Source organism: Triticum aestivum, chromosome 4D (assembly GCF_018294505.1).
Source record: "Triticum aestivum cultivar Chinese Spring chromosome 4D, IWGSC CS RefSeq v2.1, whole genome shotgun sequence".
NCBI classification, from domain to species: Eukaryota; Viridiplantae; Streptophyta; class Magnoliopsida; order Poales; family Poaceae; genus Triticum; species Triticum aestivum.
This window is the reverse complement of record NC_057805.1, coordinates 135,196,141-135,268,229: the sequence shown is the minus strand read 5'-3', so window position 1 is coordinate 135,268,229 and position 72,089 is coordinate 135,196,141.

Sequence of the window (72,089 nt, the reverse complement as noted above, 5' to 3'; positions counted from 1 at the left end):
AAAGCATACGCGTCAACCTGTAGTAGGCGCACAAGTCAGCCTCAAATCTATGGAAAACAACATACAGCCCATCTGCCATTATTTCTAATAATTTATAGCCCATCTGCCATTATTTCTGATAATTTGCAGCCCATTTGCTAATTCTTAAGAATTTTTTTGGAGCCATCTTCTTTTTGTTAGCATTACACCCCATATTGTGCCCACGGTTAAAAAATATACGAAATTTTGCATATTTTGGTGCAGTCAACTGTTTTTAATCCCGAAATATCGAGTCACATTCAAACTATTTTGGAAAATAATTTATATAAATATAAAATCCAAATAATTGTCCACACATAAAAATCAATGGAGTTTAAAATCATGTAATAAAAAAATCAAACTAATTCACGGTTTGATGTGTTTTAAAAATGTACAGCCCATTTCTGGGCAAACCGAATGAAACTCTCCTCGTCTTGAAAGATTTGCAGCCCAGCAAGGCTGATAAACCAAGTAGGCCTCATTTGGGTATTTATTTTTTAAAAAATAGAACTGAGCTAGCCATTTTCAGCAAGAAAAAAACACAACTGGGCTCATGATGTGGTAAACATAAATAAAACCCTGGCTAGACGGGCCACAGCCCCGCACAGCCCCGTTGTTACCCTGATCCGTCGCTAAAACTAGTCTAAATAACAACTGCTTGTTCCTAAAAAAGTAAATAACAACAGCGCGACCTGTTGGGTCCCTGGTGCCAGCCGCTCGTTGTGTAATTCACTCGTTTATTGACTACGTTGACAATGGCGTGAGCCCCAGATGTCCAACCATTAGGAGGAACCATTTTTTCGGGCATGTAATAACGAGGCACTTGCTTGCGTACCTACTGCCATCCTCTCCACGTACAGTCATCTCCTTGTTCCTCTCGGTTGTTGACGATGTTGACAACACAAGAGGGCGGCGCACCACGCACGGTGAGCGAACCAAGGCAGAGGACGACGACGAGGCCTCGGACAGAACGAACAGCATCCATGGAAGATGCGTCGGTCCAGTCGCGGGCAGAGGGGAGTATGAGGGTTGACTGGTTCGGGTGCAGGTGCGTGTTGGGGCTAACGTTGCCGGAGAATAACATGACGTGTGGGGGGATAGAGGGAGGGACTGTCCAACGTTGGAGGGTACGGTAGGGCGATGGAGGCGCAGCCAGCCATGGGAGGCGAGAGCAGGCGGAGCCGATGGGGTGGTTTGGTTTGGGCGGCTGGAGGAAGAAGACAAGAGATAGAAGATACACGACAGATGTTGTATGTCAATCCAACGGCTGGTAGGCAGAATCGTTTGTTGACTAGCTAGTAAGTCAACACCACCTTGGATAGGCTATTTCCTCGTGGGTCCCAAATGTAAGAATCCAAATCTGTCACGGTCATGTAGCCTTTCCTATGAAAATTTACAGCCCATTTGGTGTGCTAGTTCAAAATAAGTTTGTGGGTGCTGGTGGGGGCTAATCACTTGGCTTCTGTAATGCACAGTGAGCTAAAGCAGCCGGCGAGAGTGATGTTATATCCCTTGGTTGGGATTTGTTACAATATTTCACTCTAAATTAAACGAATGGCAAGCCATTTGCCTTGTTTCAAGGAAAATATGACAGTCACAACCAAGTTGAATAGGGCAAGAACATCTAACTCCAGCTTACAAATTGTACAAAAGCACGAGGGTTAATTGTTCATCAGGTTTAGGCAAAACCCAGGTTGAAAAGGGCAACAACATCTAACTCCAGCACTGTTTTCGGCAGTCACAGTCAAATGGATCGGTCAGGTCCATAGAATGAACATCCTGGGTCGTAAAATTTACTCGATTATGACCATAATATGTTGTAATAGAAGCCCGGCACATTCAGAAGCTCTTTTGTCCACCTGAAACTCCTTTTTTTGCTCTTCGACATACCCATCCGTCAAAATCATGCTGCTGATAAACTTAAGCCTGATGGACAATAGTAACCTCGCATTCAGCAGGAAGAATGTGACAAATCTAGTGTTTGCATGGTTGGCTACATATCGTTCTAGCGTTATTGTCTTCAATCGAATGTCATGAGAAGTGAGAAAATCCCGGTGCTTATGAATCCACTGATTGGTTATAACTTTCTTACCCCGTCCTGTTGCCTAAATAGACATGAAGATTGAAAACAGTTAAGGTCTAAAAAAAGAGTGTCGGAAGAGCAACAGCTGAACGGTTAATTCTAGTACACTATATGCGGGCTTCCAATGTGCGTGAAATTATCACATTTATATACAACTTCTCCAGACATGGAAAGCATTGCAGCAAGCCAATAATGTTGTTCAGATCAAAACTATTCATTTGGATATATAAGATCTTGACAGAATCCAGCACCATTGATAGGCTATCCATGGAGAAACTCTTCATTGAGCATAGAACATAATATTAGTACAAAATGTGTACTCCAAGATGATATATAACTTATGCGCAGAAATTTAAAATGCAGCCTATGATTACAAGTGTAGATGATAATATAAAGTACCTGAAGAACTGTGCAGCCAAACACCATCTTGAAATGAGCACAAACATCATGTATTACACCCAAGGTCTCAAGTTTAGGCGCAGAGAGGATGGTTATTTGCAACGGTGAATAACTAGAATCAAGGATCAACCTTTTAAGTCAAGGGGCATCTTGGATGTTGAGCTGCCTTCCGTCAAAAGAAATTCCAATTCTTACAATGTTAGGCAACTTTATTTGGAGACAACCGATTCTAACTGTGAAAACAAGCACCAAGCACTCTAGGGCAGGGCAACTGGAGTGGATGATGTTGTACAATGAGGCCTCCGATATACGAACCCGCACAAGTGAAAGTTTCTTGAGAAATGGGAGTCGAAGGTTTCGTACTAGATGTTCTGGTAGGTAGCACATCGCAAAGGTGCGCTGTGGAGAGAGGAGGAAAACCGCGAGATGGACATCGGTGCTGAGGGCACAAGTACATGGCGTTCGGTATCTGGTAGGTTATTTCCATGGGAATAGTAGAACTCAAGCAACTATAGTTCTGTGAATTCAGGGGATTTCAGCCAGGAGTCCACCGTGCAGGGCATGGTATGCTTGCTCAGGTAGCATGACGGGATGCAGAGGCTTTGAATGGATCCCTGGTGAGAGGAGATGATGGCTCTGGGGATTTCAAAATCATTGAAGAGAGATAGCTGACGACAGTTGAGATTAAGGGGCACGGCGTGCCATAGAGGGTGCCACCGAATTGAGAGGACTTTGGTGCAGCAGCAATCCTTAGTGGGGAGAAGCGGGATGATCTCCGCAAGGACGGCGTCCGGGAGATCGCTGATGCTGTCGACCCGAGATTCTACGGGTTCCTGGGATCCGGTGGGGGCGGGGTCGCCGCTTCTCCCCACGCTGCCGGGTGTAGGATCTACAACAAGCGTCGCCGCTGGCGGGAGCCTCATCTTCTTGGCGCTGGGGTCAGCCGACTCAATTTTCCTCGAGGGCATCGTGTCACGCTCACGGATTTGAGCAGATTAACGAATGACGAGCCTAGTTGTAGTGCGAGTGAAGAAGAAGGGGAGCTGGGGGTTTTCTGTAGTAGTGAGGAAGAAGGGGAGCTGGGGTTTTCTGTAGGATTGAGGTGAGGAATTTGGGGGTACGAGTGGATGAGCTGACGCGAGGTGGGTGGGAGTGAGGAGGAAGAAGAGCACCCAGGTTTGGGGGGGTAGTGTGTTGGGTGTGGGTAGAGCCTCTCATTAAGTAAATATATGGTCTTTTGAATTGATTTTATTATTTACTAGGGTGGATGGGCCCAGAGAAACAATTAGTACTAGTATAGTGGAGACACTCTATAGCTACCCAGAAAAACAATTACTACTAGTACAGTGGATACACTACGGTTCTGGCTCCTCCTAGGTCATCGAAACGTCTCCCTCTACTGAATGTCGTTTTACTTTTGTTCACCGACATGCGGGCCATGTAGCGCGGGGGCCCAAATGCCATCCACCAAATTAGAAGGCAGTATGCAGGCGGAGAGTCACCCCAGTAGTAGTGCAACAGTAACGAGCCGTCGTATCACAAAACCCCACCTCCCCGCAGTCTAAGTTTGACGGACGAAGCAACCATCATTTCACTCTTCGCTGAATCCCCTTCTCCCTCACCGTCTTCAAGAAAGCCAACACTCTTGCATCTGCCACTGTTCTTCTCTCCCAACAAAGGGAAGGTAAGCGGATCCGTGATGTTGGTTTGTTTTCGTTCAGAGAAAAAAAAAAGAACTTTTGCAAAGCAGTAACCGAACCTCACTCTCTTTTTTGTTTCATTGTCATTGCGATTGTGTTTTACTTTCAGTGGTCTCCTAGTATTCGTTAGTTTCATGATGGACCAAGGAGAACCAGGCAAAGATCTCCCAATATTGGAGGAGACGCGGGAGGCTGATCCCCACGAGACAGAGAGCTCCAAGAAGATGGAGGCAGCCACCGAGCCGACCCCAGACACGCTCACGACCACTACTGAGATGGTCAATGCCCTGTTTGAGGTTACAGCCCCCGTGGCCCTGCAGGAGCAGTTTCCCCCTTCGAGGATGTGCCCCCCCCCCCCCCGCTGAGCTGCCCAAGGTGATTTTCTTCTTTGCTGCTCTCGATTGTGTTTTTTCATCTAAGTATGTGGTGATGAATAATGCAAAATTCTATTAGCTTCGATTCCATGCTATACATAGTGGTTTAAATAACTTGTGTTTCTTATACTGGAAAGTAATTCAAAATTTGTTTCTGTTTCAATTAGAGCCCTGATGCAGACAAGGATTGTGTGGTTGTACATGTCACTCGCTATGAGGCGGATGACCTGAATATATGCACTGGGAAAATAGAGTTCTTAGGCTGTTGGATCCTGTAAGCCAATTGCGCTTATACCGATGTCAAGTTGTATTCCAGCCTCACTGTTGTCAGGCGTGTTGTCCAGGGTGTACTGAAGCACAAGAAGTTCAAACCTACTCCTTCGTTTCTGAGTCATACTGTTCTTGTCAAGCTTACGCAGGAAGATGATGTGGCATGCCTCCACAAACAAGTTTATGAGTGGCAAGGCCACAAGGTTATCTTCATGAAGGTTCATAGGATTGAGCTGCTGCCGGACATCCTCGATGATGTTCATGTCAAGGTCCGTCTTGTGTCCAACCCAAATTAGATTGAGGCATGAAATAGTTGCCCCAGCTAGTGTGTAGTTTGGATTGTGTCTAATTATCCGAACCTTGCCTATTATCGAGCCCTCTGGGCTAGTACTCTATTTGAATCCGTCTATGGGAACTGCTGCTACTTTTGTGTGCCGTGAATCATGTGAGAACCATCATAATTGTTGTCGAAACAGATGCGTCCTCACTAGTTTTTTCATGAATATGGCATGCTAAGACATAAGTTGTCACGGTTTATCATACGAGCAGTGTGTGTTTGATGAAATAGAGTACTCGTTCGAGAACTGTGCACCGACGTAGGCATAAGTACTTGTAAACATTGTTGGTGCTACCCCACTTGAAAGCAGTTGTGCAAAACATGGCACATTGGCTCAGCTCGCTTCAACACTAGGCTATCGACCAACTAACAATCAATAATCTGCTATCTGACATATAAGCAACTATGTATCTTTTTACAGTGGTTTATGCAGTTAACTGAGGCAACAATGTAAATTCCAAACGTTCACATGCTAGTCCAGCATTCATGTGGAACACTCACATTAAACTCGGCTTCATAAAAAACTTGAAAAGCATAAGTTAAGCAATTGTATACATCTCAATGATTCATAGAACATAAAAAATACATACTAGTTCACAGCGAAAGACAAAGTTGTGAGAAGGTTTACAAATCAGGAAAAATCAAGCAAGGCTTCTCTGAGCAAAGGGCCTCCTGACAGGCTTAAATTTCCTGGAGTTCACTCTAGTTTTTTCTTGTTGCCACCATCTAGGGTTAGGTTCTCTCATTCCAAAATAACCAATTATAATTGTGTTCTCAGCTGGAATGCTGAAATGAACCATGTAGTGTACTAACCAGCTCAAATTCTTGTGCATTCCACTAAATTTAAGCACCGCTATTTGCAGAAATAAGCAGACCACAATGCCCCTTGTCCGCGCACCTGTCCCAAAAACCTCCGTGCAGCCATGCCAGCTAGTCCTCGGTCCATGGATGAACTGGTAGAAAGTGCATTCCGGACTAGGATGCAGTTGTTTTCGCTAGTCCCTGCACTGCAATCAGGAAGTAAAACGTATGAATCAGCTTCTTCTAGATTGCGTTGGTCATTCTACCTAGTTAGTACCAATGTAGGAATACCTGGAACACTGGTGGTTAGAGGACGGCAGCTAGGAATAGCCATCTCATTTTGTGTAGTTGTACTAAAACTGAGGTGTGTACTTTTCATTGCGCTGATAGAAACGATATGGAGACAGATATCCCTGTTTGCGCAAATATGAAATACGGTTATTTAAACAGTGAAAGAATTTGCAGTGGCGTATGATTAGCATCGGCATATATTGTGTTATAATTGGCACTACATTGACAGTATGAAAGTGCCCTTAAGTAAGTAGCATCACATCACATAAACAAGCCACTAGATTAACATGCAGAACAATAGCATTAGTATTACTGTCATGAGAGTAGCACATGGTCAGTAAATGTGCAATCAAATTTGTGCAGTTCCACTGGGATGAAGCAATGTTAGCGGTGTGAGATTTAAGTGTAACTCCAAAAACACAATTCATGGGAAATAAAGGAAGACGGAGGCACTTCATAAAATGGTGGTCGCATTGCTTCAATTTATAGATGGCACTAGACCATTACTTATAGTGACAATAGGTGGCATTGCTTAATGCTTCATCTGATTTTACATTAACGGTAGCGATATGGGCGTAGGGACAGCAGGGGCATAAAGTGGTGAGGCAGATGTGGTTGCCGAGAGCGGCAAACACCAGTATGTCTGCATTTGTCCCATTTTTTATCTCCTCGGCGACATTTTCCTATGTGAGCACGGGAAATCTAGACCTACCCATTCTCATTTGCGTTGTCCCCCAACACCCCTCACTTTCTTTCCTTTTTCAACCAAGAGATGGGTCTACTTCCCCCCAACCCTCGCCATCGACCATGCTTTCTTCGCCTTTTCAACCAAGAGACCGGTTGGGTAGCCAGTATCTACTACTTTCCCCCATTTCCTCTTAGAACAAAGTCCTAGATTCCTGCTACAGCTTTCCCACTTTCTTCCCTATTTGAACCAACTCTTAGATTCGACTGTATGAACTAGCTTTACCTCTAATAATAGTAAAAGTCTAGGTGGCTTTGGAACAGCCGACGGAAATAGAAAAAGATCCACACGCAGCCACGTGGGGAGCTGGGGCAGTAGGGCAAGGCAAGTTTCGAAGGAATATATACCTAAGGGTCATCGGCATGTGGCAAAGACGGCGTCGGGAGGCCGCATCTTGGCCACAATACCGCAGGGAGGAAGAAGGGGTCGGAGGCCCTCCCAAGCCGGCACTCTCTCGGAGAGAACGGCACGGCCGCTGATCGGGACGCACAGGCAGCCGTTGGTCTCCTCCCTCGTCGCCGACGACAGTGTGAACGATGCACCTACACCCTTGCCCCGGTCGAGGTGCTCCGGCCGGATTTGTGACCAGTCGTAAGCAGAGAGAGAGAGTGTGGCCACCTATCTTCCACGTGAGTGTTAGCAACTGTCGTATGCTCCTCCCTCCGTTCCAAAATGCAGTGCATATAGCTTTATTGAAAATTTGAACCTCGCAGACTTCTACCGAGTTCTCGTGTACCAAAATGCACATATAGAATACCCAGTATATATCATTTCATTCACCTTTGAGAGGTAACTATAAATATGGGGGAGGAGTCTCAAAGAAAGACCGTCATATCACCTGCAACAATTTCAACCATCCTTTGGTGTGGAGGGATATCATAGGAAACTCTATACGATATGATTTTTATAGGATTTTTTCCTTTAGATCCAATGTTCATAGGAATAGATTCATATACTCCACATTTCAAAGGAAATAAACATGATATCATTTTTATAGCTTTAGAGCCACTTGGTTCATATGAATGGATTCCTATACTCCCATAATTTCAAAGGAAAATAAACATTAGCGTATATTCAATAGAAAAGTTCCTATGATGTCAACCAAATGGCATCTCTTTTCTAATCCCTCCTCGTAGGAATTGAGATACATGTCATCTCTAGATTCAATAGAAAAGTTCCTATGGTGTGAACCAAATGACATCTCTTTTCCAATCCCTACTCATAGGAATTGAGATACATGTCATCTCTTTCCCTACAACTTCCATGTATACATCTTCTATTCCTAAATAGCTAGTACAACCCACTAGTAGATTTTCTCCTAGACATGCAACTATGGCACAAGAACACGTCATGCATGCAAGTCATAAATCACATTGTTTTTGTACTCTATGCACGCAAGCACCACATAATCAATTAGTACATGTTACTCATAAGTTATTTCTTGCATTAAATTTTGTATTGAAAATGTATGTGCTGGTCACGTGCACACATATGTAGTTCACATTCACATTTTTGTTAGAAATGTCATTCTTATAACTGCATTTCATTTTTTCTCTTTGTACTCCCTCCGTCTAGGTGTGTAAGTCATCTTTCGAAAACCAAATAATCCCAAAACACTTAGGCACGGTACATTAACTCCCTCCTCATTTGTTGTTTTGTGACATATCAACCAATAAGAGATGTGGGCCATGCATGCTTTCAATGGCTCGAGACTTTCAAACATAACATGTAGTGGTTAATTAATTGCATGGAATTCTATTAACTAGCAGAAAAACCTAAGATGACTTATACACCTAGACGGAGGGAGTATTACATTTTCATTTCATACATTCACTTCCCATTAGGTATAGATGTTTTTGGAGGAACTTTGATGCATTATCTATACCCCTATATACTGTGCAAATAACTTTGAAAGATGGTCGTTTGATGAAGCTAATCCGACAGTGTAGAGATGGCAAATCTGAGCACTACTGGCCGTTGGATATCATCAACATTCCACCTGATTCTGCCACATGTACAATCTAGAAGACTCCATGGTTGAACTTAAGCATAATGCACAAACCTCAAAACACAAGCACTTCTCCTTTGTTCTAGATTCTTCCGTATCATAATTGCCCAAACTTTTTTCTAAATGAATTGCCATTATTTGTTTTTTTACTTTATGCTTTACAATGCACAATCCCATGAATCTTAATCTTTTTATAAAACTAATTGATTTTGAATGAGATGAACTATAAGAACTAAACGAACATCTACATCATGCATACATGACTCAAAGCTTACAAGCTATAGTGTGTATTTATTCATAATTTGGTTTCCAAATCTCATGCGTTCAATGCATGTGTACCTTACTAGTTTTGAGTAGAGTAGCAAATTTCACGCGTCCGCGGGTATATCAAAATGCAGGGCACATGCATCATTGTCTTTTGGTCGAACCTACGTCCACAATTTTTTGTACGTATATCTCCACTGGTCCCCGAACCCAAAATTCTGCCTCGTTCCTGTAAAACCAAGCGGCCCACACATATTAAGGCGTCGACTCGAACTCAATCCCTCTCCCGCTTACTATGATGTAGCCCCGCGCGCCGTAGTACTCCTACAAACCCTACCGCCGCACGCATCATGGGCTTTCTTCAAGAGGACGAGGGAGAAGCAGATTTGTAGTGGAGGCGCTTCAAAAAAAGGATTTGTAGTGGAGGCCCTTACCCTAGGATGCCCTAGGTAGCTGCTGCACGCATCATTGGTTTTCTCTTTTCTTTATGCTCTTGCACCCTAGACTGAAATGATGGTTGCTTCGTCCGTCCAGCTTAATGCGGGAAAGGTGGGGCTTTGTGATTTGACCCCTCATCGCTCATTTACTACTACTACTGCGCTACGACTGGGGTGCCTCCAAGTCCAACCATTGCTCCGAACTGTAATTTGGTGCATCGCACGTGGAACAAGATGATGTCTACTACGCATCCTTCTCCTTGTAGACGTTGTTGAGCCTCCAAGTGCAGAGGTTTGTAGGACAGTAGCAAATTTCCCTCAAGTGGATGACCTAAGGTTTATCAATCCATGGGAGGTGTAGGATGAAGATGGTCTCTCTCAAACAACCCTGCAACCAAATAACAAAGAGTCTCTTGTGTCCCCAACACACCCAATACAATGTTAAATTGTATAGGCGCACTAGTTCGGCGAAGAGATGGTGATACAAGTGCAATATGGATGGTAGATATGAGTATTTATAATCTGAAAATATAAAAACAACAAGGTAGCAAGCGATAAAAGTGAGCACAAACGATATTGCAATGAGTTGAAACAAGGCCTAGGGTTCATACTTTCACTAGTGCAAGTTCTCTCAACAATAATAACATAATTGGATCATATAAATATCCCTCAACATGCAACAAAGAGTCACTCCAAAGTCACTAATAGCGGAGAACAAACGAAGAGATTATGGTAGGGTACGAAACCACCTCAAAGTTATCCTTTCTGATCGATCTATTCAAGAGTCCGTAGTAAAATAACACGAAGCTATTCTTTCCGTTCGATCTATCATAGAGTTTGTACTAGAATAATACCTTAAGACACAAATCAACCAAAACCCTAATGTCACCTAGATACTCCAATGTCACCTCAAGTATCCGTGGGTATGATTATACGATATGCATCACACAATCTCAGATTCAACTATTCAACCAACACAAAGTACTTCAAAGAGTGCCCCAAAGTTTCTACCGGAGAGTCAAGACGAAAACGTGTGCCAACCCCTATGCATAGATTCCCAAGGTCATGGAACCCGCAAGTTGATCACCAAAACATACATCAAGTAGATCACGTGATATCCCATTGTCACCACAGATAAGCACATGCAAGACATACATCAAGTGTTCTCAAATCCTTAAAGACTCAATCTGATAAGATAACTTCAAAGGGAAAACTCAATCCATTACAAGAGAATAAAGGGTGAGAAACATCATAAGATCCAACTATAATAGCAAAGATCGCGATACATCAAGATCATGCCAAATCAAGAACACGATAGAGAGATCAAACACATAGCTACTGGTACATACCCTCAGCCCCGAGGGTGAACTACTCCCTCCTCGTCATGGAGAGCGCCGGGATGATGAAGATGGCCACCGATGAGGGATCCCCCCCCCCCCGGCAGGGTGCCGGAACAGGGTCCCGATTGGTTTTTGTGGCTACAGAGGCTTGCAGCGGCGGAACTCCTAATGTATTCTGTTCTACGATGTTTTCAGGGTATATGGGTATATATAGGCGAAAGAAGTCGGTCAGGGGAGCCACGAGGGGCCCACGAGGGTGGGGCGCGCCCAGGGGGACAGGCGCGCCTCCCTGCCTCGTGGCCACCTCGAAGCTTCCTTGACTTCAACTCCAAGTCTCCTGGATCACGTTCCTTCCAAAAATCACACTCCCGAAGGTTTCATTCCGTTTGGACTCCGTTTGATATTCCTTTCCTGCGAAACACTGAAACAAGGGAAAAAACAGAAACTGGCACTAGGCTCTGGGTTAATAGGTTAGTCCCAAAAATAATATAAAAGTGTTTAATAAAGCCCATTAAACATCCAAGATGGATACTATAATAGCATGAATACTTCATAAATTATAGATACGTTGGAGACGTATCACAAGACAGTGGATGAGCCACATGTCGGCCAAAGGGGTCCTGTTAAGTGTTTCTCCATTTCGTGTGTGGACTGACCCTGCTTGAGTTGCTACGCCAACACGACAGGAGCAACCTACCACTTGGTTTTGCTCCTTGGTGAATCCCGACTATATTGATCTAAAAAGATATTGTACTACCCTCTCTGTCTCGGTTTATAGGGCGTGCACGTAGTTCTAGGTCATCCATTTGACTAACTAAATATGAGTTACTATGTCATAAAATGTATATCATCGGATTCTTAAGCGGATGTAGTTTCTAAACATATAATGTTCATCACATATATAGCCAGTTAAATTCTCAACCTAGAACGACATGCATGCCCTGTAAACCGATACGGAGGAAGTAGTAAAAATGAGGTGATTTTACCGAGCGATGGGCGGGGGAGCATGGCCTGGCATGTCATGCGGTCCCATGTGTCATGATGTACCAAAGCGATGCGCGTGTCCCTCTTGAGGCAAAACAATGGCATAAGCAATACTATGTGGTTTTCTTGAAGGAGATGATGGCGAATCGAAGTGTGAAATAATGGTTGCTTCGTCCGTCTGGGAAGGTGCAGCATTGTGATTTGATGTATCATTGCTCATTACTACTACTGGGGCGGTACGACTAGGGTGCGTCCCCCCTGCTGTTCTGCACTATTATTTGGTGCATGATACGTCGACCCGGTTGCTATATGTCCCACATGTCGGCAAGAGGAAGTACAGAATTCATGAAAGCGAGCGTCGACGGAGGAGTACAAGACACGGCTTGGTTTTTGCTGCTTCGCGCGATCCATCGATACAAACCCGGACTAAAAAAGGCGAGGGCGGGTCTTTTCCCGCGTGGAAGGCAGGGGAGTTTGGCATAGTCTGTTCGAGGTAACGAGGCAGGAAGGGAAACAAGCAAATAAAGGTTGAGCGACTTAGTTTTGGGAAAATCTGATTTTACGGAGTACTACTTACTACTCCCTCCTTTCTGGTTTATAGGGCTCATCAAAAAAATTCATTTTTCTATTTTATAAGTCTCAATTCTACTACTAGCAGTAGTACCATCACATGTTTGGATTTCGAGGTGCGTTAACTCACCCGATGCAAGCACTGTCAAGAGAAAACTCACCAATGCATGTAGAAGTTCATGGAAATTTAGTGGTCATGCATGCATTCATATTAATTAATGCCTCGGTAAACATAATTTCTTGAGAAAAACAAGCGTACTAATTACTTGTGCAAACACGAAATTAATTCCACCACTCACCGTCTACCTTGGTTGGAGAGATTTTGAAATTGAGCCATAAACCATAAAGGAGGGAGTAGTAACATAGCCTAGGGTAGCTTGCTGCACCACAGACTCCAAGGAAATTGTTATAGTAGTACTACTCCTATATACCACTGTACTACTCCTACTACTAAAAGACATATATTTCAAACAATATGATAATCTCTCTAACCAAGGTAGGGACGAGGAGTAATCGAAGGGAGTACTAGTAAGCAAGCTTCACCTCGTCCTGCGAGCCACCGCGCCCGTGGGCGGGGGAGACGGCGTACTAAGCAAGCTTCTCCTCATTCTGCGAGTTGACGGGACACATCAAAAGTACTCTCGTGTATAGAGCCTTGCCTCTAAGGTAGGCCCCACATGGTTTGCCTCTTTTTTAACATAACGCGTCAAGTTGCAATTTGTTTCTTCACCCGTGGTAGACGATCCTCCGTCAAGTGGACAACCAGTACACGTGTCAAATTACCACGTGGGCTGCCTTTTCGTATAGAAATGAGCTCCACCGTGTACCCGCGCGGGTGTGGTTGGGAAAGAGACGGGAGTACGTGCGCCGTGCGTGCACCTCTTCTCTTCGAGCACGTCCCCCACCTACGTGGGTGTGTGTGAGAGAGATACAAACCTAGACATAATGTGCCGTCCATCCCCATGCCTCTACCCAGTCCGATCACCAGTCACCACCAAGCCCCACTCCTCCTCACCTTATCTCTCATCTTTCTCGAGATACCATTTTTTCGATGAAATTCTCAAGATACCATTTTTCCGATAAAATTCTCGAGACATCATTAGTTTTTACACATGGGATTACTCCTGCATGGGTCAATCACAATAGTTGTTTGGTAAAAAAATGCATCTTGATGTTCTGTGCAATGCACGGGCATCTTGATAGTCCATGAAAATAATGCATGGCAAAATTTCACGACGAACGAGGGATTTGAATGTGCTGGGAGGGTCTGTTTGGATCTTGCCCGGGGTAGCCAAAATATTGGTGACCTTTTGTCCACCGGTGCCTTTGCCACCGATGAACGAGGAATGGCTCGGGTGCTCATGCATCCTCCAGCGCGCACGTTGGAGATGAGCTCACAGGAGCTGTGCTTTTATTGTCCCACCACACCACCTGAGCCGGCCGCAAACCGATCGGCGACCCGCAAATTACGCCATCCAACCGTAGCCGCACACATTCTGACAGCAACTCAACCAACCGGATGAAATTCATGCAAACACGGTGATATTTCATATAAACAATAACGGAATTCATATAAAATACAGAATTTTCATACAAACATGACGGATTTCATTACATTCAAATCAACTAAGTGGTGCTAGTTATGGATAGCATAGGTATATAATTACTGGCCTAAATGGTCACCCGCCGATCCATTTGTGTTCATCATGTCCGGCAGCACGATCACCGGACAGCCGGGAGCCCCGGAGGTATATGCTTCAGCGCAAAGGACGGCTCGCTTCCCCACTGCCCAACTAATATCGTTGGCCGATGCCCAAGATGATGGTGGAAGGGGGCTTCTCCGCTTCCGTGGAGTCCATGCGGGGTCGACGAAGGTCCTCGCAACAAAAGGATCCGGCAAGACACCTGCTGTGTACGCCGGCGTCGCCTCCGCGGTGGCCTTCATGGGACCCAAGCGGTGGCGGCCTCCCATGTTCTACTTCTCCTCGATGATGGCGGCGGACGCGGAGGCGGTGGCCACCGACTCAACGCTCTCCGCGCACCTGACTTCTTTCTCTGCTTGCATGGCACGGCCGCCGGCATGGGAGTCTCAGCCACAAAAACGGGAGACGCAATCGCAGACACGGGAGGCACGGTACAAGGCGGCGGCGTCGACGGCAGTGATGACGCCCGTGCGCCGCTCCTCATTGAGCTGGCCAGGAGCGGCAAGTTGCTGAACCACGCACTGGCTTGGGGCGGCAACTGCCTTTGTCGGGCGAGGGGAGGGAGGTGGATCAGCGAGCTGCATAGCTCATATCCGGCGGGCTCGGTGGGCCACCCAGCCGGCTTGGATGCGGGATAACTACTCTTCGTAAGCCATTGTAAGAGTGCACAAAATGGTGAAGGAGGAGATAGGGGAGCGGCGGAGGTATGCGATTCTTGGCCGGCGTCTGGCCTCATTTAAATAGGATATTAAATAGACGGCGGATGGGAGGAGCTCAGCCGGTGTTGCGTTTACTGCCGGCCCGGTCATGAACGGACGTGTGTCCAGAGTGGGTTTCTCGGCTTCCACACGGGTTTCATGGAGGCGTTTGAATGCGGCAAGGAGGCGTGTTCAGCCAGGTGTGCAGCGAGTGGCGCCCTCGACTCTGACGTACGACACCGCGCCGTTCTTCCACTGACATGTGGGCTCTTTGGGTACATGGCCTGCATGTCAGTGACCCAACGCAGGCAGCGCACAGCAGAGGAACTTTTGGTGGGCCAGGGCGGTCAGAAGCGGGCATTTCATAAACCGATGATTGCTCATTGAGTGTGACGTCATCTATTTCATGTAGACAAGCCTACTATATAACGTAAGAGAATTTTAAAATTTTCATGTATACATTGATAGCCTATTCGATACATTGTGATTCATAAAGACCATTGCAAACATCAATGTTTTGCTTATCACAGATAAGATTGATTAATACTCATAACAATCCATGTCCTTAACAAAGCGTGCATGCACGTATAGGTTGAGCGCGTGTCATGCGTCGTGTGTTGTGTGCATGCAGGCGTGCGAGTGTTGTGTGCATGCATGTGTACATTTCAGTGTTGCCTGCATGTGTGCCTATGTGTGTGTGTTCGTGAGTGCATGTGTACGTGTCAGTGTTGCACGCCTGCATGCGTGCGTGTGTTTGTTACGTGTACGTTTCGGTGTTGCACGCCCGCATGCATGTGTGTTCGTGCGAGTGTTGCGTGCGTGCATGTGTACGTGCGGGGTGAGGCTACACGTCAGTCGACTGACTTCTTCATCTCTGGTCAGTAGATTTTCAAGCCGTTGGATACGAAATCATGGGCCTGCAGTTTATCTTCAACCTCCACCCCCCCGAGCCACCAGCCACCACCGGCCGAACAGTCGGTCCCCGCCGCCCGCGGCCGGCCCGCGCCGCCACGCTGCCCCGAAACCACTCCCCACCGCCGGTCCGCCCCCGCCCCGGCCATTCCTCCAGCCCCCCCCCCCACGCCGAGCTTTTTCTCCGGCGATCCCCATGCCACTGCCCAATCACCGCGCCCCCACCGTCGGCGACTTCCAACTAGAGGTTTCACGACTTCGAATCCCCACCGACCACTAATTTGTTACCATTTCTGTCCTTCATATACACGCTGACGGGTGGGCCCTATGGTAATGTGCACTACTGAATGTGGACCGTTTGACTGGTCAATTGATCGTGTCATCAACAAATTACGGAGCTGTATGGTGAGCCAGTGACCATATGATCACCCTAAAATGTATTTTATTAACACAGTACAGACTCAAACTACCATTTCTTTCTTTCATATACACGCTGACAGGTGGGCCCCATGGTTACGCGCCCCGATGGTGCAACACTAGTTGCGCCACATGGAACATTTGACTCGTCAATTGATTGTGTCATCAACAAAATACGGAGTTGTACGGGTGATCCAGTGACCGTATAATCACGACATGTATTTTTTTAACACGGTACAGACGCAAGCGCTCATATATACGCGCAAGCACTCACCGCTATAAGCGCGCACACGCAGACCCTACCCCTATGAGCACCTTCGAGAGAGTGAGCTAGCATATGATCTTGAGATTTTATGAAGTCACCATAGGTGCCTCGTAGTCGAGTGGAACATCTCCTCCCACTGAACGCACATCGCCAGAAAATACTGAAATTAATCCAGGATAAATGCGAGCAGCAGGACTTTAACCCTGGTGGGCTCGGGAAACCACTGTCCCCCTAAACATCCAACCACAGGTTGGTTAGAACCACTAAATGTATGTGGTGACCGTGATGAGCTTATTCTGAAGTCCAATGACCATATCGTGCTTTCGCTTCAAATACAATGACCGTAAGTGTCGTCAACAAAATACAAAGCACGCATGTCCGTCAGTGTCATCAACAAAATACGGAGATGTATCGTGAGCTAGATACCGTATGACACCACGAGAATGTATGTGGTGACGGTAATGAGCATATTCTGAAGTCCACTGACCGTATAGTGCTTTCGCTTGAAATACAGTGATCATCACGCATGAATGTGTCAGGGGCTTGCATACTTTTAGAGGGTCGAGAGATAGTTTGTGTGCGTACGTGAAAGTGGCGTAGAAAGACGGGGTGTCTGGTGGAGACAAGGAGAGATATGCCCTTCGTTTCTCTTTCCCGTGACTTATATTTTAGGAGAAAATATAAACATTCACAATGCAGAACAAATATTTATGGATGCACCATGCAATTAACTTTCATGTATAACATTGTACTATTGTATATGGTTATTTTCTTAGTGGCTGATTGCGTGCGTGGTGTGGTGGGCACATCATTTCTAGTTGCGGTGGGCACATCATTTCTAGTTGTGGTGGGTCAACATGAGGACTCATGGGTCGGTTCCATCCTGCGCCATATAGGTTGGACCGAGACGCATTACACGAAGACCCCTGTGGAGGACTTGGCGTACAACACGAAGCTACCAGAGTCGTGGAGGACTCTATCCCCACTGGTGATAAGCCGACTATATATGATTTGTAACCCTAGGTCCCGATTATGTTATAAACGCCTGGGATCTAGTTCGTCGATAGTATACACGCACGCACAATGCCCGGTATTCACGTGTACTTCGTACACACCCTATCACTAATATACAGTACCAGGAGTAGGCTTTTTCCTCAACTGCAAGGGTCCGGACTTGGGTAAAACTTTGCCTCGTATTACCATACAGCCTAACAGTCAGGGATATCCTACAGAATGATCTGATGGAATCATATCTGCCAACTACAAAGAGAGAGGTGTGTCTGTGGGGGGGGGGGCAATGTGTGCGAGAGAGGCCTAAAGATAATGTGCGTGCGGGAGACACGTAGGCACATATATGTGCGTATAGTGGGCTAGTAGAGACCGTGCGTGTGTATATATGCATGTGAGAGAAATACTGTTTTCCAACTGAGATTAGTGAAAAGAGTGGTACTTAGTAGTCAGAGAGAGAGAGAGAGAAAGGGAGAGATAGAGAGAGTGTGTGCGTGAGACACCCCGACACCCCGGGCGAGATTGTGAGCATGTGTGAAAGAGAAATGCTGATGTATATAAAGTGTGTACACTTATGTGTTAGATAGAGAGATATATAGCGCGTTTGTGAGAATGGGCCGAGGCATAGTGCATCTACGTGTAAAAGGCGGTTCTACGCATTAAATTAAAATATAAATGGCATTTTTTTATGAGATCATGAATTTTGCAATTTGCATATGAACGAAAATCGTTCTATCAGACACCCATACTCTATTGAATTCTAGCATGTGCATGTGTTTATTTCATAGTATCGATCCATAGAGTGAGAGTGGTTTGAAATACAGGCAATGCATTGCTTTTGCAATTCATATATAAACATTAATTAGTGCACTCCATGTTGTTAGTGTGAAGCACTTTATACATTTGTCACTTACATGGATACATTCCAAATTGCTAGCTACGAAATAGAATACATGTTGAATTCAACATAAAGGGGGTTTCGAAGATTCGAATTCATAGGAAGTGCATTCATCTATTTGAATCCAAGATAATGGCATTTGTACATCAGATCTAAAAGGGGGCATCAATCTTTGTTGTGCGTTTGAACATGCTATATATTCATACGCATGTCTAACTATTTTTTTTGCAACCAAGGAGATTATATCTGGAACCATGCATGAACTGAGGTAAGTTGCATATTTTTTAATATATACTCGTGTACAATGTATATTCAAATGTACCCCCTCCATTCCAAAATAATCGTAGTTTTAGGATTTTCAAGAGTAAAGATTGGTGAAGTTTGACAAATCCTGAAAGTTCAATTCAAGACAACCGAAAACGTTAATGCTTCTGCTCCCAAATATTGAACGAAGCGCCAAATAAGCCTCTGGTCACCCGAAACTGCGCGAGAGTAAAGTTTGGTGGTAGGAAATTACTGTCCTGACTCTGGCCCGTGTAGCCTATCGGCCAGATGTCCAAAGGTCTAAATCGGGGTAGGTTTGTAATTTCACAAAGACGCCAGTCTCAACCGCCTCCGAGAAGCATTCATATGCCATGGGCGCCTAAACACCCACGCGCTCGGACGAAATCTATCCCGCCCACCATTTGGGACACCTGAGATTACTGTCCTACCCCCAACCCGCAATATGTCCGAAATTTTAGATGGGGGCAAAGTTTGTAACTTTCCCCAAATTTCAAACAAGCGCGTCCTAAACTGAAACATTGTTCCCCCTTAGTTCCCCCTCCCTCCGTTTCCCCATTCACACTCCGTGGGTGCCAAAATGCCCTCTACACCGGCCGAGAAACCCCAGCCTCCTCCGTCCTCCACCCCATCGCGCCCAATCCACTGCCGCCCTCCTCCATCACGCCGGAGTCGGTACCCCGACGTCGTCGTCCAACGCAACCGCAACGCCCTCAAGGACTTAGCAGCTGAAGCCGAGGCAGAGCTGCCTCCACGACGCCGACGCCGATGTGCGATGTACCAGAACCACTTCGACCACGCCATCCTGCGCCTCACCGCTGACGCTCCACTGTCGCAACCTTCCACCACAGCGGAGCTGTTCGCTACGCCGTCGTTCGCCGCCTTGGATCTGGTTCCTCACCGCCGACAGACGGCCACCGCACCACACTCAACAACTTGGCCATGGGTTCGTCCAAGGCTCCACCATCCTCCACAACTTCTCATTCAAGCGAACCACAAGAAGGAGGACACAAAACAACTAGCAGAAATAGGTACTCCTCTTCCCTTATTCGTGCAAATCTTACCTCTGTGCTCACACCGTATTCATCCCACGAAAGAAACTAGTTGAGCGCTTCTTACTGCATCTTCTTCATGATACTAAATGCACAAAGTTTCCTCCAATTTACTATTTCACCTTTGCTAGAGGTCGGTAGCCCGCCTGGAGTTCAATTTAGGGTCAGTTGCATCACAACTAAAAGAAGCAGCACCCGCTTAGGCGTGCGGAGCACCTAGTCCGCGTGTTCACTGGGGAAGCGGCGCATCGGTGTCTATCATAGGGGTGTGGGGCGCAGGAGCTGCTTGCGCCCGATCTGGAGGTCGGCGGGGCTTGAAGGGATGGCCGGGGGCGGTGCCAAGCACGGCGGTGTGGTGAGGTCGAGGGGAGGACGGAGGCAGGGGACTGGGCCAGTGGTCGCTGGCATTTCGACGAAGATCGTAACACTGACTGGCTGGATTTAGATGAAGGCGATCTGCCCGTTCTTTGTACATGGACGGTGCAGAAAAAATGGACTGACCTATTTGTTTTCAGTCGACTGTTATTTTCATAGGACCACACCTTGTGGTGTGCTGGAGGAGCTTCTGCATTTCCCAGCCATCCCTGTGCTCATATTTCAAAATCCTAGAATCTAGTAATTTCGTGTGCCATGCATGTTGTACAGCTATCATATGTCTCCCGTCATTTATTTCTCACCGACCTGCTATCTGCTACTTTTACACTGTACTACTTGTGCACACACTTCACCCATACTCACACTATTGTTTTTTATGCATGGGTATTTCAGACTCTGACGCAGTGTTGATGAATACAAAAAAGAAAAGACAGAAGTCGCTCCAGTGTAATTCGAAGATAAGCACTAAGCGTTTCAGCGCTCTAAAGGGTGCAGTGTCAGCAGATGGAGACAGTAAACGTAGCTCTGCAGTTGATGATCTCAATTGCCACACACAACCATCCCAGGTGCTTGCTTTAACTTCGCGCTGTCAAATGTGGTTGCATGTTGCATATGGTGTCTAGCTTGTATTGCTTCCAATTTGGTTAAATTGCATCTGCTTACTTTACACATTATACCTTTGATAATGACATGCCTTCCTGTTTTTGATACATACTACATATGTCTATTAACCATGTTCGTACATCAAACTAATGCTCTTTTGTATCCCTCATCAATCACTTATGATGAGACAGTCACCCCAGTGGGTTACTGTGAGACGCGCTACTCGTTTAAAGAGTGCAGTGTCATCCTCCCCACATGATTCTCAAGAAACAGCAAGGCTAAATGAAGATAGTCAACGTAGCTCTCTAGTTGATGACCGCAATTCCCCCACACCACCATCGCAGGTGCTTGCTCTTACTTGGCAGTGTGATATGTGGTTGCATGTTGCATATGGTGTCTACCTTGTAATGCTTCTAATTAGGGTAAATTGCATCTGCTTAGTTAACACATTATACCTGTGAATATGACATGCCTTCCTGTTTTTGGTACATACTACGTCTTTCTATTAACCATGTTCTTACATCAAACTACTTTTCTTGTGTATCCCTCATCAATCACTTCTGACGAGACACCTTCAAGTTGACAGTGTAATATTGGTTGCATCTTGCATATCATTTCAAACATGTATTGCCTCTAATTTGTTGAAGTGCCACTTATAATGAGACACATCTAACTTGGTAGAGTGATTTTGGTTGGATCTTTCATATGGTGTCTAGATTGCATTGCTTCCAATTTGTTGAAATGCCTTCTGCTTAGCGTTTTTCGTACATATTCCATCGTGCTACATTGTGGTTGCCATATATAAAAGTTGTGTTCGTCAGTATCATGCATCAACAAATTTGGAAGTACGAATTTCATTCCTTTTTCTTGTGTGTCTACTTGACAAGGCAAAATCTAAAAGGACGAAGGCACGAAATGATGGTGGTCCTCTGGAGCAACCAAAACAGATGATCTCTGCAGATTCTCCTGCTACTCCTACTGCAGTGCAAGTTCCAAATCTCATCTCCCCTACTCCACAACCCGAGGTGCTTGCTCTAACATGGCAGTGTGATATCTGGTTGCATGTTGCATATGGTGCCTAGCTTGTATTGCTCCTAATTTGTTAAATTGCATCTCCTTAGCTTACACATTATACATGTGAATATGACATGCCTTCCTGTTTTTGGTACATACTACATCTGCCTATCACACCATGTTCTTACATCAAACTACTGTTCTTGTGTATCCTCCATCTATCGCTTATGATGAGACAGTCACGCCCGTGGGTTAGTATGAGACGCGCTACTCTTATAAAGAGTGCAGTTTCATCCTCTCCACATGATTCTCAAGAAACAGCAAGCCTAAATGAAGATATTGAACGTAGCTCTGTACTTGAAGACCGCACTTCCCCTACACCACCATCGCAGGTGCTTGCTCTAACTTCGCAGTGTGATATGTGGTTGCATGTTGCATACGGTGTCTAGCTTGTAATGCTTCTAATTAGGGTAAATTGCATCTGCTTAGTTTACACATTATACCTGTGAATATGACATGCCTTCCTATTTTTGGTACACACTACATCTATGTGTTAACCATGTTCTTACATGAAACTACCTCTCTTCTGTATCCTGCATCAATCACTTACGATGAGACACCTTTATTCGTTGCATATTGCATATTATTTCTAGCCTGTTGCTATGTATTGCTTCTAATTTGGTCAAATACATTTGTTAGGCCACCCTTTTAATTTGGCAGAGTGATATTGGTTTCATCTTTCATATGGTTTCTAGCTTGCATTGCTTCTAACTAGTTCAAACACCTTGTGCTTAGTTTACACTTTATACATCATACATGTCAATATGTCATGTCGTCCTGTTTTTCATACATATTCCATCCTCCTATCATGCGGCTGTCTTACATGAAAGTAGTGTTCGTCAGTATCATGCATCAATGAGTTCTGAAGAGCAAATTTTATTCCTTTTTCTTGTGGGTTTGACTTGACAAGGCAAAATCAAAAAAGAGGAAGGAAAAGAGTAAGGAAGGCGATGATGGTGGTCCTCTGCAGCAACGTAAACGGAGCATCTGTACGGATTCTCCTTGTACTGCTAGTGCATTACAAGTTCCAAGTCTCCGCTCCCCTACTCCACCATCCAAGGTGCTTGCTCTAACTTGGCAGTGTGATATCTGGTTGCATGTTGCATATGGTGTCTAGCTTGTATTGCTCCTAATTAGTGTAAACTGCATCTGCTTAGCTTACACATGATACGTGTGAATATGACACGCTTTCCTGTTTTTGGTACATACTATATCTGTCTATCACACCATGTTCTTACATGAAACTACTCTTCTTGTGTATCCTGCATCAGTCACATATGATGGGACACCTTTAAGTTGGCAGTGTGATATTGGTTTGCGTCTTGAATATGATTTCTAGCATGTAGTGCTTCTAGTTTGATGAACGCCACCTATGACGAGACAGTTTTAACTTGGCAGAGTGATATTGATTGCACCTTCCATATGGTGTCTAGCTTGCAGTGCTTCTAATTTGTTGAAGTGCCTTCTGCTTAGTTACCACATCATAGGTGTGAATATGTCAAGCCGTCCAGTTTTTCGTACATATTCCATCCTCGTATCATGACTTTGCCTTTCATCAGAGTAGTGTTCGTCAGTATCATGCATGAATGAGTTCTGAAGAGCGAATTTTATTCCTTTTTCTTGTCGGTTTGACCTCACAATGCAAAATCAATAAAGCGGAAGGAAATTGGTAAGGCATTGGATGATGGTGGTCCTTCCGAGCAACTGAAACGGAGGGTCTCTACAGATTCTACTCCGCCATCCTCCCAACAAGATTCGCAAGACAACGCAAGGCTAGACAGTCAACGTAGCTGTGTAGATGATGAGCACATCTCCCCTACTCCACCATCACAGGTGCTTGCTCTAACTTGGCACTATTATATGTGGTTGCATGTTGCGTATGATGTCTAGCTTGTATTGCTTCTAACTTTGTTGAATTGCATCTGCTTACTTTACACATAATGCCTGTGAATATGACACATGTTCCTGTTTCTAGAACATACGTGTAGATGATGAGCACATCTCCCCTACTCCACCATCACAGGTGCTTGCTCTAACTTGGAACTGTTATATGTGGTTGCGTGTTCCGTATGATGTCTAGTTTGTATTGCTTCTGATTTTGTTGAATTGCATCTGCATAGCTTACAACTTATACCTGCAACGATCACTTACCCATAAGACACATTTAACTTGGGAGTGTGATGTAGGTTGCATCTTGCATTGTCTTCTAGCTTGTACTGCTTCTAATTTCTTGAAATGGCACTTACGACGAGACACTTTTTACCTGATAGAGTGATATTGGTTGCATGTTCATATGGTGCCTAGCTTTCATTTCTTCTAATTTTGTTGAAATGCCTTCTGCTTACTGTTTTTCATACATATTCCATCCTCCTATCGTACGTCTGAATATGCAATGTTGTCTTTTTTTGTATATATTCCATCCTCCTATCCTGCGCTTGCCTTACATCAAAGTAGTGTTCGTCTGTATCATGCATCAACCAGTTATGCAGAGCTAATTTTATTCATCTTCTTTTGGTTTTGACTTCATAAGGCAATATCAGAAAATAGGAAGGAAAAGAGTAAGTTAGGGGATGTTGGTGGTCCTCCGGACCGACGCAAACAGAGACTCTCTAGATTTGCCACTGCTACTGCTAATGAAGTTGAAGTCCCAAGTCTACATGATGAGTTCATCTCCCGTACTCCACCATCGCAGGTGCTTGCTCTAAGTTGACAGTGTGATAATTGGTTTCATGTTGCATATGTTGTCTAGCCTGTATTTCTTCTATTTTGATTAAATTGCACCTGCTGAGTTTATACGTTATACATGTGCATATGACATGCCTTTCTGTGTCTAGAATACACTGCATCTATCAATCATACCATGTTCTTACATCAAAGTACTGCTGTTGTGTATCCCGCATCAGTCACTCATGATTGGACGCTTTTAACATGGCAGTTTGATAGTGGTTGCATCTTGCATTGATTTCTACGTTGTACTGCTTCTAATTTTTCGAAATGCCACTTATGACAAGACACTTTTAACTAGGCAGAGTGATATTGGTTGCATCTTTCATATGGTGTCTAGCTTGCATTACTTCTATTTTCTTGAAAATCCTTCTGCTTAGTTTACACATCGTAGCTGTGAATATGTCACGCCGTCCTGTTTTTCTTACATATTCCATCCTCATACGGTTGTCTTACATCAAAGTATTGCTTGTCTGTATCATGCATCAATGAGTTCTGAAGAGCGATTTTATTCTTTTGTGTTGTGGGTATGCCTTGACATGGCAAAGTCAAAAAAGAGCAAGGAAAAGAATATAGTAGGGAATGGTGTTACTCGTCGGGTGAAACGGAAAAGGATCTGCCCTCGAGATTCTGCTGGTACTTATAGTGCAGTAGAAGGTCCAAGTCCACCGGCTAAATCTACAAACACAGTATCACCTGCTCCACCAGCTGCAGCATCCGCTTCAACTGTACCAGCATCTCAACGAGTTACTCGTTCGTTTGCTCCGGAACTGGCCAGTTCCCAAGCTGCATTCACACCTAACACTACTTCCGAAGCACTGCTGACACAACAGGACTTGGCAAGATCAGATGAACCTCATGAGCATCAACACCAAGACGGTACCTGACCGAGTCAAGTTGCAGTTGCATGCTCCTTTATATGTACTCTCACAGTTTGATGTGCACTAACACTTTCCATATTCGTTGTTGAACTAGCACCACGGCGCAAGCGGAAACAGACATCAGGGATAATGCTTGACAGATTAACAAAATCTAAAGGAGGAAGAATGGAGATCCATTTTGAGGCAGGTTTAAAAAGGCCACGTGATGCTACAGAGTCAGCCAAGTTAGTATCAGAGGCAGCCATTGCCGTTAGGTGTCATGCACGTATCCTCCCAACGTGGATCCAGTACAGGAATGAGAAAGACAATACCCAGTTTAACACCTTCCTTGACCATTTATCCGTAAGTAATGTTATTCATCGCAATTTGTAATATTGTCTTGCTCTGTGCCATACTTTCTAGCTTCCTCCTAATAAGACTCACATTCTTTTTTCAACAGATGAGGTTCAAGTTGGATCCGAAAGATGATGCAACTAAACAAGCATGCACTCATGTTTTTCAGTCTGCTCTGCGACAGTATCGGTACCACCTTAGAAAATCTCACTTTGAAGGCAAGGCTAACAATGAAATCGCCCAAACATCTCCAGTGGAATATATTACAGATGAAGACTGGACAGCCCTTGTTAAACACTGGTCTGATCCAAAGTATCAGGTAGGGTATATGTATTTGATCAGACCACATATTGAACTTGTATTTATGTATGTGCCTTACAAGTGTATCTTCTTCTAGGCTAACTGTTTGAAGAACAAGACCAACCGTTCTAAAGTGAAATTCCAACAGACAACAGGATCTCGTAGCTATATTGCACACTGCGAGGCTCTTGTAAATAGCTGCTACTTCCTTCTTTTTTCTGTGCCATATTATCGTATCTATATTGACTTGTTCCAAATACAGAGGAAAACCCGTGCGGACCAAAAAGAACCTGAACCGAATGCAGTGCAAATCTTCAAGGATTGCCACACCAGCAAGATGAAGGGCATGAGCACACCAGTTCAGGCCGCTGTTGTAAGTCCTTACTCCTCCTGCCTTTGAACTGATTGGTACTGTGATGTGTTCATTTAACTGCTTGGTTTGCAGCCAATGTCAGTTACTCTGTTCACTTTTATACACAGTTGTCTTAACGTATCATTTCACCTTACATGGTTTAAAAGAGATGAAGGATATTCTTTTGGTCTTGATCTGTAATCTAGTTGTGATGTTCACGTGCGCACACAATGATAGAATAGCCTGTTTGTTTTATATCTGTTTGCCCATGATATGAATGATGTCATACTATGTTCATCCTACTTTAAACCATGTCTCTTTATCCTTAGATGTCAACGAATGTGAGGAAATAGACAATACAGTAGGCATGCTACATGGACATATGTTCCAAAAGTGATTTTATTATGTAGTTGGCACTACAATACATGCTAATGTATTACAGTAGTTCACCAAAATAAGTTATGATAAACGTGAAACCTACTTTGTTTGTTTTTGTCTCATTAGGAACTTATCTGGTGCACTAATCTACAAGTTCAAACTTTCAGCAAGCTATGGAACAAATGATTGAACAGCCACAACCACCTGAAGGTGACGAGGCTACCACAGGCACAATGTCACCTCTTGCTGCAGTGCGTCAGTATCTCTCCTCTAACTGTGCAAAAAGCACCTTCCTGCTTAATTCTGGGTTGGTTGTCAAGGTAACCTCGTCCAAATCGCCTACTGAACAAAATCTTCCGGCTAGACAGAGTGATATATCTGTGCTCCAGACACAAGTCCAATCCCTAATGGACGTTGTTTCGGAAACAAGAATAGTGGTTCACAAATGTCGTGAAGATATGAATGGTTTTGAAACCAGACTATCAGACATTTGCTTCGTTGTTCAAGAGCAATGGCGGAAAAAAGGGGAAGATCGTGCTGCTCCATCAGATTCTACAGCCTGAAACATTAGCACTCAGGTCAAATGATCTGTGCTTCTATACATCTGATGGTGCTTTTATCTGCAAGGACTGTAAACTTTATGCCAACAGACCTTTTGTTGTATGGTTGGAATTTATTTTGTTGTGATACAGCATTTATGATGCTGCCAAAGGCTGCAGTAATTACGACGCTATTTTTGTATAGTGTAGGTTTATCTTAGTAATGTATTCGGCCGAAAGCTTCGTAGGAGCCCAACATGCCAACATTCGTCGGGCCCATTCCAATTGGGCTAAAAACGATTCTGGGCCGAAATTTGCATGTAGCCCACTAAAAATATCTGGGCCTAAATCAGCATAAGCTTTCATATTTTTCTGGTAGGCCTGTGCCCATAGTGGGCCTTTAACAGGCCTAAACATAATTTGGGCCCTCAGTAATAATAGGCCGTTTACAGGTGTAAATATCTCGAGCCCATAAAAAACATGGGCCTTTAATAGGCCGAAAGTGAGATTGGGCCCTGATTGTGCCAAATAACCCACTGGTCTTAGCAGGCCGAAATGGTGGCCCATTTACAATGCGGATCGTCCACAGGCCGAAATTCAGACGGGCCGTAAATGCGCCGACCTACTACACGGGCCTTTAACAGGCCGGAAGTTCGGTCGGGCTTGATTAGTGTCATTTTTATATGGGCCGTTAGTAGGCCCGATGTGGCGTTGGGCCACATATGGCCCATGGATTTCGTCCGACGTTAACAGGCCGAAAGTCACAACAGGCTGAAAATGGCCCAAATCTATATTGGGCCTCTAACAGGACGAATGTCAGACATGGCCGAATATGACCCAAATCTTGCACAGTCGTTTATGGGCCGAAAGTTCCAGTGTCCTATAAATGGGCCCAAATAAAGCAGGACCTTTAACAGGCCGGAATCACACCGGGCCGTAATTCGGCCCAAATACTTAGCGGACTGTTAACAGGCCAGAAGTGACCATGGGCCACGATGATGACAAGTTTAGGACGGGCCGTTGATGGGCCTATTTGACACTAGCCGTACGGGCCTTAACTGAGAATGTTGGGCCTTTAGCTGGGCCGGTCCATTATGGTCTGCGAAATCTTGTGGGCTATAGCTGGGCCGGCCCATTATGGTCTGCTAAATCTTGTGGGCCTTTAGTTGGGCCAGCCCATTTAATCTTTATGGGCCACTTTTTGGCCGGTCCACGTGTCAACATATCATAGGCGCATCTCGCCCATTGGATGAGTCACACCTATGCCAACGCAGAGCTGACACGTGGTTCCATCAGCCAATGAGAATTTTACACATGGGAAATCGGCATTGGTCGTGGCTGTTAGTGGGTTGTAGGATCCAAAACCGGACCCGATAGCTTAACGGTGACCCGTTACGGTGGATGTCACGTGTCGGTCATCCTTGACGAAAGCACTTCCATGACGTGGCATTTCTCGTCATGGAAGTGGACACTTCCGTGATGATAATTTTGGTAATGTCATGGAACACTTCTACAACAGCACATGTATGACTATCTTGATTCTGTCATAAAATCTTCATGGATGTACATCCATGACAGAAAACGTGACCTACTGTGACAAACACGTATCATCACGGAAGTTTATTTTTTTGTAGTGTTTGCTGAACGCTCGTCGGGCTCCCCGGGATACGTGGTCGGGCTTAGGCTGGGACTCTCTGGAGCAGGGGATGTGGATCTAGTAGGGAGGGACACCAAAGGCCTCATCTAAAAACTTAGGGGGGTGGAGCGATGATATGGGAATCACTGGGTAACCTGAACTTTATTATCTAAGCTAGGAGGAATGGGCAGACGGGCAGGGGTTGGCGGCGGTGGCGCCGGCAGTGCCGGTGAGCTACGGTTCAAGGGGGAGGGGGAGGGGGACTGTGGAGGGGGGGGCGGGGTGGTGTTTGAGGATATGCCGCGGCTACTGAAATTTTTTGTAATGGTGGGTGGAGATGGTGGTGGACGAGGGAGGGCGATGGTTCAAATGCCTCGGCTACTGCAATTTTACTGTAAGGTCGGTGCTAGAGGATTGGGGGCGACGGTTGAAGTACCGCGGCTACTAAAATTTGGGTAAAGAAATTGATGTGGGGCAGGAGCACCCAAGATCGCACACAGTCCAATAAGAATATGCGCGTACGATAATAAGGAAAAGCGGCGGAACCGCCGATTTTTGCAACACTCAAGGCGGGTAGTTTGTTTTTAAATTTCTATCTAGCTGGTCTATCATACATGGTTCGTCCTAATTTTTAGACGCAGATGTGGAATTCAATCTAAATAAACTACCCGCCTTTATCTTGCGCGGGTGGTGATTTTACAGCGCACTAGCATCGCACACGGTTCAGCCAGTACCCTCACCCTTGCTCGCGCTTGCATAGTCGTGGTGATTTCACAACGCACTTGCATCGCACACTGTTAAGCCCCTACCTCCACCTTTGCTCGCGCTTGCGCAGTCGTGGTGATTCACAGCGCACTTGCATCGCACACGGTTAAGCCAATACCTCCACCCTTGCTCGCGCTTGCGCAGTCGTAATGATTTCACAACCCACTAGCATCACACAAAGTTAATTAATCCACTACCTACACCCGTGATCGCGCTTGTCCAGTCGTGGTGATTTCACAGTGCACTTGCATAGCACATGGTTAAGCCAGTACACCCGTGTCCGTTGAGCGTCATCCGAGTCTTCACAACAACAACAAACGTCAGAGAGGGTCAGAAGACAGCGAGACCAGCATGTGTCCCAAATATATATGAATGAAAAGGGTGGTCTGTGATGTTCAAAATTCCAATGCACAACTTTGACCGCATGGGCCCACGGTTGGCCGCGTCATCGAAGATTGATGAGAGGGGCCAGAAGATTGATGAGAGGGGCCAGAAGTGGCCAAATATATGTAGGAATATAGGGTGTGATGATGTTTAAAACATTAAATACACAATGAACAACTTTGGTGGCACCTGCCTCGGAAACCCGAAAGCACCCTTGGAAATATCTATAATGACATAATGTCGTAGCTACCTAGCTAGGGTGCTCGACCCACCTCCCACTTCGTGTCGGCGGGCGGATGCACGTAAAATTGTTCGGTCATACATGCATGTCGCCATGACCTGCCATAAGACGGACCAGTGAATCTATCGCTTGGTCAAATGACAACTATTGTTGTCGATCAAAAATGGATAGAATATATATATACATATATATATATACCACTTGGTCCAAGAGATTGAACCATCATAAAAAAATCGCACGAGAGGGGCCACAAAACTAGCACCGCCTGCATGCGGCCCAAAATGATGTACGTTGGAAGGGGTGATGTGTGTTTTCAATATTGAATAATGTACAATTTAGATGTGGCGCCTGCCTCTCGACACACACAACCACCATGAAAGCCAGGTAATTAAGGACGAGATACGCAGGGTACGGTGTCGGTCCAACCCACCAATCCGAGCATGTGGGACGGAATCCTGACAACGCATGAGCTCAAAGTTCTCTTGAACGACATGTGACGGTGACCGGACCTAACATGAACTAGGAGGAATCCATTCATGGCCAACACATACCCCTCATTATCGGTCAAAGGGATGATATATATACACCCGGGGAGCCCACAGATATGCGTGTCGTCACAAAAAACCGCACAAGGGAGACGTGGTCGATCAAAAGACCCCCTATACACTACATGCGGCCCGAAAATATGTATGGGTGGTGTGTGATGTGTTCAAATCCCCAATGCACAACTTCGATGGGGCACCAACTACATTACAAAACAAACACCGTACCCGGCCCCAAGCCAGGTTCAATACGTACGATATCGGTTCCCAACTTCGAGGCGGGGGGTGCCGTCCAACGCATGCGCTCAAACTTTATTTGGTCTGACATGGCACACATAGCAATAGGAAACCATCATGGTCAAACCCTTCTCGTATGTTGGGTTAAAGGGATAGATTTGTGTGGGCCCCCTTGTTATTGGTCAAGGATGATACATATATAGACCTTGGGGAGCCCATAGATATGTGCGGCGTCTATAAACCGCATAAGGAAGACGTGCTTGATCAGAACACCCCCTATACCTTGCATGCGACAACTAAAAAATTTATGGGTCTGGTGTGTGGTTTATTCAAATCCCAAATTCACAAATTCTATGGGGCACCAACTACACTAGTACATTACAAACTGAACATCATACGCCCCAGCCAGGTTAAAGACGTACGATGTTGGTTCCGCAACTTCGAGGCGGGTGGGGGGGTAGGGGGTGTCGTCCAACGCATGTGCTGAAACTTGATTTGCTCTAACATAGCACACAGAGCAAAGCGGAAACCCTTCTCGTGCGTTGGGTCAAATTGATAGTTTGTGTGGGCCTACAGATGTCGATCATCCTTCGATTTCCGAGAACAAAAAATAAGCAATGAAAAACATATTCTTCAAATTGCCAAAACAACGATCCCAAGGTTTATATAATCGTCATGACAGGTCACTACAGATATATTTAGATGATAAATGTCTATAATGATCGTATCATGGAACTTCAATGAAGCTTGAGATATGCAACTTCCCACCGGGTAACCATCCTTAGGCTACTCCAGCCCTAGCACGCTTAACTTATGCGTTCTATTCGACTAGGTTAGCGGATGGGAAGCCGCCCCTTGCTGATAAGAATTGCCACCATGCCTTTAAGGTATTTCACGCTGGTCACCCTATGGGACCTACTCCCTACTATCACACATGTTTGTGCTTTTGGAAACTGTGTGCAATATTTACATGGCCGGTGTGTCGCCACCTAGCCTTCTATGAGCACTAACACTGGCAGCGGGAAACCGATGGGAGAAGAGGCGGGAAACCGATGGGAGAAGACACGGGAAACCTATGGGAGGAGTGGCGGGAAACAGTAGTGTGTTTGGATATATAACAACATTAAGATGGAAAACTTAGTAAAGAAGGAAGCGTGAGCTAGCACGACGCATGCGCACAATGCTTACCCACGGGTGATAGACGGTTGACCAGAACTACTTTAAATATTTAGGATTCATTTGGCCTTTATATACATTATAATTAAGTTTTATAAGCATTAATTTAATTTGCATAATTCAAATTAGTGCACCAAAATGGCTACAAAAATCATACATGTGTCCTTGGATGCATGTTTAGGTACCATGCAAAGAATGGGAATGAATTACAACTTTCTCGGCGTCTGGCTCGGCCTCGGACATTGACAATCTCGGTTTTTAAATCCCCGTAAATCCAAAACTCACCTGAAAATCGAGAAACTTGGCATGGTGTCATGACATGGCTCATATATGTCGTGGAAAAAAATTTGTCCATTTTGGGGCAACTTTTATTACAAGCCTCTTACAAACCGGAGCTTCTCTCAAGAAGCCTCGTGGTTCTGATAGGGAAACGTGTCCCCCTTGTGGGCGAAACGATAATCACTGCCTCTTTTCTCCTTGTATTTTTCTATAGGCAACATGGAACGACAGGATATCCGTGCTGAAATTTAAAATTATTCAGGGTTTGTTTGGCCTTTTATACATTAATTGTGTTTCCTAGGCATTTAATGTCCGTAATTCAAATCTGAACTACAAATACATGATCCAATACACCAAAATGGCTAGAAAAATCATACATGTGTCCTTGGGTGCATGTTTAGGTCCCATGCAAGGAATGTGAATGAATTACAACCGTATCGGAGTCCTGGCTCGTCCTCAAACATTTGGAATCTCGGTTTTTAAATCCCCGTAAATCCAAAACTCACTAGAAAATCATGAAAGTTGGCATGGTGTCACGTCATGGCACATAAATGTCGTGGTAAAAAACTATCTAATTTGGGCCAAGCTTTATTACAAACCTCTTACAAACTGGAGCCTCTCGCAAGAACCCTCGTGGTTTCGATAGGGAAACGTGTCCCCTTGTGGGCGAAACAAAAATCGCTCCCTCTTCTCGCCTTGTATTTTCTTCTACACGCAACATGGAACAACGGGAGATTCAAGCTGAACTTTGGAATTATTCAGGGTTCATTTTACCTTTTTATACATTAATTGAGTATTCTAAGCGTTTAATGTCCATAATTCAAATCCAAACTACAAATACATGCTCTAGTGCACCAAAATGGCTAGAAAAATAGTACATGTGTCCTTGGGGTGCATGTTTAGGTCCCATGGAAGGAATGCAAAGGAATTCAGCCATCTCGGAGTCCTGGCTCGGCCTCAAACATTGCGAATCTCAGTTTTTAAATCTACGTAAATTCCAAACTCACCAGAAAATCATGAAACTTGGCATGGTGTCATGACATGGCACAGATATGTCATGGTAAAAAAAATTGTCCAATTTGGGCCAAGCTATATTACAAGCCTCTTACAAACTGAAGCTTCTCACAATCCTCGTGGTTCCGGTAGGGAAACATGCCCCTCTTGTGGGCGAACGATAATCGCCGCCTGTTCTCGCCTTGTATTTTGTTTTCTACATGCAACATAGAATAACAGGAGTGTCATGCTGAAATTTGAAATTGTTCAGGGTTCATTTGGCCATTTTATATATTAATTGAGTTTTCTAGGCATTTAATGTAGTCCGTATTTCAAATTTGAACTACAAGCACATGCTCTAGTGAAGCAAAATGGGTGGGAAATCCTACATGTGTCATTGGGTGCATGTTTAGGTCTCATTAAAGGAATGGGAATGAATTTCAAACGTCTCATCTTGAAACATTGAGAATCTTTGTTTTTAAATCCCAGTAAATCAAAAACTCACCCAAAAGACATGAAACTTCGCAAGGTTTCATGACATGGCACATATATGCCATGGTAAAAAAACTGTCTAGTTTGAGACAAGGCGCACACATTAATAGCCAACGAAGTCCTTTTGAAATAAATAGCTGACATGTTAATATCGCAAACGGTTGTATTATATGAACTGTGTGCGTGTGTTCCTGTAACCATTTAAGTGCGGCCACGCGTCCCTCTTTTCTTATGGGATAGTACTACCTCGGTCCTCATTCATTGGTCATCTTTGTATTTTGTGCCAAAATTTAACCATACTCGATGGCGTGCATGCAGCTGTTTGACGTCACTTGAAGCTACTTCGGTATTTCCCCAAAGAGGAAGGGATGATGCAGCACAGCTACGGTAGGTATTTCCCTTAGTTATGAAACCCAGGTATCAACCTAGTAGGAGAACCAAGAAACATTATGTAAACAGTACCTGCACACAAAGAACAAATACTTGCAACGCATAAGAGGGGTTATCAATACCTCCACGGTAAAAAGATAGATAAACTTGTGGTAGATTGGATAAATAGCTCTCGATAAAATTTGAAATAAAATAAGTAATAAAAAAGTGCAGAAAAGTATTTTTGGGTTTTTGGAATAATATATCTGATAATAAAAGCGAATAAAAATAGATCTCAAAGAAAATATGATAAAGAATAGACCCGGGGGCCATAGATTTCACTAGTGGCTTCTCTCGAGAACTAGCGCACGGTGGGTAAACAAATTACTGTTGGGCAATTGATAGAAGATTGAATAATTATGACTATATCCATGGCAATGATCAATATATAGGCATCACGTCCAAGATTAGTAGACCGACTCCTGCCTGCATCTACTACTATTACTCCACACATCATCCACTATCCAGCATGCATGTAGTGTATTAAGTTCATGGAGAAATGGACTAATGCAATAAGAATGATGACATGATGTAGACAAGATCTATTCATGTAGTATAACCCCCATCTTGTTATCCTTAATAGCAACAATACATGCGTTTCTTCCTGCCCCTTCTGTCACTGGGAAAGAACATTGCAAGATCGAACCCATCACAAAGCACCTCTTCCCATGGCAAGATAAATCGATCTAGTTGGCCTAACTAAACCAAAGATTCAAAGAAGAAATACGAGGCTATAAATATTCATGCATATAAGAGATCAAAAGAAGACTCAAATAATATTCATGGAAATAGATCTGATCATAAACTATAAGTTCATCGGATCCCAACAAACACACCGCAGAAAGAGTTACATCAAATAGATCTCCAAGAGACCATTGTATTGAGAATCAAAAGAGAGAGAGAGGAATCCATCTAGCTATTGCCTACGGACCCTTAGGTCTATGGTGAACTACTCATGCATCATCGGAGAGGCACCAATGAGGATGATGAACCCCTCTGTGATGGTGTCTAGATTGGATCTTGTGGTTCCTGGAACTTGCGGCGGCTGGAATTGTGTTTTGTCGACTCCCCTAGGGTTTCTGGAATATTTGGGAATTTATAGGGCGAAGAGGCGGTGCGGGAGGTCACCGAGGTGGGCACAACCCACCTGGGCGCGCCTAGGCCTCCAGGCGTGCCCTGGTGTCTTAAGCTCACCTTGGGCCTCCCCTCTGGTACTACTTGGGTCCACTGGGTGTCTTTTGGTCCAGAAAAAATCTCCAAAAAGTTTCACTGCGTTTGGACTCCGTTTGGTACTGATGTTCTGCGAAGAAAAGAACAAGCAAAAAAACAGCAACTGGCACTGGGCATTATGTCAATAGGTTAATCCCAATAAATGAAGTTCTATAAAATGAATGTAAAAAATCCAAGAATGATAATATAATAGCATGGAACAAGTACAAATTATAGATATGTTGAAGACGTATGAGCATCCCCAAGCTTAATTCCTACTCATCCTCGAGTAGGTAAATGATAAAAACAGAAATTTTGATGTGGAATGCTGCCTAACATGTTCATCACATATTCTTTTCTTTTGTAGCATGGACATTTGGACTTTTATCTGGTTCAAAGTAATAGTCTAGTTTTAGCATGAAGATTTCAGTACTCAAGCATATCAACAAGCAACCATGTATTTCAAAATATCAACACTAAAGAAAGTTATCACTAGCCCATCATGCTCAATCATTGATCCATTCATGAAACACACTCGCATATTAGCTACATCCAATGCTCAAGTACAATCATAGTGCCCCTTAGTTGGTGATTTATAAGAGAAGATGGAGACTCAAATAAAAATAAAAATTGCATAAAGTAAATAGATATGCCCTTCGCAGAGGGAAGTAGGGATTTGTAGAGGTGCCAGAGCTCAAAGCTTAAATTGAGAGATAAAAGATTTTGAGAGGCATACTTTTCCTGTCAACAAAAACGACTGAGTAATTCCCAACACTTTTGTCGGGGGAAATGATACCTATGGGATCCTGGGGAATCCCTTCTACGGTTGGCGGGGCGTGGAGCTGCGCACAGAGCAGGTCTAAATGATCAACGCGCGGGGATTTTTACCCAGGTTCGGGCCACAAACGGTGCGTAATACCCTAGTCCTGCTTGTCTGAGTGTATTTAGTGTTCTTGAGCTCTTGAACTAGCTGCGGTGCATGCCCAGTCCAAAAAGTCTGAATCCTTCCTCAGTACGCCTTGGGCCGCCTTTTATATGTCAAAGGGGTCGCCACAGTGGCACATAGGAGGTGGAAAGCATCTACAGTGCTACAAGTTTATCACCTGGCACCGTAGGACAAACGCATTTAATGCGCCGCTTACGTGCCCTCTTAATTTATCGGGGACGGCAACGAAGCTCGTCCCGTTCGTCGCCGCCTCACCTTGCTTCGATGCGCGTCCACGCTGACGAGGCATGCGGCACCATGCTGGCTGGCTGGTTGCTGAGCTGGTGCAGTGGTTGGGTCTTCACGAAGATCGACATGCCACCACGCAGGTGTTTGACTAGTTGGCTTCGAAGTTGCATGCTGCCACGCATGCGCTCGCATAGTTGGCCTAGAAGCTGCATGCTGCCATGCAGGCGCTCGCTTTGTTGGCGCACTGGTTGCCGTGTCAGAACGGGCTCAGGGCAGCGGAACTTTGGTAGGTGCGGCCCTGGCCTCGGCCCCGGAGACGCCCCGGCAAGGGTCTTGCGGGGGTTTCGCGGGCGTCCCCGGCAAGGGTCTTGCCAGGAGTTCACTGGCATCCCCAGCAAGGATCTTGCCGGGGGTCTTCGGCCGTCGCCGGCAAGGCTCTTGCCGGGGGTCTTCGTCTTCTGGTTCACATCTAGGCTTGCAGGCCTTTGGTCCTCACAAAGATCTGCATGGCACTATGCAGGCGCCCCCGAGTCTTGGTTTTGACATTGTCGATGGTGTCAGAACTCTCAGGCTCAAGGGTGGCGGCCTTGCTGGTGTTGGGCAAGTTGCCCCGGTAAGGCTGCCTCGGCAAGGGCATTGCCACGGGAAGTCCATCTTACTCCTTTGCTCTTCGCGCCTCTGGCTTGAGCACTGCCTTGGCTGCCTTGTGCCTTTCCTTTCTCTGCCCCGCCAAGCATGGCCGCAGGTGTGGTTACGACTGCCCGTGCACAAGTAAAGGGGTATAGAAAGGCCTCTACTTTTGTACACCGACAGGAGCCCCCGGGTCTAGGCGACACATAAGCGTAAAGCGTTGTTGGGCTAGGCCCAGAATGGTGTGCGAGCATGCATGGCAGAGTTTTAACCGCGGTAACTCCTTCGCCAATTGCGCTTCCCCACCACCCGCATTGAGTGCGTGCCGTGGGGGTCGTGCGTGGGGATGGTTGCAGCACGCTTGCGTCAACCTGTGGTGAATAGTAAAGAGGCGGCCCGCATCTTTCCCATAAAAAGAGGAAATCGCAGGTGCGCTGCTCATGTACCCTCTGCGCCCTTTCCAATCTTGGAACCGTCGTTCCCCTCTTCTTCTTCAAGCACAAATCGAAGCTTTCGCCTTTGCTCGCCGTTGCCGCGCCCCCATTGCCATCGATCCCTCACCCCCTATCAGCCTCCATGGTGCCCAAGACAAGCAAGGGCAAGGGTGCGGCCAAGGACGACGGAGGGAAGGAGCGGGCAAGGGAGCGGCTAAGGACGCCGATGGGAAGGAGGCGCCGGAGAGCGAGTTGGAGGAGCTGCAAACGCAGTTCGCCCTCTTCATTTCGACGGTCGACGCACTCACCCTCAATAAGAAGTTCAGGCCTCTGTGGGGAAGGGAGACGTTGGGGCATCCCGCCACGCGCATCGTCCCTACCTCCTTCACCGAGGCCGGTCCAAATCGGTACCCTTTCTTTGTCGACTACTTCTCCTGCGGGCTCTGCCCCCTTTCTCAAATTTCTTCAACGACATCATGCACACCTACGGCTTCCACCTTCTGGATTGCACACCGAACGCCGTGGCGTGCATGGCCTTCTTCACCCACCTATTTGAGGGCTTCGCCGGAGTGCACCCCAGCATGGCGCTCTTCCGCCATTACTTCACCCCTCGCATCCAGCCAGGGGGCGCCATCTCTGGCTACATCACTTGGATTCCGAGGACCCAGAGCAGGGGCACGTACCCGGAGGGTGCCCAGAATGAGAGGTGGGACGAGTGGCAGAGGCTTTTCCAGCATGCCCATCTTTGCCAGAGGCTTTTCCAGCTCAAGGTCGACGAGGCCGGCAAGGTCGAGAGGACCGGCAAGGCCAAGAAGACCGGCAAGGCTGCCAAGGCCAGCAAGTCTCTATTCGGGTTGCCAGCGGGGGTGGTCCCGTTGAGAACAAACTCTTGCCAGACTGCCATCATCACCATGATGCCGGTTTTCAACGCGCACGGCCTTGATCCAACCTGGGCCGAGCCAAAAGTGGAGCTGGTGCAGGCTTTCTTCAACAACTTGTCGGAGAGGTACATTCATGATGAGCCACTTCTCATACGCAACACCACCGCGGAAGAGCTGGCATACATTGCCGCCAGGGCGGAGGAGGCGGCACTTGCTGAGGAGGCCGGCAGCCTCGGCACTGTGGAGGACGAGGCCAATGCGGCCGCAGAAGAGAAGGAGTTCGTCGAGTGGACGGGGTCTGCCGGGGAAGCCAGCAGCGCCAGTGCTGGGGCCCCCCTTGTTAAAGAAGTGGTCGAGGAGTCTGCCGAAGAGGAGACCGAGGCAGATGACTCCTCGGCCCTGGGAGGAAACGCGTCTTGCGGCGGGCTAGCTCCGGCGAGCCGGTCCGGCCCGGCAGGACCACTCAGCGGCAACAGGCGCAGGTGCAAGCGCAGCCCGCGCGCCAGACGAGGGCTGCGGCAGTGAAGAAAGCCTTGGTCAACGCCTCTTCCTCATCCAAGCGGCGCAAGACCCCATCCCCTTCTCCCCCTCTTGCGGATGCCGCCCCGGAGGCCGATTTCGACCTTGGGTCCTTCAGCCCGAAGTGGAAGTGGAGGCCAGCGGAGGAGGACGAGTAAGCAGTTTGCCTTTCATCATTTCTGACCTTCTGCTCGTGCCATCTTTCTTCACTTGATCTTATCTTCACAGCGACATGGAGACGCTAGCCCAGAGGGTGGCGAAGAGGGCCAAGCCTTCGACGGGTGACGGGCCTCCGGCGAGTGCTCCGCGCACGCTGGCGTTGGTGATGACCAGCCCGGACAGCAGCCCTCAGCGCAGCCCCCGCTCCAGCCCCCAGCGTGAGTTCATTACTTACTCCTCATCGACGAGCTTGGGGCATGAATCCTTGGTGCTAACCTTGCCGGGTTTGCAGGAGGAGAGCGGTAGTAGGAGGAGCCGCTGAGGGCCGCCGTTGACACGCCGCCCCCGTCAACCATGCCACCAAGAGGGGCGTCCCTGGAAAGGGCACCTACCGCCGAGCCCATGCGCACGGAGGAAGGGTAGGCGGGCTTGGATGCAGGTGGCCCCGTCCCGGCAACGAACGTTGGTGGGGGGTGAACCACTTCTTCTCAGCTCGGCACGGGTAAGTTGCTTGCCTCCTATCCCTGTTCTTTTTTCTTTGTTCTGAGCATTGGTTTTGGCCTTGCTTCATCCCCCTTTCTGGTTTCCAGACCCTCCCCCGACGGACCAGGAAGATATCGACACCATCAGCGAGGAGGTCGCCAAGGATGCTGAAGCCGAGGCCACCAAAATCGCGACCGGGGAAGCCGCCAAGTCCGACGCCGAGGTGGCCGCCAAGGAGCCTGCCGGGGAGGCCGACAAGGCCGCTACCGAGGAGGCCGCCAAGGCTCCTGCCGGGGAGGCCGGCAAGGTTGCCACCATGGAGGCCGCCAAGGAGCTTGCCGAGGAGGAGTGGCCAATGACCAACCTTCCTCCCCTGCAGCCCCCGCCTCGGGCAAGTACTTGAGGGTGGGCGACGATCTGTTCATCCCCCTCCCAGGGATGGCAAGCACCAGAGCGCCAGCCGAAGGGGAGGTTTTTGACGATGAGGCGCTCGCCACCTCCGGGCTCCAGGTTGTTGACGAACCGAGCGCCAGTGGTGGCGGATCCCAAGAGGAGCAGCTCCTCTGGGCCATGAGCGCCAATTTCTAGAAGCTCCAGGTGCTCCACCGTGCCCACCAAGACAAGGTGAACTCTAGGATGGCAGCTGTGGACAAGGCAGGAGTGGATTTTCAGGAGTGCGTCGCTCAGACACAAGTATGTTTCGGAGAGGTCCGGGAGGAACTGAGGACCGCCCAGGGTGAGATGAATGAGCGTAAGCGAGAGCTCATCCTGAAGCAGGCCGATATCGAGAAGGCCCAAGAGGCGGCGAAGGAACATGCCGCCAAGGACGAAGCCACCCGGCTGCAGCAGCAAGCTCTGCTGGACACCCAGGAGGAAGACCTTGTTGCCCGCGAGCAGGCGCTTGCCGCCACGCTCCGCGGCAAGGATGAGGAAATCAGGAAGATCATTGTGCAACGGACCCAGGAGCTGCAGCAGAAGCACAAGGACGCACTCGATGCTCTGGCCCTGGACCACGCGGCAAGGTGGAGAAGCTGGAGCTAGAGCGGGAGGAGCTGAAGAAGGAGGTCTCAGCACTGATGGAGGAGAGGGACATAGCGAACCGCACTCTATCGGATTTGCAGGTCACCATTTTCGACAAGACCAAGCTGCTCTCCGAGGCCAACGACTCCATCAACGATCTAAAGCTGAAACTAGACGGCTTGGAGGGGACGCTTTCGGAGGCCAGGGCCCGTGAGGAGACCCTGAATAAGGCTCTTGAGGACGAGAGGCAGTTGCGGAAGGATGATGCCGTCGCCCACAATGACTATGTGGGCAGCGTGAATCTCTGGATCAGCCGCCTCATCGACATGGCAGAGAAGCTCACCATGCAGCTAGCCGTCATGGGCAAGCCGGACATCAGGTACTCCCAGGAGGCGAACGTAAGCCCCAATGCCAGGCTGACCTTGTTCTTCGAGCGCGTCCTCGACGCCCTGGAGCAGCTCCGCTCCAATCGAGCGACAAATCTGGCCAATGAGGCTCGGAAGCTTTGCCGGGGTGCCCTGACCAAGGTGCTCACCAAGGTGGCGTTCTAGAACCCCAGCATCGACTTCGCCGACGCGGTTGAGAGCTTGCCGGAGGATGCGGACCTCATGGCGCTCGAAGAGCGTATCGAGCCCATCATCAGCTGCGTCGACGGGGCGAAGAGGGTGGAGGGCCAGCGCCGGGACTAGCCACCCCGTTCCTCATTGCTGCTGCGAGTTCATGACCAAGACAATTTTATCTTAAGTTAGAACCGCAGCAATCGTTTATGTAATATAACTTTGCAGTACTTTAAAATGAAGCATGCTATCTTCCTGTTTGATCTTTCTTTGTATGTACGCACCCTACGCTTAGTTGGATAGGTTTGTCGGCACGTAAACCCGTGCTATGGCCCTTTGAGGAACGGATCCTTAGCAGCCGCCGGGCAAGCCACGTTGCCGTTCTTAGCGCAGCCGCTTGAACTGTTGAGCGGACTCAAAATAGGACAAGGGCGTTGCCAATAGCGGAAGGTTCTCCATACAAGGAGCAAGATCTTTCGAGGAGAATAACCTTATAAAAGGGAAATAGCTCAAGGTTTTCCGTGACTTAGCTTTCCCGTCGCCACGCGGATGGTTGTTGCGGCCGCAGATGGCACCGCTTCGCCTGGCTGATGGCACAGGAATCCCTTCTACGGTTGGCGGGGCATGGAGCTGCGCAAAGAGCAGGTCTAAAAGATCAATGCGAGGGGATTTTTACCTAGGTTCGGGCCAAAAACGGTGCGTAATACCCTAGTCCTGCTTGTCTAAGTGCATTTAGTGTGCTTGAGCTCTTGAGTTAGCTACGGTGCATGCCCAGTCCAAAAAGTCTGAATCCTTCCTCAGTACGCCTCGGGCCTCCTTTTATATGTCAAAGGGGTCGCCACGGTGGCACACATGAGGTGGAAAGCATCTACAGTGCTACAAGTTTATCACGTGGCACCATAGGACAAACGCATCAAACGAGGCATGCAGCGCCATGCTGGCTGGCTGGTTGCTGAGCTGGTGCGGTGGCAGGGTCTTCACGAAGATCTACATGCCACCACACAGGTGTTTGACTAGTTGGCCTAGAAGCTGCATGTTGCCACGCCGGCGCTCACCTAGTTGGCCTAAAAGCTGCATGCTGCCACGCAGGCGCTCACCTAGTTGGCACGCTGGTTGCCGCGTTGGAACGGGCGTGGGGCAGCGAAACTTTGGTAGGTGCGGGCCTGGCCTCGGCCCCGCAGACGCCCCGGCAAGGGTCTTGCCGGGGTCTCACGGGCGTCCCCGGCAAGGGTCTAGCCGGGGGTCTTCGGCTGTCCCCGGCAAGGCTCTTGCCGGGGGTCTTCGTCTTCTGGTTCACATCTAGGCTTGCAGGCCTTTGGTCCTCACAAAGATCTGCATGCCACTATGCAGGCACCCCCGAGTCTTGGTTTTGACGGTGTCGATGGTGTCAGAACTCTCAGGCTCAAGGGTGGCGGCCTTGCTGGTGTTGGGCAGGTTGCCCCGGCAAGGCTCTTGCCGGGGCCATGTAGGTTGCCTCGGTAAGGGCGTTGCTAGGGGAAGCCCATCTTACTCCTTTGCTCTTTGTGCCTCTGGCTTGAGCACTGCCTTGGAAGCCTTGTGCCTTTCCTTATTCTGCACCGCCATGCATGGCCGCAGGCATGGCTACGACTACCCGTGCACAAGTAAAGGGGTACAAAAAGGCCCCTACTTTTGTACACCGACAACTTTCCATGCTAGATATATCATAGGGGGTTCCCAAACAAAAAATAAAGTGTATTCCATTTTCCACCATACTTTCACACTCCACGGCTAGCCGTATCCACGGGTACCATCCGTACCAACACTTTCCAAAGAATTTATTATTTGACAACATAAGTACATTATTTTTCATTTCGGGACTGGGCATTGATATGTCGCCAACGTATCTATAATTTTTTATTGTTCCATATTGTTCTTTTATCAATCTTGGATGTTTTACAATCATTTTATAGCAACTTTATATCATTTTTTGGGATTAACCTATTGACATAGTGCCCAGTGCCAATTGATGTTTTTGCTTGTTTTTTACTTCGTAGAAAATCAATACCAAACGGAGTCCAAACGCAACAAAACTTTTTGGAGATTTTTTCTGGACCAGAAGACACAAGTAGGGCCAAGGAACTACCAGAGGGGGGCTCCAAGGGGAGCACAACCCACCTGGGCGTGCCTGGGGACCGAGGCGCGCCCTGGTGGGTTGTGCCCACCTCGGCCGCCTCCTGACCGCCTCTTTACTCTATAAATACCCCAAAATCCAAAAACCTTAGGGGAGTCGACGAAACACAATTCTAGCCGCCGCAAGTTCCAGAAACCACAGATCCAATCTAGACACCATTACGGAGGGGTTCATCATCTTCATTGGTACCTCTCCGACGATGCGTGAGTAGTTCATTGTAAATTTCGGGTCCGTAGTTAGTAGCTAGATGGCTTCCTCTCTCTCTCTCTCTTTTGATTCTCAATACGATGGTCTCTTGGAGATCTATTTGATGTAACTCTTTTAGCGGTGTGTTTGTTGGGATCCGATGAACTTTGAGTTTATGATCAGATCTATTTTATCCATGAAATTTATTTGAGTTTTAATCTCTTATATGCATGATTACTTATAGCCTTGTTTTTCTTCTTTGAATCTTTGGTTTAGTTAGGCCAACTAGATCGATTTTTCTTGCCATGGGAAGACGTGCTTTGTGATGGGTTCGATCTTACGGTGCTCAATCCTAGTGACAAAAGGGGACATGACACGTATGTATCGTTGATGTTAAGGATAACAAGATGGGGTCTATTCCTATATGAATAGATCTTGTCTACATCATGTCATCATTCTTATTGCATTATTGCGTTTCTCCATGAACTTAATACACAAGATGCATGCTGGATTGCGGTCGATGTGTGGAGTAATAGTAGTAGATGCAGGTAGGAGTAGGTCTACTAATCTTGGACGTGATGCTTATATAATGATCATTGCCTGGATATCATCATAATTATTTGAAGTTCTATCAATTGCCCAACAGTAATTTGTTTACCCGTCGTATGCTATTTTTCTCGAGAGAAGCCACTAGTGAAATCTACGGCCCCAGGGTCTCTTCTTTATCATATTTGCCTCCGAGATCTATTTTTATTCGCTTTTATTTTCAAATCGATTATTCCAAAAACCCAAAAATACCTTGCTGCACTTTTCCTTTATTTATTTTATTTTGCTTTATTGCGAGATCTATCCAATCTACTACAAAACAAATCTATCTTTTACCCGGGACAGATTGACAACCCCTCTTACGCGTCAGGTTGCAATTATTTGTTCTTTGTGTGCAGGTACCGTTTACATAGTGTTGCTTGGTTCTCCTACTGGTTCGATAACCTTGGTCTCATCACTGAGGGAAATACCTACTGTAGCTGTCCTGCATCATCCTTTCCTCTTTGGGGAAATACCGACGTAGTTCTAGCCGCATCAAAAGGAATTTCTGGCACCGTTGTCGGGGAGACATCATCAACATCTATCAGGTTCCTAATCACAAATATCATCTCCTTGCAATTTACAAGACTTTCCATTTGCCTCTTGTTTTCATCTCCCCCACTTCACAAAAATTTGCCTTTTATTTGCTTTATTTTTCGTTTACCTTTTTCTCGTTAGATCTCGTGTTTGCCTCTTTGCTTGTGTTGCCATGTGTCTTCTATTTGCTTGCATCTTTGCTTGCTAAAAATCTATTGATATGGATCCTCATCCACTTGCTAATCTTTTCAAAAGATCCCATTATGATGAACCAATTGATGGTGAATTGATTTCACTACATTATCTTCATGAAGTTCTGTTTGAGATTCATGAATCTGAAAATTGTGATGAAGTGTTAAACGAAGAAATTTACAAAGTGATTTATGATAGCTCCTTCAATGAGAAGCATGATTGCAATGATGTTATTATAAATTCCATTAATGTCAAATGTGTCAGTGATATGCAAAACCCCAAGCTTGGGGATGCTTGTTTTGTTATGTCCACTACTTATTGCAATGATCATGATTGGGGTGATAATGATTCTTATGATCTCGAAAATGTACTTAAACCTCATGATGAATATGCTTGCGATAATTTTAAAAGTGGGTATGGAAGATTGTCAATTTTAGCTAAAAATAATTCCACGTATTTGGAGAGTGTTCAATCTTATGAATTTTTTTATCAAGGTGGGCTTGGAGAGGTCATGACTTTATTTGATGATAATCCCACTATTTTGGAAGAGTGTCAACTTTGCATGCATGTGGATCATGAAAATAATATTTTATGTGATAGTTATATTGTTGAATTTGATTATGATCCTACATGTAATTATTATGAGAGAGGAAAATATGGTTGTAGAAATTTTCATGTTACAAAATTACCTCTCGTTATGTTGAGATCGTCAATGTTTTATTCCTCTTCTTTGCATATGTTAGATGTTTCTCGTCTTGATAATTTGTTTGCTTATAAAATGCCTATGGATAGGAAGATAGTTAGATGTAAATGTGTTTGTCACATGTTTCATGATGCTCTCTTTGTGTTTCAATTATTATCTTATGTGTCAGCATCGTTGAAATCTTATGCCTAGCTAGGGGCATAAACGATAGTGCTAGTTGGGAGGCAACCCAATGAATAAATTTATTTTGCCTTTTTCTTTCTGTTATTGAGTGTTTGAAAAATTATGCCTCTGTTATGATTGTGTTTTTATGTTTAAATTTGTCGGGGGAAATGACACCTATGGGATCACAAGAATCCCTACTACGGTTGCCGGGGCGCAGGGTTGCAAAAAGAGCAGGATCAGTAGCCAGCACGAGGAGCGTTTACCCAGGTTCGGGCCGCGAGGATGCGTAAAACCCTAGTCCTGCTTTGGTGGGTATATTTCAGAGAGTTCTTGACCTCTCGAACTAGCTGTGGTGAGTGTGTGGTTCGAAAGAGCCGAATCCTTCTCCAGTATGCCACGGGCCTCCTTTTATAGTCGAAACGGGCTGCCACAATGGCACACAGGAGGTGGAAAGGCGCACAGTGCCCTGAGCTTATCGCTCGTATTACAGGACAAGACGCATTTAATGCGTAGCTTAGGTGTCCTCCTGCTTTATTGGGGACGGGGGCGAGGCCCGTCCCGTCCGTCGCCGCTCCTCCTTGCTTTGACATGCGCTTTGGCCAGCGATGCGTGCGGCGCCATGTAGGCAGGCAGGCAGCTGAGGTGGCGCGGTGGTGGAGCCTTCACAAAGATCTGCATGCCACCACGCAGGCGCTCGATGAGTTAGCCTGGGGGCTGCATGTTGCCACGCAGGTGCCCGCCCAGCTGGTTGGGCTGGCAGCTGCATGTGAACGGCGGTGGAAGCTTGGTTGGCGTGGGCCTGGCGGTGGCCCTGCTGGCGTCTTTGGTGAGGGCCTTGCCGGGTGGCCCGGCAAGGGTCTTGCCGTGGCGCGCTGTCGTCCCCGGCAAGGGCCTTGCCGGGGGTCTGTTGGCCTTCCTCGGCAAGGATCTTGCCGAGGATCGTCGTCTTCTAATCCTCATCTGATCTTGAATATGTCTTCACAAAGATCTGCATGCCACCACATAGGTGCCTTCCCGAGCCCTGGCCCCACGTGGATGATGGCGTTGGGGACCGTGGGCTCAAGGGTGGCTCGCTCTGTTGGTGTGGGGCGAGCTGCCCCGGCAAGGGTCTTGCCAGGGGAGCCTACTTCGTCCCTCTGCTCCTTGTGGTCTCGGCCTTGGCGTTGCTCTGATTATCTTGGGCTTCGGTCTTACCTTGGCTCACCTCCCCTGTTCTGCTTGGTGTGACCGTGGGCGCGGCTCCGACTGCCCGTGCACAGGTAAAGGGGTACGAAAGTGTGCCCCTCTTTTTGTACACCGACAGGAGCCCCGGGGCCTGGGCCACACATAAGCGCGACACGTTGTTGGGCCAGGCCCAAAACGATGCGCGGGTAGGCGGGGCGGTTTTTACCGTGGAAAACTCTTCGCGCGCTTCGCTTCCCACACCCCGCGCGCGCGGCGCGGCGTGGAGGGGTGTGCGTGACGTGGGCGGCATGTGTGGGGCGGTTCCTGCACGCATGCGTCACATCGCAGTAAATGGGCAGCGCGACCCGCGGCTTCCCCATAAAAAGGGATAACCGCTGGCGCACTGCTCCTTTTACCCTTCGCGCAACCCCAATCTCGGAAACCTCCGTCTGCCTTCCTCTACTGCTGCTTATGGCTCCGGCAAGTACCTGAGGGTGAGCGATGACTTGTTCGTCCACCTTCCAGGCGCGTCGAGCACCAGGACACCCGTTGAGGGAGTGGTGTTCGACGACGAAGTGCTTGCCGCTGCCGGGCTTGAAATCTTCGACGAGCCGATCGTTGGTGGCGATGGTTCACAGGAAGAGCGGCTCATCCACGCCATGGGCGCCAGCTTCCGGAAGCTCCAGGTGCTCCACCGCACCCGCCTGGACAAGGCTAAGTCCAGGACGGCGGTGGTGGAGAAGGCGGAGGCGGACCTCCAGAAGCGCGTTGCCGAGACGCAGGACTGGTTCCGCGAGGCCCACAAGGAGCTCAAGGCTGCTCAGGGCGATCTGGCCAAGCGCGACGTGGAGCTCACCATGAAGCTCGCCGACATCAAGAAAGCTCAGGAGACGGTGAGGAACTTGGCCGCGGCCGCCGAAGCCGCCCGGACCCAGCACGAGGCCGTACTGAACTCCCAGGAGTAGGACCTCGCTGCACGCGAGGAGAAGCTTGCCGCCATGCTTCGCGGCAAGGATTCAGAGGTGGAGAAGCTTGTCTTGCAGCGGACCAGTGAGCTGGAGCAGAGGCACAAAGAGGCACTCAATGCCCAGGCCCAGGTTCATGCCGGCAAGGTGGAGGAGCTGGAGGCGGAGCGCGACGGGCTGAAGGAGCAGGCCCTGAAGCTGTCCCAGGAGAAGGACACGCTTAACAGTGCCCTAACAGAGGCGCAGGGAGCTCTCCGAGGCCAACTACTCCATCAAAGACCTCAAGCTGAAGCTGGAGGGTCTCGAGAAGGTGCTGCCGGAGGCCAAAACCCGAGAGGGGACCCTGGCCAAGGAGCTGGAGGCCGAGAAGCAGTTGCGGAAGAACGAGGGCCTCAACTTCGCGGATCACGTGGAGGGCGAGAACTGTTGGCTCGATCGCCTCGCCACCGTCGCCAACCAGGCCGCCGCGCAGCTGGCCATCATGGGGAGGCCGGACGTGAGGTATGTCCCGGAGCGGAGCGTGAGAGCCAATTGCAGCCTGACCATGTTCTTTGAGAAGGTCGTCGGCACTCTGGAGCGGCTTCACACCAACCGGGCGGCCTCACTGGCCGACGAGTCCCGGAGGCTTTGCCAGAGTGCCATGACCAAGGTTCTCACCAAGGTGGCACACTGGTACCCTGACCTCGACTTCGACGCCGCGCTGGAGAGCTTGCCAGAGGGTACTGACCTCGCGCCGCTCAGGGAGCGCATCAAGCCCATCATCAGCCGAGTCAGAATTCAGAGGGTGGAGGGCCAGTGCCGGGATTAGGCACCCCGTTCTTTATCGCCGCTGCAGGTTCACAACCAAGACAATCGCTATCTCTAGTTAGAACCGCAGCAACAATTCGATGTAATATAACTCTGCGGCACTGTCAGTATCATGCATGTTATTTTCCTATTTGATTTTCCTTTGTATGTCCACCCTATGCTACCTGGGTAGGTTTGCCGGCGCGTAAACCTAGGGCAGCGTCTTGGGGACGGATCCCCATTGGCCTACCGGGTGTGCTTGCTGCCGGGCAAATCACCTTGCCGCCCTTAGCACGGCCGCCCGAACTGTCGAGCTTTACTCGAATAAGAATCGAGAGCGTTGCCAGGTGCGGAAGGCTACGCCGCCACTCTCGACGCGGCCGCTTGAGCTGTTGAGCGGTCTCGAAACAGAACAAGGGCGTTGCCAAATGTGGGAGGGCCCCTTTGCGTGCAGGTCTCTCATACATAGGCAAAATCTCCGAGGACGATAACCTTATATATAGGAGGAAATAACTCAAAGCTCTGAATGACTTAGCTTTTCTGTTGCCGCGCCAGCGTCGTTCCTCCGGCCGCCTTCTTCTTAGGAGCCAAGGGCGATGAAGAACCTCTAGGTTAGCTACTAGGCCAGATTCTCACAATTGCGCCCCCTACTTGGCGCGCCAAAGATGTCGGGGGAAACGACACCTATGGGATCACAAGAATCCCTACTACGGTTGCCGGGGTGCAGGGTTGCAAGAAGAGCAGGATTAGTAGCCCGCACGAGGAGCGTTTACCTAGGTTCGGGCCGTGAGGATGCGTAAAACCCTAGTCCATCTTTGGTGGGTATATTTCAGAGAGTTCTTGAGCTCTCGAACTAGCTGTGGTGAGTGCGTGGTTTGAAAGAGCCGAATCCTTCTCCAGTATGCCACAGGCCTCCTTTTATAGTCGAAAGGGGCTGCCACAGTGGAACACAGGAGGTGGAAAGGCGCACAGTGCCCTGAGCTTATCGCTCGTATTACAGGACAAGACGCATTTAATGCGTAGCTTAGGTATCCCCCTGCTTTATCGGGGACGGGGGCGAGGCCCATCCCGTCCGTTGCCGCTCATCCTTGCTTCGACACGCGCCTTGGCCAGCGATGCGTGCGAGGCCATGTAGGCAGGCATGCAGCTGAGGTGGCGCGGTGGTGGAGCCTTCATGAAGATCTGCATGCCGCCACGCAGGCGCTCGATGAGTTGGCCTGGGGGCTGCATGTTGCCACGCAGGTGCCCGCCCAGCTAGTTGGGCTGGCAGCTGCATGTGAACGGCGGTGGAAGCTTGGTTGGCGTGGGCCTGGCGGTGGCCCTGCTGGCGTCTTTGGTGAGAGTCTTGCCGTGGCGCGCTGTCGTCCCCGGCAAGGGCCTTGCCGGGGGTCTGGTGGCCTTCCTCGGCAAGGATCTTGCCGAGGATCGTCGTCTTCTAATCCTCATCTGATCTTGAATATGTCTTCACAAAGATCTGCATGCCACCACAGAGGTGCCTTCCCGAGCCCTGGCCCCACGTGGATGATGGCGTTGGGGACCGTGGGCTCAAGGGTGGCTCGCTCTGTTGGTGTGGGCTGAGCTGCCTCGGCAAAGGTCTTGCCAGGGGAGCCTGCTTCGTCCCTCTGCTCCTTGTGGTCTCGGCCTTGGCGTTGCTCTAATTATCTTGGGCTTCGGTCTTACCTTGGCTCACCTCCCCTGTTCTGCTTGGTGTGACCGTGGGCGCGGCTCCGACTGCCCGTGCACAGGTAAAGGGGTACAAAAGCATGCCCCTCTTTTTGTACACCGACAAATTTAGTGTTTGTGCCAAGCAAAGCCTTTGGGATTATGTTGGGTGATAGTTGAGTTGATCTTGTTCAAAAACAGGAACTTCTGCGTCAAGTAAAACAATTTTGAAAAACCATATAAGCACGATAAAATCCTGATTTTTGTACACAAGATTGATATACATATTTCCCACGTTGTCCTAATTTTCCAGAATTTTTCGAGTTACAGAAGTTTTCTAAGTTTCAGATTGCCAAAGAGTGTTCCTTTTTTTGATAGATTATGTTTTCTTTGCGTTGTGTGCTTATTTTGATGAATCTATGGACTCTATCGGGGGGTATGAGCCATAGCAAAGTTGGAATATAGTAGATATAATGCAAGAATAAAATATGAACGGGTTTGCAACAGTACATAGAGTAGTGATTTGCTTTGTTATACAAATGGATGTCACGAAGGTTTTGTTGAGTTTTGTGTGATTGAAGTTTTCAAGTTTTGGGTAAGATCACGATGGATGAAGGAATAAGGCATAAGAAGAGCCTATGCCCCATGGCATCCCAAGCTATTATCTAAAAGAGAAGCAAGCAACTAAGATTGGGGATGCCCCCGAGTGGCATCCCCTCTTTCTTCTAACGACCATCGTATTTTACTTGGGAATATATTTTTATTCGTCACATATCATGAGTTTTGCTTGGAGCGTCTTGTATTATATGCGTCTTTGCTTGTTTTGCTTTTTAGTTAAGTCAAGTATCCTTGTTTGACACACCTATTTGAGAGAGCCAAAATTATGCTATGATTTGCTAGAATTGCTCTATGTGCTTCACTCAAATCTTTTTGAGCTATGGAATTGCTCTAGTGCTTCACTTATATCTTTTTGAGCATGGTGTGCTTTATTATTTTTAAAGAAATGTTGTCAAGCTTCACTTATATTTATTTGAGAGTTAGTAATTTTTGTAAGAAATTCTCTCATGATTCACTTAAATTATTTTGAGAGAATTTATTTTTATGCTCATGTTCTTCACTTAGATTTGTTTGAGCCTATCAAGAGCAACATATGAAATTAGTCCCAATGTGATAGACAAGGGATTTAATAAAATTTTCATGAAGATCATTGGACAAAATAAACTTGATTCTTTGTAATAGTTTTGCGGTATGATGATATGATATGTGAGTTATGTTGATGAGTAATTATGCTTTAGTAAGAATATTGATGTTAAGGTTTGTGATTCCCTATGCAAGCACGAAAGTCAATAGTTATGCAATGAAATTACATCCTACTTATGGTGCATTATTTGGTGTTAGTTATGTTTAATGCTCGCTTATTGATTTTTCGTTTCTTGGTTGGATGCTTCTCACCCTTTTGCTAGCCTTCACTTGTACTCAGTGGGATTACTACTTGTGCATCCAAAATCCTTAAACCTAGTTTTGCGATATGAGTCCCCTGTACCTACCTATATGTGGTATTTCAATGTCGTTCTAAAAAAATTTGTATATGCCATCTCTAATCTTCAAAAAAAAATCCTTTTTGTGAGCTCGTACCGCTCATGAAACGGTAGGGGGTGGCTGATATTTTTCCATGATAGATGTGTTATTCTCAAGATGAGTGTTTTTCACTTGTCATTGCACGAGAGTACGACAAAGGAATTAGGGATGCCCAGACCCGAAATGAAAAATGAATTTACTTTATGTTGTCAAATGAAAAATTCCTTGGAAAGTGTTGGTATGGACGGCACCCGTGGATTCGGTTAGCCATGCAATGTGAAAGTATGGCGGAAAAAGGAATAAAATTTATTTTCTGTTTGGGAACCGCCTATGATATATCTAGCATGGAAAGTATATGGAACCTCCCAAAATACTTTATCTCTATCTTTTTCCATTTGAGCTCTAGCACCCCTACAAATCCCTACTTCCCTCTACGAAGGGCCTTTCTATTTACTTTATGCAATGTTTTTATTTGAGTCTCCATCTTCTCTTATAAAGCACCAACTAAGGGGCACTATGATCGTACTTGAGCATTGGGTGTAGCTAATAAGCGAGTGTATTTCATGAATGGATCAATGATTGAGCATAATGGGCTAGGGATAACTTGCTTTAGTGTTGATATTTTGAAAGACATGGTTCCTTTTTTATATGCTCGAGTATTGAAATCTTCATGTCAAAACTAGACTATTGCTTTGAATAATTTAAAAGTCCAAATTTCCATGCTACAAAAGGAAAAAAAATATGTGATGAACATGATAGGCAGCATTCCACATCAAAAATTCTGTTTTTATCATTTACCTACTCGAGGATGAGCAGGAATTAAGCTTGGGGATGCTGATACGTCTCCAACGTATCTATAATTTTTTATTGTTCCATGCTATTATATTACCCATCTTGGATGTTTTACAATCAATTTATAGCAAATTTATATCATTATTTGAGACTAGCCTATTGACATACTGCCCAGTGCCAGCTGCTGTTTTTTGCTTGTTTTTTACTTCGCAGAATATCCATATCAAACAGAGTCCAAATACATCAAAACTTTTTGGAGATTTTTTCTGCCCAGAAGACAACTTGGGAGCCAAGGAAGTGCACGAGGGAAGGCCCGTGGGGCCCACCACCCACCTGGGCACGCCAGAGGCCCTTGGCTCGCCCTAACGGGTAGTGAGGCCCACGGAGGTCCTTTCCACCGCCTCTCAGCTCTATAAATACCCAAATATTCTAGAAACCCTAAGGCGAATCGATGAAACACAATTCCAGCCACCGCAAGTTCCAGAACCACGAGGTCCAATCTAGAGGCCCTTTCTGGCACCTTGCAGGAGGGAACACGGTCATGGAGGGTTTTTTTTGCTTTTTGTTTACTTCGCAGAAAATCAATACCACACGGAGTCCAAACGCAGCGAAACTTTTTGGAGATTTTTTTTGGACCAGAAGAGACAAGTTGGGCCAAGGAAGTATCAGAGGGGGGCTCCGAGGGGAGCATAACCCACCTGGGCGCGCCTGGGGGCCCAAACGCGCCCTGGTGGGTTGTGCCCACCACGGCCGCTTCCCCCGCCGCCTATTTGCTCTATAAATACCCCGAAAATCCAAAAACCCTATGGGAGTCGACGAAAGACAATTCCAGCCGCCGCAAGTTCTAAAAACCACATATCCAATCTAGACACCATCACGGAGGGGTTTATCATCCTCATTGGTGCCTTTCCGATGATGTGTGAGTAGTTCATTGTAGACCTTTTGGTCAATAGTTAGTAGCTAGATGGCTTCCTCTCTCTCTTTCAATTCTCAATACAATGCTCTCTTGGAGATCTATTTCATGTAACTCTTTTTGCGGTATGTTTGTTGGGATCCGATGAACTTTGAGTTTATGGTCAGATCTATTTTATCCATGAAAGTTATTTTAGTTTTGATCGCTTATATGCATGATTACTTATAGCCTTGTATTTATTCTTCGAATCTTTGGTTTTGTTAGGCCAACTAGATCGATTTTTCTTGCCATGGGAAGAGGTGCTTTGTGATGGGTTCGATCTTGTGGTGTTCTTTCCTAGTGATAGAAGGGGCAGCAAGACACGCATGTATTGTTGCTATTAAGGATAACAAGATGGGAGTTATTCCTACATGAATAGATCTCGTCTACATCATGTCATCATTCTTATTGCATTACTCCGTTTCTCCATGAACTTAATACACTAGATGCATGATGGATAGCGGTCGATGTGTGGAGTAATAGTAGTAGATGCAGGCAGGAGACGGTCTACTAATCTTGGACGTGATGCCTATATAATAATCATTATCTGGATATCATCATAATTATTTGAAGTTCTATCAATTGCCCAACAGCAATTTGTTTACCAGCCGTATGCTATTTTTCTCGAGAGAAGCCACTAGTGAAATCTACGGCCCCGGGTCTCTTCTTTATCATATTTGCCTTCGAGATCTATTTTTATTCGCTTTTATCTTCAGATCTATTATTCCAAAAACCCAAAAATACCTTGCTGCACTTTTCCTTTATTTATTTTATTTTGCTTTATTGAGAGATCTATTTATCCAATCTACTACAAAACAAATCCTTCTTTTACCCGGGAGGGATTGACAATCCCTCTTACGCGTCGGGTTGCAAGTTTTTGTTCTTTGTGTGCAGGTACCGTTTACATAGTGTTGCTTGGTTCCCTTGCTAGTTCGATAACCTTGGTCTCATCACTGAGGGAAATACCTACGTAGCTATGCTGCATCATCTCTTCCTCTTTGGGGAAATACCGACATAGTTCTAGCCGCATCAAAAGGAATTTCTCGCAATTTACATGATTTTCCATTTGCCTCTTGCTTTCATCTCCCCCACTTCACAAAAATTTGCATTTTTTTGCCTTATTTTTCGTTTGCCTTTTTCTCGTTAGACCTCTTGTTTGCCTCTTTGCTTGTGTTGCCATGTGTCTTCTATTTGCTTGCATCTTTGCTTGCTAAAAATCTATTGATATGGATGCTCATCCACTTGCTAATCTTTTCAAAAGATCCAATTATGATGAACCAATTGATAGTGAATTGAGTTCACTAGATTATCTTTATGAAGTTCTGTTTGAGATTCATGAATCGGGAAATTGTGATGAAGTGTTAAACAAAGAAATTTACAAAGTGATTCATGATAGCTCCTTCAATGAAAAGCATGATTGCAATGATGTTATTATAAATTCCATTAATGTCGAATGTGTCAGTGATATGCAAAACCCCAAGCTTGGGGATGCTTGTTTTGTTATGTCCACTACTTATTGCAATGATCATGATTGGGGTGATAATGATTCTTATGATCTTGAAAATTTATTTAAACTTCATGATGAATATGCTTGCGATAATATTAAAAGTGGGTATGGAAGATTGTCAATTTTAGCTAAAAATAATCCCACATATTTGGAGAGTGTTCAATCTTATGAAATTTTTGATAAAGGTGGGCTTGGAGAGGTCATGACTTTAGTTGATGATAATCCCACTATTTTGGAAGAGTGTCAACTTTGCATGCATGTGGATCATGAAGAGAATATTTTATGTGATAGTTATATTGTTGAATTTTATTATGATCCTACATGTAATTATTATGAGAGAGGAAAATATGGTTGTACAAATTTTCATGTTACTAAATTACCTCTCGTTATGTTGAGATCGTCAATGTTTTATTCCTCTTCTTTTAATATGTTAGATGTTTCTTGTCTTGATAATTTGTTTGCTTATAAAATGCCTATGCATAGGAACAGAGTTAGACTTAAATGTGTTTGTCACATGTTTCATGATGCTCTGTTTCAATTATTATATTTCGTGTGAGAATCGTTGAAATCTTATGCCTAGCTAGGGCATAAAACGATAGCGCTTGTTGGGAGGCAACCCAATGAATAAAATTTATTTTTGCCTTTTTCTTTCAGTTATTGAGTGTTTGAAAAATTATGCCTCTGTTACGATTTCTTTGTTTAATTTAGTGTTTGTGCCAAGCAAAGCCTTTGGGATTATGCTAGGTGATGGTTGATTTGATCTTGTTGAAAAATAGTAACTTCTACGTCCAGTAAAACAATTTTGAAAAACCAAAGAAGCGCGATAAAATCCTGATTTTTCTACACAAGATTGATATTCATATTTCACACGTTGTCCTAATTTTATAGAATTTTTGGAGTTACAGAAGTATTCTATGTTTTCAGATTGCTACAAATTGTTCTTTTTTTACAGATTCTGTTTTCTTTGCGTTGTGTGCTTATTTTTATGAATCTATGGACTCAATCGGGGGTATCAGCCATAGCAAAGTTGGAATACAGTAGATATAATGCAAGAATAAAATATGAATGGGTTTAAAACAGTACTTAGAGTAGTGATTTGCTTTGTTATACTAAAGGATCTCACGAAGGTTTTGTTGAGTTTTGTGTGATTGATGTTTTCAAGTTTTGGGTAAGATCACGATGGATGATGGAATAAGGCTTAAGAAGAGCCTATGCCCCATGGCATACCAAGGTATTATCTAAAAGAGAAGCAAGCAACTAAGATTAGGGATGCCCCCAAGTGGCATCCCCTCTTTCTTCTAACGACCATCGGTATTTTACTTGGGAATATATTTTTATTCGTCACATATCATGAGTTTTGCATGGAGCGTCTTGTATTATATGAGTCTTTGCTTGTTTTGCTTTTTAGTTAAGTCAAGTATCCTTGCTCGGCACACCTATTTGAGAGAGCCAAAATTATGCTATGATTTGCTAGAATTGCTCTATGTGCTTCACTTAAATCTTTTGGAGCTATGGAATTGCTCTAGTGCTTCACTTATATCTTTTTGAGCACGGTGTGCTTTATTATTTTTAAAGAAATGTTGTCATGCTTCACTTATATTTATTTGAGAGTTAGTAATTTTTTTAAGAAATTCTCTCATGCTTCACTTATATTATTTTGAGAGAATAAATTTTTGTGCTCATGTTCTTCACTTAGATTTGTTTGAGCCTATTAAGAGCAACATATGAAATTAGTCCCAAAGTGATAGATGAGGGATATAATAAAATTTGCATGAAGATCATTGGACAAAATAAACTTGATTCTTTGTAATGGTTTTGCGGTATGATGATATGATATGTGAGTTACGTTGATGAGTAATTATGCTTTAGTAAGAATATTGATGTTAAGGTTTGTGATTCCCTATGCAATCACGAATGTCAATAGTTATGCAATGAAATTACATCCTACTTATGGTGCATTATTCGGTGTTAGTTATGCTTAATGCTCGCTTATGTGATTTTTTGTTTCTTGGTTGGATGCTTCTCAACCTTTTGCTAGCCGTCACTTGTACTCAGTGGGATTACTACTTGTGCATCCAAAATCCTTAAACCCAATTTTGCCATATGAGTCCACTGGACCTACCTATATGCGGTATTTCAGTGTCGTTCTAAGCAAGTTTGTATGTGCCATCTCTAATATTCAAACTAAATTTCCTTTTTGTGTGCTCGTACCGCCCATGAAATGGTAGGGGCTGGCTGATGTTTTTCCATGCTAGATGTGTTATTCTCAAGATGAGTGTTTATTCACTTGTCATTGCACGAGAGTACGACAAAGGTATTAGGGATGCCCAGACCTGAAATGAAAAATGAATTTACTTTATGTTGTCAAATAAAAAATTCCTTGCAAAGTGTTGGTATGGACGGCACCCATGGATTCGGTTAGCCATGCAATGTGAAAGTATGGCGGAAAAAGGAATAAACTTTATTTTCTGTTTGGGAACCGCCTATGATATATCTAGCATGGAAAGTATTGGGAACTACTCGATCGTTTTCATTGGCAGGAAGAGCATGCCACCCAAAATGTTTTATCTCTACCTTTTTCACTTTGAGCTCTGGCACCCCTACAAATCCCTACTTCCCTCTGCAAAGGGCCTTTCTATTTACTTTATGCAATATTTTTTATTTGAGTCTCCATCTTCTCTTATAAAGCACTAACTCAGGGGCACTATGATCGTACTTCAGCATTGGGTGTAGCTAATAAGCGAGTGTGTTTCATGAATGGATCAATGATTGAGCATAATGGGCTAGGGATAAATTGCTTTAGTGTTGATATTTTGAAAGACATGGTTCCTTGTTGATATGCTTGAGTATTGAAATCTTCATGTCAAAACTAGACAATTATTTTGAATCATTTAAAAGTCCAAATGTCCATGCTACAAAAGAAAAAAATGTGATGAACATGATAGGCAGCATTCCACATCAAAAATTCTGTTTTAATCATTTACCTACTCGAGGATGAGCAGGAATTAAGCTTGGGGATGCTGATACGTCTCCAACGTATCTATACTTTTTTATCGTTCCATGCTATTATATTACCCATCTTGGATGTTTTACAATCTTTTTATAGCAACTTTATATCATTATTTGGGACTAGCCTATTGACATACTGCCCAGTGCCAGTTGCTGTTTTTTGCTTGTTTTTTACTTCGCCGAATATCCATATCAAATGGAGTCCAAATGCAGCGAAACTTTTTGGAGATTTTTTCTTCCCGGAAGACAAATTGGGAGCCAAGGAAGTGCACGAGGGAAGGCCCATGGGGCCCACCACCCACCTGGGCACGCCAGAGGCCCTTGGCGCGCCCTAACGGGTAGTGATGCCCACGGAGGTCCTTTCCACCGCCTCTCAGCTCTATAAATACCCAAATATTCCAAAAACCCTAAGGGGAATCGACGAAACACCATTCCAGCCGCCGCAAGTTCCAGAACCACGAGATCCAATCTAGAGGCCCTTTCTGGCACCTTGCCGGAGGGGAACACGATCATGGAGGGTTTTTTTGCCTTCTTTTACTTCATAGAAAATCAATACCAAACGGAGTCCAAACGCAGCGGAACTATTTGGAGATTTTTTCTGGACCAGAAGACACAAGTTGGGCCAAGGAAGTATCAGAGGGGGGCTCTAAGGGGAGCACAACCCACCTGGGCGCGCCTGGGGGCCCAGGCGCGCCCTAGTGGGTTGTGCCCACCTCAGCCGCCTCCCGCACCGCCTCTTTTCTCTATAAATACCCCGAAAATCCAAAAACCCTAGGGGAGTCAACGAAAGACAATTCCAGCCGCCGCAAGTTCCAAAAACCAAATATCCAACCTAGACACCATCACGGAGGGGTTTATCATCCTCATTGGTGCCTCTCCGATGATGCGTGAGTAGTTCATTGTAGACGTTTTGGTCGATAGTTAGTAGCTAGATGGCTTCCTCTCTCTCTCTCTTTCAATTCTCAATACAATGCTCTCTTGGAGATCTATTTCATGTAACTCTTTTTGCGGTATGTTTGTTGGGATCCGATGAACTTTGAGTTTATGATCAGATCTATTTTATCCATGAAAGTTATTTGAGTTTTGATTGCTTATATGCATGATTACTTATAGCCTCGTATCTATTCTTCGAATCTTTCGTTTTGTTAGGCCAACTAGATCGATTTTTCTTGCCATGGGAAGAGGTGCTTTGTGATGGGTTCGATCTTGTGGTGTTCTTTGCCAGTGACAGAAGGGGTAGCAAGACACGCATGTATTGTTGCTATTAAGTATAACAAGATGGGGGTTATTCCTACATAATAGATCTCGTCTACATCATGTCACCATTCTTATTGCATTACTCCGTTTCTCCATGGACTTAATACACTAGATGCATGATGGATAGCGATCGATGTGTGGAGTAATAGTAGTAGATGCAGGCAGGAGTCGGTCTACTAATCTTGGACGTGATGCCTATATAATGATCATTATCTGGATATCTTCATAATTATTTGAAGTTCTATCAATTGCCCAACAGTAATTTGTTTACCAGCCGTGTGCTATTTTTCTCGAGAGAAGCCACTAGTGAAATCTACGGCCCCGGGTCTCTTCTTTATCATATTTGCCTTCAAGACCTATTTTTATTCGCTTTTATTTTCAGATCTATTATTCCAAAAACCCAAAAATACCTTGCTGCACTTTTCCTTTATTTATTTTGCTTTATTGCGAGATCTTTTATCCAATCTACTACAAAACAAATCTATCATTTACCCGGGAGGGATTGACAATCCCTCTTACGCATCGGGTTCCAAGTATTTGTTCTTTGTGTGCAGGTACCGTTTACATAGTGTTGGTTGGTATTCTACTAGTTCGATAACCTTGGTCTCATCACTGCATCATCCCTTCCTCTTTGGGGAAATACCGACGTAGTTCTTGCCGCATCAGGCATCCCTATTACCGCCATACTCTCGTGCAATGACAAGTGAATAAACACTCATCTTGATAATAACACATCTAGCATGGAAAATATTGGCCACCCCCTGCCGCTTCATAAGCGGTACGGGCACACAAAAAGGAAATTCATTTTGAAATTTAGAGATGGCACATACAAACTTGCTTACAACGGCATGGAAATACCGCATAAAGGTAGGTATGGTGGACTCATATGGCAAAACTGGGTTTAAAGATTTTGGATGCATAAGTAGTATTTCTACTTAGTACAAGTGGAGGCTAGCAAAAAGATTGAGAAGCAACCAACCAAGAAACAAAAAATCACATAAGCGAGCATTAAGCATAACTAACACCGAATAATGCACCACAAGTCGGATGTAATTTCATTGCATAACTATTGACTTTGGTGCTTGCATAGGGAATCACAAACCTTAACACCAATATTCTTACTAAAGCATAATTACTCACCAACATGACTCACATATCACTATCATCATATCTCAAAACTATTACAAAGAATCAATTTTATTTTTTCAAATAATCTTCATGAAAGTTTTTATTATATCCCTCTTTAATATCTATCACTTTGGGACTAGTTTCATATATTGCAATTGCTTTTGACAGGCTCAAACAAATCTAAGTGAAGAACATGAGCATAAAATCTTTCATCTCTCTAAATAATATAAGTGAAGCATGAGAGAATTTCTTCAAAAAATTACTAACTCTCAAATAAATCTAAGTGAAGCATGAGAGCATTTCTTAAAAATTATTAAAGCACATCGTGCTCAAAAAGATATAAGTGAAGCACTAGAGCAATTCCATAGCTCAAAAAATTTAAGTGAAGCATATAGAGAAATTCTAACAAATCATAGCATAATTTTGACTCTCTCAAATAGGTGTGTCCAGCAAGGATAGATGACACAAACTAAAAGGCAAAACAAGCAAAGATTCATATAATACAAGACACTCCAAGCAAAACTCATGATATGTGATGAATAAAAATATAGCTCTAAGTAAAATACCGATGGTTGTTAGAAGAAAGAGGGGATGCCTTCTGGGGCATCGCCAAGCTTAGTTGCTTGGTTCTCCTTGAATATTAAATTGGGGTGACATGGGGCATCCCCAAGCTTAGTCTCTTTTCACTCCTTATTCCTTCATCCATCGCGATCTCACCCAAAAATTGAACACTTCAATCACACAAAACTTAATAAAACCTTCGTGAGATATGTTAGTATAATAAAGAAAATCACCACTCTAAGTACTATTGGAAACCCATTCAGATTTTATTGCATTACATATACTGTATTCGAACTTTACCATGGCTTATACCCCCGATACAATCCACAGATTCATCAAAATAAGCACACAATGCAGCGAAAACAGAATCTGTCAAAAACAGAACAGTCTGTAGTAATCTGGACTTCGACCATACTTCTGTAACTCCAAAAATTCTGAAATATTAGGACAACGTAGGAAATTTGTATATAAATCTTGTGTAAAAATCAGAATTTTTAGTTGCTTCTGTGATTTTTAAGAATTGTTTTACTGGACGAAAAAGTTTCTGTTTTCCAACAAGATCAACTCGACTATCACCTAACATAATCCCAAAGGCCTTACTTGGCATAATTGAGTAAACGCTCAGAACAGAAAGAAAAAGGCAAAAATAAATTTTATTCATTGGGTTGCCTCCCAACAAGCGTTATCGTTTTATGCCCCAAGCTAGGCATAATTCATAGATTCAAGTATTATCATCTTTAGTTTCCAATTCCTCAATCACACAACCATAATTCTTCAAAGTTTTATCATGCATATTTTTTATTATAATACTTCTAGGAATAGGATTGAAGAATTCATTCTTGGAAGTAGGGTTTACAACTTCGGCAAAGTCGGGGTGAACACTGATCATCTTAAGATCTTCTTTGTTATTATTAGAAGTTGCACCCTTGTTATTAGTGACTTGAGTAATCTTGCCAATTTTTACGAGAGTTTTCAATAGTTTTAGCAGAAGCAAAAGCTGAGGTTAAATTGATAAAAAAATTATTCCAACTTATCGATCCGAGAAGGACTTTCTTCTATTCTTTCGTTAACTACAGTTTCCTTCTCCCTTAGCAATTTAAAAACATCTCCCGCTTTTGACACAATTTTTTTAGCAAAATTATGCATCTTTTTATCCAAATTATCAATTTGCTCGAAGGTGACCATCTTCTTTTCAGTAGCATCTAATCTTTGCATGACATGCTCAAGAGTTAAGATTGTTTCGTTAATAATGATAGGTGGTGCACCTACTAGATCACCCATGGCATTAAAAGTATCCAAAGATGGACACATCAAGAAATTCCCACCGGTAATTGTATCAAGGACGAATTGTCGTGTCACGGATTTCGACGAAACCCTCAAGGTTCGAACACTGGGGTGCGCGTGAAGATTTCCTCCCTACCGATCCACGCCCTAGCTCGCTAAGATCTTGCGGACGAACTCGATGAACTCGCAACACAAAAAGACACAAGATTTATACTGGTTCGGGCCACTGTTGTGGTGTAATACCCTACTCCAGTGTGGTGGTGGATTGCCTCTTGGGCTGATGATGAATAGTACAAGGGGAAGAACATCCTCCTCAGGTTGAGGTGTTCTTGTGCTTGGCGAACTTGTGTGGGTGAGATGCCTCCGAATGAGTTGAGGCTTAGTTCAGAGCCAGCTCGAGACGAGTTGCCTCCCACTGTGGTGGCTAGCTCTACATATATAGGCCCTGGTCCTCTCCCAAATATTGAGCGGGAAGGGAGCCAACAACGGCCAAATTGAAAGGGGACAGCTAGTACAGCTTATCCTGACAAAAGCGGTCTTCGCCTGCAAAGGCTCTGGTGGTGACGCCGCCTTGGGATCCATGGTGACCTCCGTCTTGCCGTCTTGCTGGTCTTGGTCTCGTTGCACCGATATAGAAAACTTTGCTTGATGCCTCGGTACTCCGCGCCTGCGCTTGCCCCCTTAGCAGCAAAGAGGAAACGAGGACGCTGCGCGCGCTGGTGCCCGCCTGGTCCCGATCGTCATGGCTCATGTCACGAGGACCTCGCGAGGTTTGCCTTGCCTTGAACTCTCCGCCCCTCGTGAGCCTGCCTGGCGAGGCCGCTCCCGAGGAGGACTTGCGCCGTCCGCCTCGCAAGGCTTGGCCCCTCGCGAGGGTCTTGAATGCCTTGTAGATGAAGATGGGCCGTACAGGCCTGCTAGCTCAGCCACGCCGTGGGCCGCAGGCAGGCAAGTCTGGGGACCCCCGTTCCCAGAACGCCGACAGTAGCCCCCGGGCCCAAGGCGCGCTCGGGCTTGGCTTCGAGGCGAAGCCAAAGGTCAAGTGCAGAGCGTCGCGGCCCCAAAAGCCTGCGGCCTCGGTCGACGCGTGGCGGTTGATTGGACGTGGGCGTCTCCGCTTCCCCACGCTGCCTCGGCAACTGCCTGACTTGACAAGTCCCTGCGACATGCAAGCAAAACCATCATTACATGTGATCGTGGGGGCGCTGGTTGGCCTTCTCCTGCTATAAATGAGGGAGGGGCGGAGCCCCCGTCGCCCATTTCTCCATTCTATTTGCTTCTTCTTCCTCTGCTCTACTGCTAGTAGCAACTTCAATGGTGCCGATCCGAAGGTTCTCAGTTGAGGAGAAGGGAAAGGTTCCCCTCGACGTGCCGGCACTGCTCCCACCGAAGAAGAGGTCGGTCCACCGCCGCGACGCAGCGGCGATGTAGGTGGTGACGAGGCCTTGGTGCGAGCGGCCTCCTCCTGGGTGTCCGCTGCCCTTGTACGCCCAAGCCGGGGGCTCGGGAGGAAGGAGCGACGAGTGCCAGCATGCGCGCTGCGGCCCAGGCCGATGCGCTACGGCGACGAACACCATCACTCCTGGAGTCCACGCCGTGGACTCCTCGCGCGAGCTTGTGCTGTAGGCGGCGATGCCCCCAAGCTCCTGGATTCGCTTCCCGCGGTTCTTCTCCGACGTGATGCCGCCGAGGGGACCTCTCGAGCTCTGGTTGCAGCATGCCAACTGCGACGCTCCGGCGACCGGAGCAGAGGTCGAAGCAGTCTCCACCGGCAAGATCTTCATGACCCGCGGCTGGGGCGAGGTCGTGCGGGTTTGGCGTGGAGGGCGCCCTCGCGATCCACTTCGAGTACGACGGTGCCTTCACGCTGTTCTTCAAGGTCTTCGACACGGAGGGTCGCTGCTTGGAGTGTTGCCCCGGAGGGGAGCGCCAGGATGAGGCGCGCCCCGCTCGCGGCTACTCCAGCAACAGCGACTCTTGGGAGTCCAGCGGCTCTCCTGAGCTCTACGAGACTCCGGAGATGAGCGACGACAGCAACGTGCCCCCGAGCTCTCGCCGCGCCCGGAGTAGGGCCGCAACGTCTGGCCGCCGCCTTCGCTGATCTGGATGGGGTTGGCGCCGGCCTCCCGTGGCCCACTGTTGATGATGGCGTCGGCCGCGAGGGTGTGTAGATAAGGTTCTCCTGAGTTCTCGTCTTTTGTTTCCTATGAGGAATTAAGAAGTACCCCGTGGGGGCGTGTAAAGGGTCTGTAATGTCTTTTGTTGATATCATCCTGATTATGGAAACCTGTAAACGCAAGTCCTGTTTGGGCTCGGTCTCCCCTTTCCAACCTCGCGATGGCTTGTTGCTCTACGCTGACAGGTCCTGGTCCCCAGGCAACTGCAGCCGTCGCTGGTATGCCAGGTCGCGTGCCGTGGCCAAGGCCAGGAGGTGAGCGGCCCGAGGTCCAGTAAGAGCCCCTGAGGCGCGATGCTCAGGAGGTCCCCTTTAGCGCTCAAGTAGCCATGGTAAGGCAAGAAAGGGAGGCGACGTGGCCGCAACAGGGCTGCGGCATGCGTAACACCTAGGCTCCAACAATTAGCTGGTCCGAGTGCGGGACTTATCTTGTCGATTCCGGGCCGATTCCTTGTGATGCGCCAGGCTTGTGCGCTGCGTCCGTGGCGTAGCTAGGTCGGGCCCATTCGAGTCTCCCCTTCTCCCATGCTCTCCTTTGTGCTCTACGTCCTCAGGTCCCGGCCCTCGAGCAAGCTCAGCCGCCGCTGGTATGCCAGGTCACGTGCCATGGTCAAGGCTAGGGGGTGAGGGCTGGAGAGCCAGTAAGAGCTCCTGAGTCGCGATGCTCAGGAGCCCCCCTTTTAACGCGCAAGCGGATCACACGGAAGAAGTGGGGGCTCGCGGTGCCGCTTGATGTTACCCTCACGAGATTCCTGCAAGCCAGCGCAAGGAGAACACGATCCGCCGTTATGGTGGCCAGCTGGCCACTGGTTACTCCGTGGGAAAATGAAGGCACTGAGGGCCTGGTGAGGTGATGTGCGCGGGGCGTGCCGCGAGCCAGAGCTCGACCGCTCAGGTTTGTTAACGTGACAGGGACGGGCCCATGCACCAGCGTCGTGCCGGCGTGCGTAGCCCCCGTGGTGGGTGGCGATCGAGTAGGTAATTATCATAGGTAGATTAAGCATGGAAAGCAGCAGGCTTAAGTAAATGCAAGGAAGATACATGCCACTGGGTCAGGCCCGAGCGACTTGGGGATGATGCAGCCCGAGGGGCGCCCCCAGCAAGGTAAGCCAAAGACATAAAAAGGGATACATGCCACAGGGACGGACCCGTGCGGCCTGGGAATGATGCAGCCCGTGAGGCGGTCCCAGCTAAATGAACTTGGAAAATGTCACCTGGTTCTGTTGACGAAGGAGAGTTGGGGCAGCTGAAGGTGCGCGGTGAAAGGATTGCTCCTCACGAGCCATCGGGTCCCTGAGCCTCGGGAGGCTCTGGGGCCTCAGGTGGTTCCTTGAGGACCTCTCCATCTCCGTCAGGACAGCGTGGTGCCTGGACTCCTGAGCCGCTATGATGTGCCGCAAGTTGCGCTGGTAGGCGGACGACACGCTTGGCAGGCCAAAAGGCATGCGAACATAGGTGTGCGGTGGGCCCTCGCAGCGTCCCACGCGCAAAGGCCAGAAAAGCTACTGAGAAGCAGCCCTGTTGAGCCTCGGGACGTCGATGCAGGTGCGCAGGCCGGCATCCTCGCCTAGATGGGAAGCTGCGCCTCGTGAGCGGCGGTCGCCGCGCATGGCCCTTGCGTCTTGCAATTCCTGAGTGGTCTTGGTGATGAACTCCTGAACGGTGGGCGATCCTTGCCCTGTGTCCTCCTGAGGGAAACGTGCCGCGAAGCACGCCTCCAAGTGGTGCCCAAGCGCCTCCCTCGTGATGTGGGGAAGGTCTGAGGCCTTCCAGAAGAGAGCCCCCAAGCCCTACCCGAGAAGGGCGCCGGGCGCGCCTTCCTATGCAATGGAGGGAGGTGCCCCTGGAGCGGGCGCTGGTCCTGACGAGGTTATAGCTGCGACGCCACCCTCCTGAGGTCCTGCACGGCGCAGCTGTTTCTTCTTCTTGGGGATGGCCTCGGGAGGGCCCTCGCCCGTGCTATTGGGGTCGTCGATCGCTGCAGCTTGGAAGGCATGCTCGAGGGAGCACACCGCATCTTTTTCTTCACACGGGACTGTGATGATTCCCCCGCTTCCCGGCATCCTGAGGACCTTGTAGCCATGATGGGTCACCGCCATGACCTTGGCCAGGGCTGGATACCCGAGGATGGCATTGTACGGCAGACGGATGTGCGCAACGTCGAAGTCGATGAGCTCGGTGCGGTAGTTTTTGCGTTCTCCGAAGGTGACAGGGAGATGGACCTGCCCTATCGGTGTGGTAGAACCGACGGTCACTCCTGAGAAAGGCTTGGTAGGCTGAAGTTGGTCATATGGCACTTGAAGGTTGTCGAACGTGTCGACGGACAGGACGTTGAGCCATGCGCCGCCGTCGATGAGGGTCTTGGTAACTTGCACGTTGCTGATGAGTGGTCAACAAAGCATCGGGAGGGCGCCAGCGGTAGCTGCGCACTTGAGCTGATCTGCCGAGTTAAACGTGATGGGGCACTTGGACCATCTGAGCGGGCGTGTGGCCTCGAGCTTGGGAAGGACTGCATTCACTTCACGAGCAAACTGCTTGAAGATACGCTGCGAGGCTGGGGCCTGGGCTCTGCCCAAGATGCAGGCAATAGCACGCGGCTCCTGGAAGCCCCCAGCCCCCTCGTCTTGGTGACTGTCATCATTGCTTCTTGGCGGTGGCGGCAGCGGAGGGAGTCCAGCGTTGCCTTGCGGACGATCCTCACGAGGATGATCCCTCCAGGCGCCCTCTCGAGGCTGATCCTGCCAGCGGTCCTCTCGAGGCCGGTCGCGCCACTCCTGGCGCGGGCCACGGTCGTCCCAGCGTCCGCCAGTCGTCCGTGCTCGGGGCGTCGACCGAAGCGCCCTTCTCGAATGGCTCTGAACGGTCGGCTGCTCTTGGATGACTTAGGCTGGTCTCTGCCGCGCTTGGTGTCCGGTTCTGCCGCGAGCATGATTGCTCCCTTGCGCTTCACGTCCTTGGCCTTGGCTTTCTTCTCCTCCGGGTCCGTAGCCGGGAGCTCGAGAAGGGAGAGGTGCCCCTCCTCGGCTCTTGTGCACTTGGTCGCCAGGTTGAACAACTCCAGAGATGTGCACGGCTCCTCGTGGATAGCGAGCTCTTACTTCATCTTGACGTCGCGGATGCCATCAGAGAACGCAGAGATGATGGCCTCGTCCATCACATTGGGGATCTTGAGGCGGACGTTGTTGAAGCGTTGGATGTACTTCTGGAGGGTCTCTCCTGGTTGTTGCTTGATGCGGCGCAGGTCACCCACGGCCGGCGGGCGGTCGCGAGTGCCCTGGAAGTTGGCAACGAAATGGTTGCTCATCTCATCCCATGAGGAGATCGAGCCTGGGGGCAGGTTCAGGAGCCAGGAGCGGGCTCCATCCTTGAGAGCCATGGGGAACCAGTTCGCCATGACTTTCTCGTCGCCGTTGGCCGCTTAGATGCTCAGCTCATGGAGCTGCAAGAACTCTGTGGGGTCGGGGGTGCCGTCGTAGCGAGGAGGCAGATCCGGCTTGAACTTGCCCGACCAGGCGACGCTACACAGCTCGGGGGTGAAGGCGCGTCAGCCGGCTGTGGTCACCGGGGCCCGCCTTGGAGATGGAGCTTGGCCTTGGTGCTCACGCGCCGCCACGGCAAGCGGCGCGGGGCCTTGCCGGGGCAAACGATCCTGGCGCGGCCGTGCGAGGAGTGGCGGAGCGTTTTGTTGCGACGGAGGGACTTCTTGACAGCTTCTGTCTTCACGTGCAGGCGCTGGATGCGGTGGGTCGTGTCGTGGAGCTGCGCGCCTTGGCGCCAGGGCGCCGACTTGATGCAGAGTTGGCGGAGGTGCTCCGTGAGCCACGTCGCCCGTGGCTGGTGGACGGTGAGGCAGAGAGAGGGATGGTGCAGGGGAGCCCCCTACGGCGCAGACGAGCTCGGCGATGCGGTCGAGCCAGTCCTCGTAGAGGTCGTCGACCGGGCGGTAGCGCAGGAGCTCGTGCACCATGAGGAGCGCGGCTCGCGTGTCCATGGGAGCACGACGTGCATGGGATGAAGAACCGGCCGGGGTCGGCGATGGAGTGGCGGTGCGGCCATCCCGCCGCACCGAGGGGTGCAGCGAGGATGCTTGCTGCTCGTTCCCCGCCGGGCCGGTGGCGGCGTTGGCGGCAGGCGATAGGGAACGATGAGGTGGCCCGCTAACGGGAGCCGTCTGAGCGACGCGGGTGGCGAGGGCAGCCCGGCGCTCAACATGAGCGCGGCGAGCTTCCGGCATGGAGACGACGGAGCAACGGGGCGCGGAGCAACGGAAGGAAGCTTTGCCGCACCCCTACCTGGCGTGCCAAATGTCCGATCACGGGTTACGGCAAAACCCTCAAGGTTCGAACACTGGGGTGCGCGCGAGGATTTCCTCCCTACCGATCCACGCCCTAGCTCGCTAAGATCTTGCGGACAAACTCGACGAACTCGCAACACAAAAAGACACAAGATTTATACTGGTTCGGGCCACTGTTGTGGTGTAATACCCTACTCTAGTGTGGTGGTGGTGGATTGCCTCTTGGGCTGATGATGAATAGTACAAGGGGAAGAACAGCCTCCTGAGGTTGAGGTGTTCTTGTGCCTGGCGAACATGTGTGGGTGAGATGCCTCCGAATGAGTTGAGGCTTAGTTCAGAGCCAGCTCGAGACGAGTTGCCTCCCACTGTGGTGGCTAGCTCTACTTATATAGGCCCTGGTCCTCTCCCCAGGTATTGAGCGGGAAGGGAGCCAACAACGGCCGATTTGAAAGGGGATAGCCAGTACAGCTTATCCTGACAAAAGCGTTCTTCGGCTGCAAAAGGCTCTGGTGGTGACGCCGCCTTGGGCTCCATGGTGACCTCCGTCTTGCCGTCCTTCTAGTCTTGGTCTCGTTGCACCGATATAGAAAAGTTTGCTTGATGCCTCGGTACTCCGCGCCTGCGCTTGCGCCCTTAGCACCAAAGAGGAAACGAGGACGCTGCGCGCGCTGGCGCCCGCCTGGCGCCCGCCTGGTCCCGATCGTCATTGCTCACGTCACGAGGACCTCGCGAGGTTTGCCTTGCCTTGATCTCTCCGCCCCTCGTGAGCCTGCCTAGCGAGGCCGCTCCCGAGGAGGTCTTGCATCGTCCGCCTTGCGAGGCTTGGTCCCTCGCGAGGGTCTTGAATGCCTTGTCGATGAAGATGGGTTGTACAGGCCTGCTAGCTCAGCCACGCCGTGGGCCGCAGGCACGCAAGTCTAGGGACCCCCGTTCCCAGAACGCCGACACGAATCTATACCAAGTGGTGATGCCCACATAAAAACTGCGAAGAAGAACAACGGTAGACTGCTTACGAACGTATCTCTATTATGCAAATCATATACCAAGCATCTTTTAGATTCTCCCCTCCCCTTTGTTTAAAATTAAGAACCTCATTCTCGAGGTACTTGCAATATACGAAGAACTAGCCATAATGACAAAGTAGGCAAGCAAGATTACAAACAAAGAGATAGATCTGACGAGAAAATGGCGAACAAAAAAGAGGGCGAATAAAACGACAATTTTTTGGGAAGTGGGGGAGATGAAAAAGAGGCAAATGGAAAATAATGTAAATTGCAAGGAGATGAGATTTGTGATTAGGAACCTGATAGATGTTGATGATGTCTCCCCGGCAACGGCGCTAGAAATTCCTTTTGATGTCGCTTGAAGCTATGTCGGTATTTCCCCAAAGAGGAAAGGATGATGCAGCACACCTACGGTAGGTATTTCCCTCAGTTATGAAACCAAGGTATCAATCCAGTAGGAGAACCAAGCAACACTATGTAAACGGTACCTGCACACAAAGAACAAATACTTGCAACCCGATGTCTAAGAGGGATTGTCAATCCCTACATGGTAAAAACATAGATAAATTTGTGGTAGATTGGATAAATAGCTCTCGATAAAACGCAAAATAAAATAAGTAATAAAAAAGTCCAGCAAGGTATTTTTGGGTTTTTGGAATAGTAGATCTGAAAATAAAAGTGAATAAAAATAGATCTCAAAGCAAATATGATAAAGAATAGACCCGGGGGCCGTAGATTTCACTAGTGGCTTATCTCGAGAAATAGCGCACGGTGGGTAAACAAATTACTGTTGGGCAATTGATAGAAGATTGAGTAATTACGACGATATCCAAGGCAATTATCAATATATAGGCATCACATCCAAGATTAGCAGACCGACTCCTGCCTGCATCTACTACTATTACTCCACATATCGACCGATATCCAGCATGCATCTAGTGTATTTAGTTCATGGAGAAATGGAGTAATGCAATAAGAATGATGACATGATGTAGACGAGATCTATTCATGTAGGAATAGCCTCCATCTTGTTATCCTTTAATAGCAACGATACATGCGTGTCTTGCTGCCCCTTCTGTCACTGGGAAAGAACATTGCAAGATCGAACCCATCACAAAGCACCTTTTCCCATGGCAAGAAAAATTGATCTAGTTGGCCTAACTAAACCAAAGATTTGAAGAAGAAATACGAGACTATAAATAATCATGCATATAAGAGATCAAAAGAAGACTCAAATAATATTCATGGATATTGATCTGATCATAAATTCAAAGTTCATTGGATCCCAACAAACACACCGCAAAAAGAGTTACATCAAATAGATCTCCAAGAGACCATTGTATTGAGAATCAAAAGAGAGAGAGGAATCCATCTAGTTACTGCCTACGGACCCTTAGGTCTATGGTGAACTACTCACGCATCATCGGAGAGGCACCAATGAAGATGATGAACCCCTCCATGATGGTGTCTAGATTGGATCTCGTGGTTCTGGAATTGCGGCTGCTGGAATTGTGTTTCATCGACTCCCTAGAGTTTCTGTAATATTTTGGAATTTATAGGGCGAAGAGGCGGTGCGGGAGCTCACCGAGGTGGGCATAACCCACCTGGGCGTGCCTGGGCTTCCTGGCGCGCCTAGGTTTCTTGTGCTCGCCTTCGGACCTCTGGTACTTCTTTGGCCCACTGGGTGTCTTCTGGTCCAAAAAAATCTCCAAAAAGTTTTGCTGCATTTGGACTTCGTTTGGTACTGATATTCTGCGCAGTAAAAAAACAAGAAAAAAACAGCAACTGCCACTAG